Source organism: Pristiophorus japonicus, chromosome 15 (genome assembly GCF_044704955.1).
Source record: "Pristiophorus japonicus isolate sPriJap1 chromosome 15, sPriJap1.hap1, whole genome shotgun sequence".
Classification (NCBI taxonomy): domain Eukaryota; kingdom Metazoa; phylum Chordata; class Chondrichthyes; family Pristiophoridae; genus Pristiophorus; species Pristiophorus japonicus.
In genome coordinates, this window is record NC_091991.1 from 83,650,580 (window position 1) to 83,722,668 (window position 72,089).

The 72,089-nt window shown below is 45.8% G+C and overlaps 2 protein-coding genes across 3 annotated transcripts in view; both read right to left on the reverse strand.

The window, feature by feature from the left end:
* Window positions 1-11,941: 11,941 nt before the first annotated feature.
* Window positions 11,942-35,837, reverse strand: LOC139280882 (SIN3-HDAC complex-associated factor-like). The gene is made up of 6 exons (XM_070900667.1): window positions 35,727-35,837; window positions 24,899-25,058; window positions 24,683-24,782; window positions 20,616-20,742; window positions 14,765-14,915; window positions 11,942-12,727 (listed from the first exon to the last, which is right to left on the reverse strand). The coding sequence occupies exons 2-6, from the start codon at window positions 25,024-25,026 to the stop codon at window positions 12,565-12,567; spliced, it is 669 nt and encodes a 222-aa protein (XP_070756768.1). The 5' UTR covers window positions 25,027-25,058; window positions 35,727-35,837; the 3' UTR covers window positions 11,942-12,564.
* A 34,962-nt stretch (window positions 35,838-70,799) lies between these two features.
* The window catches only part of LOC139280883 (DENN domain-containing protein 5B), a 340,537-nt gene continuing 339,247 nt past the window's right edge, over window positions 70,800-72,089 (reverse strand). For both annotated transcript variants that reach the window (XM_070900669.1, XM_070900668.1), the window contains one exon: window positions 70,800-72,089. This exon is cut by the window's right edge and continues 3,372 nt beyond it. The gene's annotated coding sequence lies outside the window, so the exon portion shown is untranslated.

The window sequence follows — 72,089 nt, forward strand, 5'->3', positions numbered from 1 at the left end:
AACTGAGATGAGGAGAAATTTCTTCTCTCAGAGGGTTGTGGATCTGTGGAATTCACTGCCACAGAGCGCTGTGGAAGCTGGGACATTGAATAAATTTAAGACAGAAATAGACAGTTTCTTAAACGATAAGGGGATAAGGGGTTGTGGGAGCGAGCAGGGAGGTGGAGCTGAGTCCATGATCGGATCAGCCATGATCTAATTGAATGGCTCGAGGGGCCGTATGGCCTACTCCTGCTCCTATTTTTTATGTTCTTATAACATTGCCCGTCTTTGTTGCTGCCTCAGCCCATCTGCCATTGAAACCCTCATCCATACATTTGCCAACTCCAGACTCAACTACTCCAATGCTTTCCCAGCCAGTCTCCCATCTCTACCATATGTAACCTCCAGCTCATCCGAAATTCTGCTGCGCATATCCTATCCTGCACCAAGTTTCACTCACGCATGACCAGGGATGGAACTGACCCCCCGGAAGGGAGCGGGACACCCACGGAAAAGGGGGGCACCCGATATTGCAGTGATATGGAACCATTCATGGCCAGTCTGTCCCTGCCCATCACCTCTGTCTTTGCTGACCCACCCACATTGAATTCCAGTCCCCCAATGCCTCCAATTTAAAACTCTCATCCTTGAGTTTAAATCCCTTCATGGCCTTACCCCTTCCTATCTCTGCAACTTCCACCAGCCCTACAACCGATCCTGACCTCTCCGTTCCTCCTTCCCTTCACCCCACCATTGGCGACCATGCCTTCAGTTGTCTTGTGCACACACTAGAATTTCCTTCCGAGGTACCTCCACCCATTTCTCCGCCTTTGAGGCCCTCCTTAAAACCTGCATCTTTGACCAAATTTTTGGTCACTTCCTAATATTTCCTTTGGCTCGGCATCCATTTTTATGCCATTGTGAAGTGCTGTGGGATGTTTATTCTATATTCTAAGGCACCATCTGAATGCAAATTGTTATTCATGTCTTATAGTCATTTCTCTAATTGCCCAAGTAAAATAGCTGGCTTACTTCAAGCTATTTTACTGATTATTTTAAGGATCTTTCAAATGCATTGTGTTGCTTGCAGATTACAGCTTCATGTTGCATCAAAGTTCCCTCCCCAAGGTAGCAACAGTCTTTTTAAAAACATTGTGGTGGCTTGCAGTTAGGTTTTGCCAAGTGGATGCCGTTGGCATGGTGATAAGAGACTGTTTTAAGCCATTGCGAGTCATGTGTCTTATATCCTCTTCAGCAGAGTGGCAATGCAGTAGACAGCGTGTCATGATGATGATGGCATGATGTGTTGTAACGGATGTTGTTTTAACCACCTGCTATTGGAAATAGCACAGGTTGTTCCAAATATCACACACCTGCCAGAAAGTTGGATCATACAGGGCTGTTAGGCACATAACTGTTAAATGTACAGCTCATAGTGGCAGATGGTTGTTGGGGGTCCAATGGTGGTTGGGGGGTGGGCAGATGGTGGTTGGGGGTCCGATGGTGGTGGGGGGGGAGCAGATGGTGGTTGGGGGTCTGATGGTGGTTGGGGGGGGGCAGATGGTGGTTGGGGGGGGGGGCAGATGATGGTCGGAGGGTTCAATGGTGGTCGGGGGGGAGGGGCAGATAGTGGAAGCAGATGGTGGTCGTTGGTCCGATGGTGGTCAGGGATTGGGGGGAGAATATGGTGGTCGGGGTCCGATAGTGGTCGGTTGTTGGGGGGAGAATATGGTGGTCAGAGGGCTCCGATAGTGGTCGGTGGGGGGGGTGTGCAGATGGTGGGAGCAGATGGTGGTCGGGGGTACGATGTTGGTCAGGGGGTCCGATGTTGGTCAGGGGGTCCGATGTTGGTCAGGGGGTCTGATGGTGGTCGGGAGTTGGGGGGAGCAGATGGTAGCCGGGGGTCCAATGGTGGCCAGGGGTGCGATGTTGGTCAGGGGGTCCGATGGTGGTCAGGGGGAGTAGATGGTGGCCGGGGAGTTCAATGGTGGGGGGGGGGGGCGGAAGCAGACAGATCGGCGGGTGGGGGGCGGTTTACTGGGTAGCTTGTTGAGCCTGGTGGAAACACTCCTGTTCCTCCTGGCCTACAAGCAGCGCTGTAAAGGCACTTATCTCATGCATTCAGCCTTTCTCGCCTACTTTCCCCTGTCAGGTTTCCCGAGGCCTGGGAAATGAGTTAAAAATAGAATGACTGTTAAAATTAAGGCAGTCAGCATCATTATAACATTTAAATGACTATACCCGCTTCCTGTGAGTGGATTGGTCGCCCGTTCCACGTCCTGAAACCGTTAAAACAGGAATTGGGCAGATTTGAGGTGGGTTTGGTTCCTGTTTCAGATTTTTGCATTTTAACCTGTGACACAACCCCAATCAATTTGTTTTTGGGAGTTAAGATTCAGCCCACTATTACACGTATTTATTAATGGTGAGAAAAAAGTACAGTGCCAGAAGACTGGCAGATAGTTAACATTATACCTATATTTAAGAAGGGAGATAAAGCATCTTTAAGGAATTATAGACCAGTAAGCTTTACATTGGTGGTAGGAAAAATAATGGAATTCCTACTAAAGGAAAAAATAGAAAACCGTCTAGAAACCAAATAATGAAGTCAGCAGTTATTTCAAAGAGGAATGTCTTGCTTGACCAACCTCATTGAATTCTTTGAAGTGGTAACAGAGAGAGTAGACAAGGGTAATGCAATAGTTGTAATTTATCTAGATTTCCAAAAGGCCTTCAATAAGGTACCACATAATAGACTGATGAACAAGGTCAGAGAATGTGGAGTCAGGGGACAAGTAGCAGAATGGATAGTGAGCTGGCTTCAAGACAGAAAGCAGAGAGTAAGGATAAAGGGTAACTATTCACAGTGGCAGAAGGTGGGTAGTGGTGTTCCACAAGGATCAGTGCTGGGACCACTGTTGTTCACAATTTATCTTAACGATTTAGACTTTGGAATCAAAGACACAATTTCTAAATTTGCGGATGACACCAAATTTGGGAGGGCGACAGTCAATAATGAGGGGGACTGTAACAAATTGCAAGAAGACATTAATAAACTTGCAGAATGGGCATATAATTGGCAAATTAATTTCAACACAGTTAAGTGTGAGGTATTACATTTGGTAAGAAAAATAAGGAGGTCACATAAATAGGGTAGAAGAGCAAAGGTATCTCGGAGTACAAATACAAAGATCACTAGAAATAGCGACGTAGGTGAATAAGGCCATTAAAAAAAGCAAACCAAGAACCAGGGTTCATTTCTAGAGGGATAGAATTGAAAAGTAGAGATGTTAGGCTAAACTTGTGTCGAACCTTGGTACAATTCTGGTCGCCATATTATAAAAAGGATATAGAGGCATTGGAAAGGGTAAATAAAGATTTACAAGGGTGATACCAGAAATGTGAGGTTGTACCTATCAGGAAAGGATGAACAGGCCGGGGCTCTTTTCTCTTGAAAAGAGAAGGCTGAGGGGTGACCTAATAGAGGTCTTTAAAATTATTTTAAAATTCGATTGATTCCTGGGATGAGAGGGTTGTCTCATGAGGAGACTGGGTCTATACTCTAGTTTAGAAGAATGAGAAGTGATTTCAGTGAAACATTTAAGGTTCTGAGGAGTATGGACAGGATAGAAGCTGATAGATTGTTTCCCCTGGCTGAGGAGTCTAGAACTAGGGGCACAGTCTCAGGATAAAGGGCCAGCCATTTAGGACTGAGATGAGGAGGAATTTCTTCACTCGGAGGGTTACTCCTTTGCAATTCTCTGCCCCAAAGGGCTGCGGATGCTGAAGCGTTGAGTATATTCAAGGCTGAGATCGATTGATTTTTGGACTCCAGGGGAATCAAGGGATATGGGGATTGGGCAGGAAAGTGGAGTTGAGGTCGATGATCAGCCATGATCTTATTGAATGGCGGAGCAGGCTCGGGGACTGTATAGCCTACTCCTGCTCCTAATTCTTATGTTCTTATAAAAGGTTTTGATAGATTAGACTCAAGAGGCTTACCGGGCCAGGAGTGAGGCGGGCAACATTGGGGGTTGGTTCCAACCCCACTCCTGTCTCCATGCCGGCTTCCACCACAACTTGCACGTGATTGGGCTTGCTAAGCCCGCCCAGCAAGGTTCCTGGCCAATTAAAAAGAAGCGGGTCTGATGATGTAATTTGATGACAATTCATCAGCCAGTTTTCTTAAAGGGACCATAGCCAACTTTATTTTGACAGTTGTGCTGTCAGTGTTCTACAGCATCGAGTTGCTGCAAACATTGACAAACACTGCGCAGAGGTGCACGGCTGCACTCAGGCTCTCCCATCACTCCCTCCATATGCTTATAGAGGGATACACAGCACGCACGGAGGTTCTCTTCCCTTCCAATGGGCGGAAGAAAGCTCCCCAGGAGACCATCGCAGCCTGGTTGCACATTGCACAGGAGGGCACAAGCAGGGATGTCGAGGAGCTGCCTGCAGTGGCGCAAATCTTTCAATGATCTCAGTAGATCACGAAACGTTACTGCAAAGCCACACTCAACCTCATCCTGCTATGCCACGAATCACACCCCCATCACTCTGCCTTCCCTACCCTACTCCTGCACATCCTCACTCACACCAACTTACCTTGAACCTCCATCCATCCCTCTCTCTCTATCTACATTATCACATCCCCATCTCACTAGCCACCCCTCACACTCATCCTTGTCCAATCGTACCAACTAACAACACACAAGGGTAGGCACTTGGGTGTTTTATGTAATGTTTATGTAAAGTTTCTGCTAATGTGTTGTCAAACATTGAAATCTTTATTTGCACACTTTGCCTTCTTGGACAGATTTGGCCCTTTGGAAGTGGCTTAGTGAGTTGTAATGAATGGTGAGACATAAGGGTACTCCCCACAATGGTGATGAGTCTGAAAGAAATGGCTTGGGCATTGCAGGGATGCTTTATGGAGCTGGTGTGAGGTGGTGCCAACCTGGCAGCCAGAGTGTGCAGCGTCAAGTGAAGTAAATGTGGCCATGGTGAGGCCATCCCAGGCAGCAATGTGCTCAGGTGCTGATGCTGTGTCCTGTGCAGCATCAGTTTATTGCGGAGAAAGTTGGTGCTGTTGTTGGTGTGCCTGGTAATGTTGGTGTTGGGGCTGATTGTGGTGGGATTCTGAGCACCAAGGTGAGATTTTTTCAAGGGTACTGTGCTGATGGAATAGATGGCAGATCTGTCAACGGCGAGAGAGGTTGTTCTAAGGAAGTGACAGTGAATAGAGAGTTTAGTCCAAACACTTCCAAATTGCATAAAGCTCAAATGTGTTCCAAATCCTGAAGGTTCCAGTTTCTAACATTGGAAAGTGAACAGCTGTGAAATGGTAGCTTTTATACCAGTTTTGCAGCTGTCACCTTTTCAGATGGATGGAGAATAATTGAAAACCCGACCTACTTGCCTGTCGTGATCCCCGAGCGCCTGGTGAAAAAGCTGGAAAAATGGTAAGTAGATGGTAAAATGCTATTTAAATACCTTTTACCTAACTCTTAACTATTTCAATTGGCTCACCTGCCGTTTAATATCAGCTCGGTAAAGTGCAGGCAGATAGAAACATAGAAAATAGGTGCAGGAGTAGGCCATTCGGCCCTTCTAGCCTGCACCGCCATTCAATGAGTTCATGGCTGAACATGCAACTTCAGTATCCCATTCCTGCTTTCTCACCATACCCCTTGATTCCCCTAGTAGTAAGGACTTCATCTAACTTCTTTTTGAATATATTCAGTGAACTGGCCTCAACAACTTTCTGTGGTAGAGAATTCCACAGGTTCACCACTCTCTGGGTGAAGAAATTCCTCCTCATCTCGGTCCTAAATGGCTTACCCCTTATCCTTAGACTGTGTCCCCTGGTTCTGGACTTCCCCAACATTGGGAACATTCTTCCTGCATCTAACCTGTCGAAACCCATCAGAATTTTAAACGTTTCTATGAGGTCCCCTCTCATTCTTCTGAACTCCAGTGAATACAAGCCCAGTTGATCCAGTCTTTCTTGATAGGTCAGTCCCGCCATCCCGGGAATCAGTCTGGTGAACCTTCGCTGCACTCCCTCAATAGCAAGAATGTCCTTCCTCAGGTTAGGAGACCAAAACTGTACACAATACTCCAGGTGTGGCCTCACCAAGGCCCTGTACAACTGTAGCAACACCTCCCTGCCCCTGTACTCAAATCCCCTCGCTATGAAGGCCAACATGCCATTTGCTTTCTTAACCGCCTGCTGTACCTGCATGCCAACCTTCAATGACTGATGTACCATGACACCCAGGTCTCTTTGCACCTCCCCTTTTCCTAATCTGTCACTATTCAGATAATAGTCTGTTTCTCTGTTTTTACCACCAAAGTGGATAACCTCACATTTATCCACATTATACTTCATCTGCCATGCATTTGCCCACTCACCAAACCTATCCAAGTCACTCTGTAGCCTCATAGCATCCTCCTCGCAGCTCACACTGCCACCCAACTTAGTGTCATCCGCAAATTTGGAGATACTACATTTAATCCCCTCGTCTAAATCATTAATGTACAGTGTAAACAGCTGGGGCCCCAGCACAGAACCTTGTGGTACCCCACTAGTCACTGCCTGCCATTCTGAAAAGTCCCCATTTACTCCTAGTCTTTGCTTCCTGTCTGACAACCAGTTCTCAATCCATGTCAGCACACTACCCCCAATCCCATGTGCTTTAACTTTGCACATTAATCTCTTGTGTGGGACCTTGTCGAAAGCCTTCTGAAAGTCCAAATATACCACATCAACTGGTTCTCCCTTGTCCACTCTTCTGGAAACATCCGGCACTTGGGAAACTGACGCGGAGGCGGGTTCACAGTGGGATCCCGACCCGGTCAATCTTTTACATTTTGACAGCGGAACCGCCACTGAGCCTTCCCTCCAAGCGCCGAAACAAATCCCGGCCAGAGAATGTTTCCACTTGTGGGTAAGACCAAAACTAGAGGTCATCAATATAAGACAGTCACCAAGAAATCAAATAGGGAATTCCAAAGAAACTTCTTTACCCAGAGAATGGTGAGAATGTGGATCTCGCTACACACAGGGAGTAGTTGAGGCGAATGGTATAGATGCATTCAAGGGGAGGCTAAATATATGAAGAACAGAATAGAGGATTATGCTGATAGAGTTAGATGAGCAAAGGTGGCAGGAGGCTCGAGTGGAGCATAAACGCCAGCATGGCCTGTTTCTGTGCTATATATTCCATGTTATTCTATGACATCCTGAGGTCATGAAAGGTGTTATATTAATTCAAGTCTTTCTTTGTGTCCAACCTTGCATTTATTTAGCAATCACTGGCGTTAAATTGCAGACTATTATTTGAATCGTGCAAATCTGGTATGTGCATCCACATGTTTTTCTACGTGACCCAAAGTATTTATTTTTTCATTTTAGATACCAACAGTTCTGTGGCATTGTTCATTGTTAAGTAAAATAGCATTTCTGCTTCACAAGGATGGGAGTGCTATACCATGGAATGCACAAAGTATTATTCTGCTGCTAAGGTGTCCCATAAAGTCTAATTGTTGTTAAATAAACAGAGTCTGAGGCCAATTAGAGTTTAATTGCTGTTTGGCGAGGGGACTGTGCAGATTGGAAAATGCCGCAAGTTTACTGTTCTGGATCGGGAACGTGCTGCACTAATTGACTATATTTCTGTTTAAAAACAAAGTGTGACATATGACGTATGACATCTGGAGTATTGTGTCTGGATTGTGAGGGACCAAACACATGCTAGAAGCAAAACTTACTCTTGGCGAATCAGAGAGCACGCTGGGCAACGGCTGTGAATCCGGCAGGGGCTGCGCTTCGGTGAAAAATTCAGGTTAAAGTTTCCAAACTCTAAACGTTCTACTTTTAAATTGGTACATTTTTAGCATTTGTCAGTCGCGGTACTGATTTGATAGGTTTTTTTCCCACATTCGAGTCCAGGTGTGGTCAGCCTGCATTGGTAGGGTTCCTATACATGGCGTCAAAATTCTGCACTGCATCTCAGACCACTCCAGGGCTGACTGCAGCAGATCCAACTCCCTCCCCTCCACCCCCTCCCCCGCCCACCATTCAATAAGATCATGGCTGATCTTCTACCTCAACTCCACTTTCCTGCACTGTCCCCAAATCTCTGGGTTCCCTTAATATTCAAAAATCTATCGATCTCTGTCTTGAATATAGAGAATTCCAAAGATTCACAACCCTCGGGAGTGAAGAAATTCCTCCTCATCTCAATCCTAAATGACCGACCCCTTATCCTGAGACTGTGACCCCTGGCTCTAGACTCCACAGCCAGAGGAAACATCCTCCTTGCATCTACTCTTTCAAGCCCTGTAAGAATTTTGTATGTTTCAATGAGATCACCCTTCATTCTTCTAAACTCTAGAGAATATAGGCCTAGTCTAGTCAATCTCTTCTCATAGGACAATCCCCCCTTCCCAAGAATCAGTCTGGTGAACCTTTGTTGCACTCCTTCAATGGCAAGTATATCCTTCCTTAGGTAAGGAGACCAAAACTGTACACAATATTCCAGTTGCGGTCTCACCATGGCCCTATATAATTGCTGTAAGACATCTTTACTCATACTCAAATCCTCTTGTAATAAAGGCCAACATACCATTTGCTTTCTTAATGGCTTGCTGTACCTGCATGTTAACTTTCAGTGATTCGTGTACAAGGACACCCAGGTCCCTCTGGACACCAACATTTCCCAATCTCTCGCTATTTAAAAAATACTGTTTTTCTGTTTTTCCTACCAACATGGGTAATTTCACATTTCTCCACATTATATTCCATTGCCATGTTGTTGCCCACTCACTTAGCCTGTCTATGTCCCCTTGAAGTCTCTTTGCATCCTCCTCACTACTTACATTCCCAGCTAGCTTTGTATCATAAGCAAATTTGGATATACAGGTTGGACCCGCCTTATCCGGGACTCCCTTATCCAGCACCACCCCATATCTGGCATGATTCTGGCGGCCGGGGGCGCATGCGCAGAACGCAGCCGACCTCCACCCCGACTTTGGGGCCCGCCGACACCCGCTGGGGACGGACAGACACTCGGCCCGCCGACATTTCCTTCGCGGCCCGCCAAGGGCATGCTGACATTTTGGGCCTGTCCCGGGCGCCAACCTCCTCTCATCCGGCAAAATCCCGTATTCGGCACAGGCCAGGTCCCAAGGGTGCAGTATAAGGGAGGTTTCAACCTGTATTACATTTGGTCCCCTCATCGTTGATATTGATTGTGAATAGCTGGGGGCCAAGCACTGATCCTTGCGGTACCCCACTAGTTAAGTCTGCCATCCCGAGAAAAACCCGTTTATTCCTACTGTCTGTTTTCTCTCCGTTAACCAATCCTCAAACCATGCTAGTATATTATCCCCAACACCATGAGCCCTGTGCTGTACTGCAGGAAAATGCGACAGCCAATTGGTGCACAGCAAGGCCCGACGGACAGCAGTGAGAAAAATGACCAGATCATGTGTTTTAGTGATGTTGGTTGAGAGATCAATTTTGGCTAGGACAATAGGGAGAACACCCCTGCTCTTCCTTGAATAGGATCTTTTAAAACCACCCGAGGGGGCAGACAGGGGCTCGGTTTAACGTCTCATTCGAAAGAAGGCACCTCTGACAGTGCACCACTCCCTCAGTAGTGCACTGGGAGTGTCAGCCTAGATTTTGCACTTAAGTCTCTGGAGTGGGGCTTAAACCTTCTGACACAGAGGTGAGTTTGCTAGCCAGGGCTTGCCTTAGAGATTGGCTGCAGGTCATGTTGTACCAGCTGACCTATCCGGTACCACTGCAAGATAAACCACAAAGATAGGACCTTCTTTATAAAGCAGTCTACTTTATTTCAAGACTAATAAAAAATTCTGAGTAGAAGAATATCAACAGTATAAAAAAAGTACAAAACTGGCTCCATAGATCTCTAATACATTACAAAGTGCATCACTAAAATACATCCTGCTGCACTAAACTAGGTCATGGAGGGAAAGGAGACAGTGGCGGTCTTTGTGGCAGAGAAAAAAATAAATAAATAATAAATAGAGTGACAGGGGAGTTAAGCGCAGGCGCAAAGCCCAGAGAGTGAATTTGAACCCAGACCTCAAGCTCACATTCAACCAAAAATCTGCACTACCAGGGGTTGTTCATGCAGTGAAGCGATTGGCGCAATTTCATGTGCCCTTTCCCCAACACGCTTAATAGACGCGCGCGCACACACAAACCGTACGGACCAACAAATAAAAATAATAACCCCACAGCAAACATTTTGTGATGATGAACGGCCGCGAGCATGCTCAGTAGGTAGCGTGGAAACAGGAAGTAAACACCCAGAAGCTCATGCCCCTCCCTCAAATCTGAGAATGGCACAATTTGGGCGACAGAAGCTAAATTCTGGCAACATCGGGCTCCCTGAAACCTGGCCATTGTGCGGTTAACGCTCGTCACCTTGGCAACTGCTAATAAAACACTATCTCAGCCCAGGAGGTGGTCATTTTGGTGATGGCTCCTCATTGGGGCTATGTTACTCTATAATTGCATTCCTTTGCATTGTTATAGAATCATACGGCACAGAAGATGGCAATTAGGCCCAGTGTGCCAGCTCTCTTGGAGCAACAGTCTAATTAGTCCCACTCCCCTGCTTTAATTTTCACTCAGTGTGAGGTCTTTGCAAGAGTGAGCCCCTCATCAGCACTGGGCTGTTTCTAAAAGTCAGCTTTGCTTTCCTTGTAGTTGCACACGTTTGCTGCATTAAATAGAATCAAGCCGGTTCAGCTACACAGCACCGGGTTCCCAGTCAGAATGCTGTTCTCGGAGAAATCCCAAGTCTGATCATCGTCTGGGCGTCTGCAGCAGGCCTCAGTGCCACTGGGCTGTGGTGGCCCGGGGGGAACGAATGGGGTGAATTTCACGCAGGGGATTCTATGGTTTGTCTCCCATAGCTTCTGTGGCTCCTCTGCCAAAGCTACCCGTGGTAACTGACCCTTGCACTCCCCCAAAACCAGCCAGGGTTACGACTTCCGATTGGACAGAGAGGATCAGCCCGACAGTCAAAAAACAGCCCTCCGGCACTCATCGCCTGGGCCTCACGCACGAGGAACAACCACGCGGTTGATGAGCTGGTATCAATGGCACTGTGCCTTCAGTAGGAGGCAATATGGCAGTATGGGGGGGGCGGCGGGGAAGGGGAGAGGTGTTTTAACTTTTGTTGGATAAGTCAAAATGATAGCAAATCCAGTGACCAAACACAGCAAACTTCGCAAAACAGCTGCCTTTACAGCAAAGTGATAGATTCAAAATGGTGGCTTTGACGGCAGCCGATTTTGTATGTTTGTGAGCTGACTCAGCACAAGAGACACGATCAGCAAATCCCATTTACTGAAATGGAGCCAAGTAACAAGACCTGCTTTAGTAATGGTCGGGTTATACCGAGGGGAGTCCTGAGCATGTTATCCCCGCCTCCCGTCCAGATTGTGGTGACGGTGAAAATATCTCAATGACACAACACTGCAATGAGCACCAAACAACAAGGGAGCCTTTCCTTTGTGGCTGACAGGCCGATTCTAAATGGGGAAGCGGGGGAGGTGATTCCCCATTATGTGCAAAAACTGCGTCTTTTTTTCCCATCCCCTTTGCTACATTCGGTTACTTTAGAAAGTGCCAGACCAGGTTTTTGTAAAGCCGTTGTTTTCCTGCGCTCCGATTTTCTCAGCTCCCGTCCCGACGGCAGGGTTCAACAGACCCCACCCTCCTCCCTCCCCGCAACACGGCATTAATTTCCACAACCTCGCATACAAGCCTTGGACAAGATATTGTACTGTGGGGGGCAGCACAACCCCCAATCCAGTCCTCCCCCCCCCCCCCCACTCCCTCCCAACGTTTGCACTTTCCAGTGGGATAGTGATCATAAGCAGGAGATCATGGCTGATCTTTACCCCCCCCCACCCCGACTTCACTTCCTAACCTATAGCAGAAATGGAGGGCAATCTAACACCCGTACTGGTACCTTGACCCACAGCGGCCATTCAGCAGGAGCAGGGGATCAAAACTTGGGTCCTTCCTGGTCCATGTAGCTCAACTACTCACTGGGCAAAACTCACTGAGGCAGAACACAAAGGGGCAGCCAAGCCAGCTCACAGACAGTTAACACAACCAATGCTTTCTAAACACACGATGGGAGCTAGTCATATTTTATATTACAATGCTCACTCACATTCCCAATTTCACTCACTCTGCATGAAAGAAAAATCCATCGATAACTGAATGAAATAAACCCTAAATAAAAGCACTTTACAGGCGCGCTCCGCTCCACTTAATACGCGTGCAGCTCCGTGAAATTTTACAACATTTACAGTTTTCTTTTACACGTCAAATCAACTGACCCCCAGGAAAATTAGGAGAATCGTCAAGTCTTTTTGGCAGGTCAGTTCAGTCGCAAAGCAATCACAATTTGCCTTTTTGGGGCAGTTTTCCATTCAGTTCATCCTTTTGACAACACATTCTTTTCAGTGTAGTTTGCCCCATTCAGTCTCTCTCTCTACCCCACTCTGTTTGAATGAGCCAGTTCACCATTCGTCATCTTTCGCCGCGGAGGGGGACTGAACCACCTGTTGCTCTGGAGGCTCCACCACTCTCTTCTTATTAGCACAGCAGGGCTTGAAGAGATGCGGGTCAATTAGCACCTCTCCAAACCGACCCTTGTAGATGATTCCACAGCATACTTTTTGCCTGTAGAATAATAAGGGGAAATGGTTAATACAGCCAGCAAAAAGCCTGCCCCACACACTCATGCCTGGAATATCAGGATTACACACTTCCTACCCTCCCCCACGCACACACATGTAATCTCCTGAGAAAAAAACCAATAAAGGGGGGGGGGGGGAATTCTTCTGGAAAATAATTAACACAGTACTATGTTCCAAGGTGCTTCACAGGTACGTGGTCAGACAAAAAAATTGATACGAGACCAAAGAAGGATATTAGGACCTGTGACCAAAAGCTTGTTCAATGAGCTAGGCTTTAAGGAGCATCTTAAAGGAGGAGAGGTGGAGAGGTTTAGAGAGGGAATTTCAGAGCTTTAGGGCCTGGGCAGGGCTGCCAATAGTGAGGCGAAGATAGCGGGGGTGCACAAGAGGCCAGGATTGGAGGGAGCGTAGAGTTCCCAGAGGGTTGCAGGGCTGGAGGAGGTTTCAGAGATAGGGCGGGGGGAGGCCCATGAACACGGGGATAAGAATTTTAAATTCGAGGCGTTGGTGGACCAGGAGCCAATGTAGGTCAGTGAGCACAGGGGCGATGGGTGTACGGGATGGGTGCGAGTTAGGACACGGGCAGCCGAGTTTTGGATGAGCTCAAGTTTATGGAGGGTGGAAGATGGGAGGCCGGCAAGGAGAGCATTGGAGTAGTTGAGTCTGGAATTTAGAAAATCATGGATGAGGGTATCAGCAGAAGATGGATTGAGGCAAGGGCGGAGACGGGCAAAGCTACAGATGTTGAAGTAGGAGGTGATGGAGAAGTACAGGATCAGAAGCTCCGCTCAGTGATAAATAGGATGTCAAGGTTGCGAGCAGTCTGTCTCAGCCCGAGACAGTGGGGAGGGGGATGGAATCGGTTTCTAGGGAATGGAGTTTGTGGCAGGTACCATAGACAATAGGTTCAGTCTTCCCAATACTTAATTGGTGGAAATGTTGGCTCACCCAGGACTGCAGTGCTTCAAGAAAGAAGCCCCATCAACAGCTTCTCAAGGGCAACTAGGGATGGGCAATAAATGTCAGCGTTGTCAGCAGTGCCCATAATCCCAAGAATTAATTTACAAAAAAGGTGTGACTGCTTCCAACTAAGCCACACCGACACACCTTGGTAAAGTTGTGTAGTTGGGTTCTGGATTCAAAGCTTTGGTCAAATACCATGCTTCTTGCAATATCTTATTAGCACCAATCTTAAATCATAGGAAGTTTGGAGTTTCTTAAACAAATAAGGGTGCTATTAATACTTAACATATTTATTCACAAACACAAAGCCAGCTTTGAATTTTCAAAGATTCTGCTGCAGTTCCAAAGTAATCAGCTGTGGCTCAGTGGGTGGCACTCTTGCCTCTGATGTCAGAAGGTCGTGGGTTCAAGTCCCCCTCCAGAGGCTTGAGCACATAATCTAGGCTGAGGGAGTGCTGCATTGTTGGAGGTGCTAGCTTTCAGATGAGATGTTAAATTGAGGCCCCGTCTGCCCTCTCAGGTGGACATAAAAGGTCCCACGGCAATATTTTGAAGAGGAGCAGGGACGTTCTCCACAGTGTCCTGGCCAATATATATCCCTCAACCAACATCACTAAAAAACAGATTATTGGTCATTATCACATTGCCATGATAACACAACTTACAAGATGTTCCAAAGCGCTTTTCAGCCAATGAAGTGCTTAATGAAGCGTGGTCACTATTGTAATGTGAGAAAAGCGACAGGCAAGTAACGCACAGCAAGCTCCCACAAACAGCAATGTGATAACGACTAGGTAATCTGTTTTAGGTGTTGACTGGGGGATAAATGTTGGCCAGGACACCGGGTAGAACCACCCTGCTTTTCTTCAAAATAAGTGCCGAGGGATCTTTTATGTCCACCTGAGAGGGCAGACGGACTCTCGGTTCAACATCCATTTCAGAAAGCTTCCATTTCCGGCTCTAAACACAGCGTGTTCAATACAATTCCAACTGGCTGTGCGAGATAAGGTACGGATGGGAGCAGTGTAGAAAATGGACAGTAACGTTCTTGCTGTACCTTTTCCAGTATGTGAGGTCTAAGAAGGAGAAGACAGGCACCCTGTTGGATCCGGATGCCATCTCTGCATCGGATCCCTCATCTGAGTGGTTACTGTAGCAGGGGGACTGTGCGGGAGACATGCTGGAGGTGGTACTGTGCGCGTCAGAGTCTGCAGTCAAGCAAGAAAATCATTACAATTAGTAAATCGACAGTAGCTAAAATAGTGAGCATATTATAACGCTACAAATGCACCAAACACCAATCTGCTCCATTTACTTAAATGTATAAACTTGTAGATACATAGGGCCCAAGTTTCCACACGCGCCTAGAACGGCGCAGTCCCAACCTGGACGCCCGTTTTTCGCGCCACAAAGTGCGCCTAAAAAAATCCTCGGTATTCTCCACCTACTTGCAGGTCCTCTGGCTCTCGGCGCAGCCAGCACGAGCTGTGGGGGGGCGGAGCCAGGTCCCTGCGCTGAAAACAGTGCCGGGACCTCTGCACATGTGCGCTACAGTGGGCACGCAAGTGCAGTAGCTCCAGGCGCCGAACTGTGTGGGAGGGGCCCGAAGCACGCATCCCCTAGCCCTGGCTGAATGGCCTCACTGGGGCTGCGTGAATAAGGCTCCTCCCACGGCCAGCTCCTGCTCCCCCCCCCCGACCAGACCCGACACTCGCTCCTCGCTCCCTGCCCCCCCCCTGCCTCCGGACCAGACCCGACACCCGCTCCCCCCCCCGCCTCCGGACCAGACCCGACACCCGCCCCCCCCCCCCGCCTCCGGACCAGACCCGACACCCGCTCCCCCCCCCGGACCAGACCCGACACCCGCGCCCCCCCCCCCCCCCCCGCCGACTGACCCGCGCTCCTGTTCCCGCTCCCCGCCCCCCCGACTGGACCCGACCCGACCTGCGCTCCTGTTCCCGCTCCCCGCACCCCCGACTGGACCTAACTCGACCCGCGCTTCCACCCCCCGACCCGACCCCCCCCCCACTGGACCCGACCCGCGCTCCCCCCCCCACACTGCTGGACCCGACCCGACTCCCGCTCCCAGACTGGATCCGACTTGACCTCCCCCCCTCCCCATCTCACGCTCTCTCCCTCCCTCCCTCCCCCCCCCCCTCTCTCTCTCTCCCCTCCCCTCTCTCTCCCCTCCCCTCTCTCTCCCTCCCCTCTCTCTCTCCCCCCCCCGCTCTCTCTCCCCCCCCCGCTCTCTCTCTCTTCCCCCCCTCTCTCTCTCTCTTCCCCCCCCTCTCTCTCTCTCTTCCCCCCCCTCTCTCTCTCTCTCCCCCCCCCCTCTCTCTCTCTTCCCCCCCTCTCTCTCTCTCTTCCCCCCCCTCTCTCTCTCTCTTCCCCCCCCTCTCTCTCTCCCCCCCTCTCTCTCTCTCCCCCCCCCCCTCTCTCCCCCCCCTCTCTCTCTCTCTCTCTTCCCCCCCCTCTCTCTCTCTCTCTCTTCCCCCCCCTCTCTCTCTCTCTCTCCCCCCCCGCTCTCTCTCTCTTCCCCCCCTCTCTCTCTCTCTCTTCCCCCCCCTCTCTCTCTCTCTTCCCCCCCCTCTCTCTCTCTCTCTCTTCCCCCCCCCCCCTCTCTCTCTCTCTCTCTTCCCACCCCCCTCTCTCTCTCTCTCTCTCTCTCTTCCCACCCCCCTCTCTCTCTCTCTTCCCACCCCCCTCTCTCTCTCTTCCCACCCCCCTCTCTCCCCCCGACCCGAACCAACCCAACCCAACGCCACCTACCTGTAAATCTGGTGCTGGGGACGGGCCCTGCCCGAAGTCTCGGGCCGGCCCGTTCAGCCTTCGGTCCCGAAAGGCCTGCCTGAAGCACTTTCACACAGGTAGGAAGATGGTTTATTTAATCTTTTCTTTGCTTATAAATGTTTATTCAGGTTGGATTTATTTGTATAATATTTGTATAATTATAAATAAGGATGTATTGTAGAATTTAATGACTTCCCCCTCCCCCCCACCTCGTTCTGGACGCCTAATTTGTAACCTGCGCTGATTTTTTAATGTGTAGAACAGGTTTTTTCAGTTCTACAAAAATCTTCACTTGCTCCATTCTACTTTAGTTTGGAGTACATTTTCACTGTGGAAACTTTCAAATCAGGCGTCAGTGGCTGGACATGCCCCCTTTTGAAGAAAAAATTCTGTTCCAAAGTAGAACTGTTCTACCTGACTAGAACTGCAGAAAAAAAAATGTGGAGAATTGCGATTTCTAAGATAGTCCGTTCTCCACCAGTTGCTCCTAAAAATCAGGCGCAAATCATGTGGAAACTTGGGCCCATAGGAACACGTGTAGGCCATTCAGCCCCTTAAGCCTGTTCCGTTCGGCCATTTAGTTAGAACAGGGCTGGTGCATTTAAACTCCATTTAGCACCTTGGTTCTATAACCCTTAATACCCTTCCCTAACAAAAATCTACCAGTGGCCAAATCTTCTTCCATTTCCACACCCCGCCCCGCCCTCACCTCCTCCCTGTTTACTTTCATCTAACCTCCCCTCTCCCTCAATTCTTCTGTTTAATGTACAAGAAGCTTTCTTTCAAGAATGCAGTTATTGCGACAGACTGTACGGTGACTGAGTATTCGCCAAGGCCTAGATATCTTTCAGAACGCTCGGGGTTCTAGGCTGTTTTGACTGCGCTGTTCTTATTTAGTGTGCTGATACATGATAGGAAAAATTGTTTCATAGAATCATACAGCACAGGAGCCCATTCCAGATCATAACTTGCTGCGTAAGGAAAATTCTCCTCATCTCCCCCGATTCTTTGCCAATGACCTTAAATGTGTCTCCTCTGGTTACCAACTTTCCCACTAGTAAAAACAATTTCTCCCTTTTTACTCTATCAAAACCCGTCATAATTTTAAACTTCTTTATTAAATCTGCCCTTAATCTTCTCTGCTCTAAGGAGAACAATCCAAGCTTCTCAAGACTCTCCACTTAACTGAAGTCCCTCATCCCTGGTACCATTCTAGTAAATCTCCTCTGCACCCTCTCACAGGCCTTGACATCCGTCCTAAAGTCTGGTGTCCAGAATTGGACACAATTCCCAGCTGAGACCTAAGCACAGATTTATAAAGGTTTAGCATGACTTCCTTACTTTTGTACTCCATGCCTCTATTTATAAAGCCAAGATTTTCCACAGATTTTTGAAACCAGCTTTTCTGATACTCCTAACCAACAGACCTGTGCCCATCAGTGCTTCACTCACATCAGTGAAAACTGGACTGCAGACACGCCACAACTTTGGAACGACAGAATCTATGACTGGGCCACTGGGTGTTTTCACAGTACAAGTGGACACAGTACAAATTGAGCCGATGTTTTATTTCTAAATTGGCTGAGGTTTGGTCATTCAACTTGTAATTAGATTTGAAACTGATAACAACCTGAAAGGAAATTTCCTTCGAAGTTCACAGCTTGTGCTGTTGACAGTCACATTTATTGCCCATCCAAAGTTGCCCTGAGAAGGTGGGTTACATAAGAACATAAGAAATAGGAGCAGGAGTAGGCCATACGGCCCCTCGAGCCTGCTCTGCCACTTAAAACGATCATGGCTGATCCGATCATGGACTCAGCTCCACTTCCCTGCCCGCTCCCATAATCTCTTATTGGTTAAGAAACTGTCTATCTCTGTCTTAAATTTATTCAATGTCCCAGCTTACACAGCTATCTGAGGCAGCGAATTTCACAGATTTACAACCCTCAGAGAAGAAATTTCTCCTCATCTTAGTTTTAAATGGGCGGCCCCTTATTCTAAGATTATGTCCTCTAGTTCTAGTCTCCCCTATCAGTGGAAACATCCTCTCTGCATCCACCTTGTCAAGCCCCCTCATAATCTTATACGTTTCGATAAGATCACTTCTCATTCTTCTGAACTCCAATGAGTAGAGGCCCAATCTACTCAACCTCTCCTCATAAGTCAATGCCCTCATCTCCGGAATCAACTGTCTCCAAAGCAAGTATATCCTTTCGCAAATATGGAAACCAAAACTGTACAGTATTCTAGCTGTGGCCTCATCAATACCCTGTATACCTGTAGCAAGACTTCCCTGCTTTCTACTCCATCCCCTTTGCAATAAAGGCCAAGATTCGATTGGCCTTCCTGATCACTTGCTGTACCTGCATACTAATCTTTTGTGTTTCATGCACAAGTACCCCCAGGTCCCGCTGTGCTGCAGCACTTTGCAATTTTTCTCCATTTAAATAATAACTTACTCCTCGATTTTTTTCTGCCAAAGAGCATAACCTCACACTTTCCAACATTATACTCCATCTGCCAAATTTTTGCCCACTCACCAAGCCTGTCTATGTCCTTATTCAGGTTTTTTATGTCCTCCTCACACATTGATTTTCCTCCCATCTTTGTATCGTCAGCAAACTTGGCTACGTTACACTCAGTCCCTTCTTCCAAGTCGATAATATAGATTGTAAATAGTTGCGGTCCCAGCACTGGTCCCTGCGGCACCCCACTAGTTACTGATTGCCAACCAGAGAATGAACCATTTATCCCGGCTTTCTGTTTACTGTTAGTTAGCCAATCCTCTATCCATGCTAATATATGACCCCCAACCCCGTTTGACTCTTTCCTTTTAAGCACTGTAGCTCTTGTGGTGATGGCGCCCAGGAGAGGCGAGGGCGCAGGGGCAGCACGGGCCAGCCCACATTGCGATATGTGTGCGTGATAGGTCCGTGCAGCAGAGCTGGTCTCCAGTCGTCTTGGTTAATCCTTGTCACTGGACCATGACCTCGCTCTGTTAAGCCCGTGTGGTAGCTGGTGTGCAACAGCCACTCCACGTTAAAAAAATCCACGCACAGGCATCTTCCACCCTTCAACCTGTAGTTCAGGACCTGGAATATTAGGTCCTTCATTGAAACACCTGTGAACTCATCTCTTTTTGGCGTGGAAACAAGTCATCCTCGCTACAAGGGACCGCCTATGATGATGATGATAATGACTGAGCGACAGATCAGGATGGTGTGTGACTTGGAGGGGGACGGTGTTCCCACAACATTGCTATTGTTGCCCTTCTTGGTGATAAAGGTTCCAGAGGTGGGAGATGCTGTTGACGCAAGGTTGGTGAGATGCTGCAGTGCATCGTCTGTACAGCAGCTACAATGCATCGGTGCTGGATATGGAGTCCAGTGGCAAGGCCCCATGTCAAGTTGGCTGCTCTGTCTTGGAGGGTGTTGAATTTCTTGAGTGCATCATGCAGGCAACTGGTGAAATTCCATCGCACACCTGACGAGCCTTGTAGATGCTGGGGAGGTTTTGAGGGGGCAGGACGAGAACCATTTGTCGCTGAGCACCCAGCCTGTTCTTGTAGTCACGGTGTTGATACGGCTCGTCTAGGTCAGGTTCTGGCCAATAGTGACCCCTCACCCACCCCCCCCCTCCACCCCGGGGTTATCGATGGTGGGGGGTGGGGCGTGGGGCTTGGTAATGGTGCTGATGAAGGTCAGGGGGAGGTGGTTAGGCCTCTTCTCCTTGGAGATGATCATTACCTGGCATTTATGTGCCATGAATGGTAGTTGCCAATCCTCAGCTTAAGTCTGGATGGTATCCAGGTCCCAGAGTTGTGAATGAAGACTGCAAAATCATCAGTCAACTGCCCACTCCTGACTTTATGATGATGGGGAAAGCCACTGATGAAGCAACTGAAGATGGTTGGGCCAAGGACATGGCCCAAGGAACACCAGCAGTCGATGTCCTGGGCCCGAGATCATTTTCATCAGACGGAGGCAAGTGAAGGTATTGAATTATTTGCAGATATTTCAGCACATTGTGTACCACTGTCTGAAAACTGCATTTTCAGTAGGAGAAGGTCATCGAGCGAGCTGGAGAATGAAACAATATTGCAACACGCAGATACTTACTCTGACGTTTGAGCTCTTTCTGGATTTTGCTGATCTGACTGGCTTTTATTCTGCTCCCAGTGAGAGATTTTGCCTTTTTGGGCTTCAATGCTGTCTTCAAGCTTGGTCCTGCTCGAACGTCAACCACCTGCAAGACACAATAGGTCCACACAACGAGTTACTGCTGCCCGTGTCGCCGAGACCTCTACCCCAGCCAGCGCTGCGAAACCCGTTAAACTGACAGGAGGACAAACTGGTCGTTGTGTCTTTGCACTCTTCCCCTGGAGAGAATAGGATGAAGTAGTAGAAGGATTCACAAACTGATTAATAATCTGACAGGGTGGCATTGTTCTTCTTTCCGTATCTTCACACTCATCCCGTGAAAATTCCTGGTGGAAATGTTGAACATACATTTTAAAATTTTATTCACGGCCTATTCTTAATTCAACGCGGTGCATTTCAAATGATCTGCCAATTCAATATTTTTAAGCACTAAATCCCCACTGTATTATTATTTACGCTGCTCGAATCAGATTGCATTTTTCTTTAGCGCAAGGAATTACATTATATTATCAGTAGACTGGGGGAGAAAATCAGTCGTGCCTCAGTTTGGGGCGGTGTCCCGGGCAGAGTGGTACATTTTGCGCCGGCAAATGGTTTGCGTCTGCTGTCACAAAATTCATCAGCTGGGCCCGAAGTTTGGAGCGGGACGCGAAGGGAGGCGTTGCACAACTCTTTTAGGGCACTAAGCTGGTTGAGCAAGGGAAAATCCCGAGCTAAACAGCCAGCCTTGGAGCGCCCTAACATAGGCCTGGGGGACCTGAAAAAACCCACCAAAAACATTCCTGATACATAGCTCACGCCACCACACCATAAATCGCAAAAAACACATTTTTTTTGGACAATCACACTTGCCGGAGGTCGATATTATTTACCTCATTGTGGCCGCTGCAGCTTCGAATGCTAGCTTTCACAGGTGAAAAGGAGGTGGGGTAGCATTGTTGGTTAAAGAGGAGATTAATGCAATAGTTAGGAAAGACATTAGCTTGGATGATGTGGAATCTATATGGGTAGAGCTGCAGAACACCAAAGGGCAAAAAACGTTAGTAGGAGTTGTGTACAGACCTCCAAACAGTAATAGGGATGTTGGGGAGGGCATCAAACAGGAAATTAGGGGTGCATGCAATAAAGGTGTAGCAATTATAATGGGTGACTTTAATATGCACATAGATTGGGCTAGCCAAAATGGAAGCAATACGGTGGAGGAGGATTTCCTGGAGTGCATAAGGGATGGTTTTCTAGACCAATATGTTGAGGAACCAACTAGGGGGGAGGCCATCTTAGACTGGGTGTTGTGTAATGAGAGAGGATTAATTAGCAATCTCATTGTGCGAGGCCCCTTGGGGAAGAGTGACCATAATATGGTGGAATTCTGCATTAGGATGGAGAATGAAACAGTAAATTCAGAGACCATGGTCCAGAACTTAAAGAAGGGTAACTTTGAAGGTATGAGGCGTGAATTGGCTAGGATAGATTGGCGAATGATACTTAGGGGGTTGACTGTGGATGGGCAATGGCAGACATTTAGAGACCGCATGGATGAATTACAACAATTGTACATTCCTGTCTGGCGTAAAAATAAAAAAGGGAAGGTGGCTCAACCGTGGCTATCTAGGGAAATCAGGGATAGTATTAAAGCCAAGGAAGTGGCATACAAATTGGCCAGAAATAGCAGCGAACCTGGGGACTGGGAGAAATTTAGAACTCAGCAGAGGAGGACAAAGGGTTTGATTAGGGCAGGGAAAATGGAGTACGAGAAGAAGCTTGCAGGGAACATTAAGGCGGATTGCAAAAGTTTCTATAGGTATGTAAAGAGAAAAAGGTTAGTAAAGACAAACGTAGGTCCCCTGCAGTCAGAATCAGGGAAGTCATAACGGGGAACAAAGAAATGGCAGACCAACTGAACAAGTACTTTGGTTCGGTATTCACTAAGGAGGATACAAACAACCTTCCGGATATAAAAGGGGTCAGAGGGTCTAGTAAGGAGGGGGAACTGAGGGAAATCTTTATTAGTCGGGAAATTGTGTTGGGGAAATTGATGGGATTGAAGGCCGATAAATCCCCAGGGCCTGATGGACTGCATCCCAGAGTACTTAAGGAGGTGGCCTTGGAAATAGCGGATGCATTGACAGTCATTTTCCAACATTCCATTGACTCTGGATCAGTTCCTATGGAGTGGAGGGTAGCCAATGTAACCCCACTTTTTAAAAGAGGGAGAGAGAAAACAGGGAATTATAGACCGGTCAGTCTGACCTCAGTAGTGGGTAAAATGATGGAATCAATTATTAAGGATGTCATAGCAGTGCATCTGGAAAATGGTGACATGATAGGTCCAAGTCAGCATGGATTTGTGAAAGGGAAATCATGCTTGACAAATCTTCTGGAATTTTTTGAGGATGTTTCCAGTAAAGTGGACAAAGGAGAACCAGTTGATGTGGTATATTTGGACTTTCAGAAGGCTTTCGACAAGGTCCCACACAAGAGATTAATGTGCAAAGTTAAAGCACATGGGATTGGGGGTAGTGTGCTGACGTGGATTGAGAACTGGTTGTCAGTCAGGAAGCAAAGAGTAGGAGTAAACGGGTACTTTTCAGAATGGCAGGCAGTGACTAGTGGGGTGCCGCAAGGTTCTGTGCTGGGGCCCCAGCTGTTTACATTGTACATTAATGATTTAGACGAGGGGATTAAATGCAGTATCTCCAAATTTGCGGATGACACTAAGTTGGGTGGCAGTGTGAGCTGCGAGGAGGATGCTATTAGGCTGCAGAGTGACTTGGATAGGTTAGGTGAGTGGGCAAATGCATGGCAGATGAAGTATAATGTGGATAAATGTGAGGTTATCCACTTTGGTGGTAAAAACAGAGAGACAGACTATTATCTGAATGGTGCCAGATTAGGAAAAGGGAAGGTGCAACGAGACCTGGGTGTCATGGTACATCAGTCATTGAAGGTTAGCATGCAGGTACAGCAGGCGGTTAAGAAAGCAAATGGCATGTTGGCCTTCATAGTGAGGGGATTTGAATACAGGGGCAGGGAGGTGTTGCTACAGTTGTACAGGGCCTTGGTGAGGCCACACCTGGAGTATTGTGTACAGTTTTGGTCTCCTAACTTGAGGAAGGACATTCTTGCTATTGAGGGAGTGCAGCGAAGATTCACCAGACTGATTCCCGGGATGGCGGGACTGACCTATCAAGAAAGACTGGATCAACTGGGCTTGTATTCACTGGAGTTCAGAAGAATGAGAGGGGACCTCATAGAAACGTTTAAAATTCTGACGGGTTTAGACAGGTTAGATGCAGGAAGAATGTTCCCAATGTTGGGGAAGTCCAGAACCAGGGGTCACAGTCTGAGGATAAGGGGTAAGCCATTTAGGACCGAGATGAGGAGAAACTTCTTCACCCAGAGAGTGGTGAACCTGTGGAATTCTCTACCACAGAAAGTAGTTGAGGCCAATTCACTAAATATATTCAAAAGGGAGTTAGATGAAGTCCTTACTACTCGGGGGATCAAGGGTTATGGCGAGAAAGCAGGAAGGGGGTACTGAAGTTGCATGTTCAGCCATGAACTCATTGAATGGCGGTGCAGGCTAGAAGGGCTGAATGGCCTGCTCCTGCACCTATTTTCTATGTTTCTATGTTTCCCACCAGGGGGTGCTACGGGTCGGGCGGGAACCAAAAATCGAGCCTGTGTCGCAACCAGGGATATTGCACACCGGCTTGCCACTTCCGGACGGTAATGCTCGATACCAGCACCGAATGTCCCGGCAGGGCGCTGGAAACATGCCACCCAGGCGCAAGTGCTTTCCATCACCATTCCAGGGTGGCAAAAGACCAATAATCCAGCCCCATAGATGTGTGTGTGTGTACTCACAGACATCCGATTGCACACACAGACACATAATGTGCACGCCCACTTTATACAGTTCTAATCTCTTCAGCTGCCATTGGGACAGTGTGAAAATTAAGATGGCAGTACGTCTGTTATGCGACAGTACTAAGTCCCCCACTCGGCCCGCTCACTGTACTTACATGATTCCAGTTCTTTTTGGAACCCACAGGGAGTTTCTTCCACCGTTTCACCAGCAACACACAGGCGTTGCAGATCTCTCCCGAACGGGCTTCGTTCAACCTTCGAGAGACAAAAACACCACGAGAGAATAATGAGCCATCAATCTGACCTGACCAGAGCGTGTCCGCAAAAAGATTACGATTTTTTTTGAGGGGGGGTGGTTCCCCCCTCCTTACCCAAAGCAGCTCTGAAAGTCTTTCTCGTAGCGCTTGCTGTCAGTGAATCGTGAACTCGATGATTTGGCCCTGCAGATACAGCAGCCATCCAAACTGCGGTACATCTTAGGCTTGTGGAAGCCGAACATCTTCTGGCCAACTCAAAACCAAAACACACCACCTGCAAACGGAAAGGTTTAGCCATTTACACTCGAAACATACAAACTGGCCGATGCCAGGAAAAGTGACTTCCGATTAAACCATCACCAGCCTGGATGAGCACTCGTGTCTCATGTAAATTCGGACATCTTCACAGAGCTAAACTGCAGCATGACAGACCCGCAGAACTACTTCACAGGCTGCGTATGTTAGTAAGGGAGAAACTGGGCTTTCGTGTTATTATGATGTGACTAAGACCCAAAGCGAGTCATTGGACAGTTAACTGCCTGCCCCTGGCTCACCATAAAGGCTTGCATTTTTAAAGCGCCTTTCACGACTTCAGTACGTTATCTCATTGTTGTATGTAGGAGCTTGCTGTGTGCAAATTGGCTCCCGCGTGTTACAACCACGTTTCCTACATTACAACAGTGACTACTCTCCAATAGTAATTAAATTGGCTGAAAAGTGCTTTGGGACGTTCTGAGGTTGTGAAAATTCAACTTTCAATGTAAAAGCTTCAAAATAGGTGGCACTAGGAAGCAAGGTTTAAATAGCCCCCTCCCTACTGAGGTTCCTGCTTATTGCTGGGATGACACACCAGACCAGACCAGCAAGGTCATGGGAGTACCATCAGTTCCTACATAACACAATACCTTGATATGGGCACTGTTTCTTAGTCATCGCTGGCCACTTATTGCCCATCCTTAGTTGCCCTGAGAAGGTAGTGATAGGCCTTCTCCTTGTATGTTGTGTGGCTTGCTAGGCCACTTCATTTAAGAGTCAAGCACGCTGGTGTGGAACGGGAGGCACATGTAAGTCAGACAGGGTAAGGGCAGTGTAATGTATGCACCTGTGAGGATGCTCACAGGTTGTTGAGTTGGGAGTGGCTTAGCCAGTCACGTGATGTTCAACAAGACTTAATAAAACCCCAGCCAGTTGGGTTCAGGGGATCCACGATGAGGCAGGTAGTTGTGAGCGTGGTGGATGAACTAGTAATGTGAGTGTGATTGTTAAACCTTTGCTAATAAACCAACTGGTTCTTAATAGCAATGCGTTGCTATGAATCTTTAAGCAAAGAACCCATGAAGCAAATACATTACAGGTGGAAGGTTTCCTTTTTTAAAAAAAAACGAATCCGTCAGTTCCGTGGTCACTTTACTGATACCTTTTTAATTCTCCACCGAACAGCACTGTGGGACCACCTTCACCACACGGACTGCAGCAATTCAAGAATAAGGCCCATCACTGCCTTCTCAGAGCAACTAACGATGGGCAATAAATAGCGACCTGGCCAACAATGGCCACATCCATTTATACAAAACCCTGGTCAGACCACACCTGAGCACTGTGAGCCGTTCTGGGCACTACACCTTCAGAGGGATATATTGGCCTTGGAGGGAATGCAGCGTAGGTTTACTAGAATGATACCTGGACTCCAAGAGTTAAATTACGAGGAGAGATTACACAAATTAGGGTTGTATTCCCTGGAATTTAGAAGGTTAAAGGGTGATTTGATCAAAGTTTTCAGGATACTAAGGGGAACAGATAGGGTAGATAGAGAGAAACTATTTCTGCTGGTTGGGTATTCGAGGACTAGGGAGCATAGTCTAAAAATTAGAGCCAGACCTTTCAGGAATGAAATTAGGAAACACTTCGACACACAAAGGGTGGTAGAAGTTTGGAATTCTCTTCCGCAAATGGCAACTGATGCTAGATCAATTGATCATTTTAAATCGGAGCTTCATAGCTTTCTGTTAACCAAAGGTATTAAGGGATATAGGCCAAAGGTGGGTCTATGGAGTTAGGTCGCAGATCAGCAATGATCTCACTGAATGGCAGAACAGGCTGGAGGGGCTGAATGATTTGCTCCTATTCCTGTGTTCCTAACAGTGAAACAGGTCACTATAATATTCAGTTAACCATCCTAGGGCTGTACAGTTCAAAGTGCTATGTCCTAACACAACAAGGAAGGGCAGAGTCTATAATCGTACTCTTCACCATTCAAGTGACTATATTATGGTACAATACTGAAATCTCACTGTACAGAAATGGGTTTAATTCATGTCATCACATTTTGCCAAAATCTTATTGGCGACAGTCTGTGAATGATGCGCAATGGGCCATTTAAAAAAAAACTTTCGTTCATTTCAATCAATTTGAGGACAGCTGACACCAGAATCTGAGCCAAATTACCCTGGAACTACATAATGTGTTTGAACAGTGTACTGCAGGCACTGACACCAAAACAGTAACTCGAATACTACCTCAAAACACACACACACACACACAAAATCGTGTGCACATGCACACATACAGGTGCACAGACACACACACACACACACAGCTTTAAAGCCAATGAAATACTTTTGAAGTGTAGTAACTGTTGTAATGCAGAAAACACAGTAGCCAATTTGCGCACAGCAAGCTTCCACAAAAATAAATGAAATAAATGGGCAGATAATCTGTTTCAGTGGTGTTGATTGTGGGATAAATGTTGGCCAGACACTAGGGAGAACTCCCCTGCTCTTCTGTGAAATAGTGCCATAGGATCTCGGGAATGGTAGCATAGCGGATATGTTACTGGGCTAGTAATCCAGAGGCCTGGACTCATAATCCAATGTGGTTAATTCAATAAATTTGGAATTAAAAAGCTAGTGGTGACCATGAAACTACCAGATTGTCAGAAAAACCCAACTGACTCATTAATTTCCTTAAGGGAAGGAAATCTGCTGTCTTTACCCGGTCTGGCCTATATGTGACTCCAGACTCACAGCAATGTGGTTGACTCTTAACTGCCCTCTGAAATGGCCTAGCAAGCCACTCAGTCGTACCAAACCACTACGACCAAGTCACTGTGGGAGTAACATCACCACACGGACTGCAGCGGTTCAAGAAGGCGGCTCACCACCACCTTCTCAAGGGCGATTAGGGATGGACAATAAATGCCGGCCTTGCCAGCAAAGCCCACATCCCAAGAACGAATACATTTTAATCTTAATGGGAGATTTAATCACTTTCCTTCGCTGTACATGTTGGAATCTGAAACCTGCAAAGGCCAAACATTTTGTGAACATGGGTGATTAAGTGTTACTTGACTGCTGTCTACCGCAGTGGCCAGAGCAGCAGTGCCTCCTCATAGGGTAATATGTGTTTTCCCTGCTCCAATATGCAAGCAGGAGGCTGGGAAAGTGGTTTCAAAACGCACTATATATTCCGAAGAATCGCCTGATGTGAAAATGTTCCAGTTTCCAAACATTTGCCCGATTTCTGCACTTTGCATTATTTAACCTTGCCATCTGTTGCAAGTCGTGGTTCAGTGGTAACACTCTCCTCTGAGTCAGAAGGTTATGGGTTCAAGCCTAACTCCAGAGACTTGGACACAAAATCGAGACTCCCTCAACACAGCGCAGTACTGAGGGAGTGCTGCACTGTCGAAGGTGCCGTCTTTCGGATGAGACGTCCCACAGTGTCTGCTCTCTTAGGTGTGTGTAAAAGACTTCATGGAACTACTTCCAAGAAGAACAGGGGAGTTCTCCTCGGTATCCTGGCCGATATCTAGCTGAATGAAAATCACTATAAATCAGATCATCTGGTCATTACATAGAATCTACTGCATAGAAACAAGCCATCCAGCCCAACCCAACATTTAGGCTCAACTCGAGCCTCCTCCCATCCTTCCTCATCTAACTCTATCGGCATAACCCTCTATTCCCTTCTCCCACATATACTTGTCTAGCCTCCCTTTATACGCATCTATACTATTTGCTTCAACTACTTCCTGTGGTAGTGAGTTCCACATTCTCAACACTCTCTGGGTAAACAATTTTCTTCTGAATTCCCTATTTGATTTCTTGGTGACTGTCTTATATTGATGGCCTCCAATTTTGCTCTGCCTCATTCTCTGGGTAAAATTGATCTTTTCTCCACCGATGTTAAGCTGACTGGTCTATAGTTCCCTGGATATGTTATATCTTCCTTTGCAAATATAAATATAATGTTAGCTATATGCCAGTCCTCTGGTACTATACCTTGTTCTAACGAATTATTAAATGTGTGCAATGATGCCTCTGCTATCTCTTCCCTAGATTCTTTTAAAATGCGCGGATGCAATCCGCCCGGACCAAGGGTTTTATTCTCTTTGAATTTCATTAGTTTACTTAATATTTCTCCTCTTTTTATTTTAAATGCGGTTTTATCATTTTTAATATCATCTTCCGATGTCATGTCGACCTGATCGATCTCGCTAGTAAATACTAAAGCAAAATAATTATTTGTAATATTTCTGCCGTCTCTCTATCGCTGCCTGTGATTTGATCCTGTCCATCCCGGCCCTATTTCCATCCCGACTTTCCTTTTTTATTTATGTGCCTGAGGAATACTGTACTATTTTCATTTTTATGTTCCTTGATAATGTAATGTCATAGTTCCTCTTTGCCTTCCTAATTGTTTTCATGATTTCTCTCCTAATCTCTTCGTATTCTCACTTGTCATGGCTGCCACATTCCCTACATTACAACAGTGATTACACTTCAAAAGCACCATTCGCTGTAAAGCAAGTTGGGACATCCTGAGGTCGTGAAAGGCACTTTCTTCCATAATCTAACTCTTGCTTTCTGGTTCTGTCCTTATGTCCTGATGGTGCTGACTGTCTTAATCTCCAAAATATGACCTACAGGCCACACACGGCCCTGAGCTCAAGTTACCGTTATATACTTATTTCCAGGTTTGCCCTGTTTGAATTTGCTAGTCCTAAAGATTTATTAAGAGCTGGTTTTAGCACCGTTAACTTAATTGTTGATACATCTTAAATCTATTAGTGTCAGCCACCCGAGATAGAGGAAAGTTAATCAGAATATGTATTTAAACTTTACATGTTCTTTCCCTGCTGTCCGTGTACTTAATGTATACCTCTTTCCTTACCCTCAATTGTTCCCTTATTAGTGTTTAGCTTGTTCTTGCTTTTTAGCGTAATATATTTTTCTGGATTCTGTTGAACACCGTTTTAAATGTTTGCCGTTGCTGTTCTACATAATTGTTTGTCAATATTGTTGTCCATTTTAATGTTCTCAAGTTCTAGTCTCAGCCCCTCAAAATCATCTTTTCTCCAATCTATTACTCTGATTTTTGTCATACTTATGTCCTTCTCAATTGTTACTTTAAACCGTATGTATTATGGACACTATTGCCTCGATGTTCTCCTACTTTTACTTCTCTTATCTGCTCTGGTTCATTCCCCATTACTAGATCCAATAGCGAATCCTCCCTTGTTGGACGTCTTACACACTGGGTTAGAAAGGAGTCCTGTACACATTGTAGGAACTCCATCCCCTTTACTAACTGCTTCTGGCCAATTAATTTCAGGGTGGTTGAAATTCCCCCATGATTATTATTTTTACTTATTTCCCTAATTTGGTCAAATATTTCTTCCTCCACTTCCCTTCCACTATTAGGTGGTCTGTAAACTCTTAATGGAATTGATCCTTTATTATCTTTTTATCTCCATCCACATGGATTCTATTTCTGTTTTACTGATTGCTACGTCTCTTTTTGCTACAGCGGTTATCTCTAATAAGCACAGCTACTCCGCCTCCCCTTTATGTCCTGTAATGTTTAATTCCTAGTCCTGATTTTTCTGTAGTGACTATCTCATTGCTGTCAATGGGAGCTTGCTGTGCGCAACTGTCTGTCGCATTCCCTACATTACAACAGTGATTACACTTCAAAAGCACTGCATTCGCTGTAAAGCACTTTGGGACGTCCTGAGGTCATGAAAGGCACTTTCTTCCATAATCTAACTCTTGCTTTCAGGTTCTGTCCTTATGTCCTGATGGTGCTGACTGCCTTAAAGTCTCCAAAATATGACCCACAGGCCCCGAATCTCAGTTATTGTTATATACTTATTTCCAGGTTTGGCCTGTTTGAATTTGCTGGTTCTGAAGGTTTATTAAGAGCTGGTTTTAGTGCTGTTACTTCACTGGTTGATATACCTTAAATCTATTAGTGTCAGCCAGCTGAGATAGAGGAAAGTTAATCAGAATATGTATTTAAACTTTACATGTTCTTTCTTTATCTATCCCAAAGATCTGGTGTCAGAGAATGCGGCCTGGGGGAGGATTTGATTGCAACAGGAGTTCCTACAAATTCTTGAATATCAATCTTCACTCCAACAGCTTCAAAACAGAAGACACTGAGGAGAAGGTGGTCAAGTGTCTCCGCTCCTATTGCTCTGAAGGTAGGCTCTTGCTGGGGTATGGATCTGCATGTAAGCAGTTCTGGTCTCCATGCTAATAAAAAGGATATGGAAGCACTGAAGAAAGTGCAGGAGGATTGAGCAGGTTGGAAGAGAGAAGACTCCAGAGCAGACCTGTTAAAGGTCTTTAAAATTCCGAAGGGGTTTGATATGGGGGCGTGGAGAAATTGGTTCCACTTGTCGAAGGGTCCAGAACAAGGAGGCGTAAATATAAGATAGTTGCTAACAGATCAAATAAAGAATTTAGGAGGAATTTCTTTACAGAGAGTTGCAAGAATATGGAACTCACTGCCATGTGGAGTGGTTGAAACAGAAAATATTTAAACAGAGGCTTGGTGCATGCATGGCTGATACTAATAGATTTAAGATATATCAACCAGTGAGGCAACAGAAGGGAACAGTGCAATAAGGGGGCAGGGTGGGGAGAGGTTTGTGTGGAGTATAAATACCGGCATAGACCAGTTGAGCCAAATGGCCTGTTTCTGTGCTGCAGATTCTATGCAATTCCATGTGCTGATAGCCTCACTCAAAAAGCCCCTCTTCATCAGTGAACCTGGACATTAAGTGCTTTTAGGCCAATGTTATCGCTAGGCTTAGCATTGATAGCAACATAGGAATTGCCAGACGACGAAAGACCAAGGTCCATCTAGTTCGCCTTTTACCATTCTGATAGTCCCATGATGCCATGAGAATGGAGTTGTTGATGATTCATTGTAATCAATCTCTATCAATTAGTGTACAACTGACCAGACATGAGACAAGAGAAACCACTAGTAGTGGAGAGCTTTGGGAACCAAAGTCACCTGATACCAATGCAGCACAGAGAACAGTAATCAGAATCAATACACTTCAGTGCTTTGTGTAATCTCAATTATCCCTAATGCTACCTGCGCCCCAGGCATTATGATCTCTCCAGACACAACACTTTTGGGGGAGACAAAATAAACATTAAATCAAGTGCCCCCTAATCTGGGGAACACTCCAGCCACTTTTCAACTGTCCTTTTTTTTGTGTTTTTTTTAAATTACTTTTTTTGTGATTTTTTTTGGGGCAATAAAATCATAACGTTTACAAGTGCCCCCTATAAAAGGGGAGGGGGACACTAAAAATCCGGCAATTAAACAAATTATACTTAAAAAAAAATCTAATTCAAATTTGGTTGCCGGGGGTGATAATGCACTCCAGTCCCTCCGGCGCCCACCTCTTGCGGAAGGCCGCGAGCGTACCGGTGGACACCGCGTGCTCCATCTATAGGGACACCCTGGCCCGGATGTAAGCACAGAAGAGAGGCAGGCAGGCAGTCAGGCTGAACGACCCCCTCGACCACCCGCTGCCTGGACCGGCTGATGGCCCCCTTGGCCATGCCCAGGAGCAGCCCTACGAGGAGGCCCTCGGACCTACCCGCTCCCCTCCGCAGAGGGTGCCCAAAGATCAGGACTCTCCAGACACAAGCCAGCTTTGGACTTGCACTGCTGAATGTGTTTTGCAGTTTGAGTGGACATAGTATGGAAATTTTAAATGCCCATATCATGACACTTTACTGAAGTCCGCATCATAACATGCAAGTCAACAACATGCATTTTCATCGTACCTTTAACATAGTAAAATGCCCCAAGGCGCTTCACAGGAGCATAATCAGAAAGAAAATCGATACCGACCCAAACAAGGAGAGTTTAGGACAGGTGACCCGCAGCTTTGTCTAACCTTGCCACTGGACCAAGACCTAGCTCTGTCAAGCCCGTGTGGTGGCTCGTGTGCAACGGCCACCCCACATTAAAAAAATGCACCCACAGGCATCTTCCACCCTTTAGGATGTAGTTCGGGTCTGTCATTGAAACACCTGTGAACTCGTCCTTTATTTGGCGTGGAAGCAAGTCACCCTCGCTTCGAGAGACCGTCTATGATGAAGATGGTGAAAGGAGAGAGGCAGACAGGCTTGGGATGGGAATTTCAGAGTCCAGGGTCTAGGTGGCTGAAGGCACGGCCGCCAACGAAGGGGCGAAAGATGTGGGAGATGCACAAGGAGCCAGAGTTCTCGAGAGGGTTGGAGGAGGTTACCGAAACCATGAGGGAATTGAACACGAGGATGAGAACTTTAAAATCGAGGCATTGGTAGACTGCGAGCCAATGTAGGTCAGCAATCATACAGCACAGGAGGCCATTCGGGCCATGGCAGCTCTTTGAATGAGCTATCCCATCAGACCCACTCTTTCCCCACAGCCATGCAAAATTGTCCTTTTCAAGTATCTATCCAATTCTCTTCTAAAAGTTACCAATGAATCTGTTTCCACCCCCCTTTCAGGCAGTGCGTTCCAGATCACAACAACTCGCTGTGCAAAACAATTTCTCCTCGTCTCCTCTCTGGTTCTTTTGCCAATTACCTTAAATCCCTACCCTGTGGTTACTGACACACCCACCAGTGGAAACTGTTTCTTATTTACTCTTTCAAAATCTTTTGATTTTTAATTTTGAACAGTCCCCAGTCTTTTGGGCTATTCTTAAAACATTTTGAAGGATGCGCTCGGGTGTCAGACACTCAGCTGCCAAAACAAAATGGGTTGCTTAAAAAAAACCTCCACAGAAAATGAAGGAAGCATTCTGCAGGTCTGGAGGGGCAGGGTTAATGTTTCAGGTCGATGGCCTTTCGCCTATTTATCGAGGACGAAAATACTAACGTTGTCGAATCATTTAACACCCACAAATACTGAACTCAAACTCGACTCCTACGTTTTACAAAAACAGGAGAAGCCTTTCATTTAAACGCAACCTGCATGACAAATACTCCCCATGCTTCCCTGAGGATCCTGTCCATTTCAGTTGCGTATTTCAGGAGCTGAAAGGAAATGGACTTTCCCTGGCTGAAACTGGCCAGATTTCGGTGCAGCCTCCTCAGCGATACAACACACGCTACATAGTATCGTCCCTCGCTCCCGAAATATGTGCGTGTAGGCTTCTTTTAAAAGACACGCCAGAATCCTCTATTAAACCATGTCCTGCTCCGTGCAATATTGCAATCGGTGCCTCAGACGTGTCTGGGAGGTGGGTCGAGTTGACTCGCACGCTGGTTGTTGGCTGTTTGGTGTGTTGTGCTGTGCTTTTTGTCTTTAATTGCACAAACAAGCCTTTTCTTCTGATCCTCTACTGTACACGCTGCGACCCCTAAAACATGGCCCACCCGAAACCCAACACTTTATTGTTTTAATTTTAAAAAAGGACATTTATCAACAATTCCCGGCAGTAGCACCGTTTCACCGGAAATCACAAAACACAAACAGCGGATCAACAAAATGAAAAGTAAATCGCCTCTACTCCACTTCCTAACACGGAAAATATATCTATATATTGTTTTTTATTTTGAAAGAATTAGCAATGACAATGCAGGGACGATTTAACACAGCAAACAATGTCACCTGTAACTAAAACGCGTTGCTATAAGGCTAAATATTTCCTAATTGATTGCATTAGAAGAAAAAAAATCTCAACGCACGAGTCGACGCGAAAATAAATGGAAAGCGGGGAATCTCTGGGTGGGTAGACGTAGCGAGCCGCTCCATGTGTGATGGGCTGGCTGGGAGAGCATCCACACGCTGCTCTTTGTTTTCAGTGTCGGCGTGCTCGCTGTCTACGTGCAACATCACCTCCCCACACTGGGAGACATCTCCCCAACAAAAACAGCAGACAGCATCGAGCAGCTTTCCTCCTGGCCCATTCTCCCACCTCTGCACTTCAATCTCACACCGCCACTGCACCTTCTCCATCTCTCCCCCCCCCAAAAAAAAAATTAAGTCTAGGAATAAAATAAAACGGCCTGTGGAGTTGCTTGGATGAAGTTCGTATGACGCCATCATCTCACAAAAAAATATGAATCGAGGACTTCCCAAAGGGGAAGGGCAGGAGGGAGTGAGGTTTTAAAAAAAAGCCTTGAAAGTTCTTAAAATTGCAACAAGCAACAAACAAAAAAAATTCTTGACCCCCATGAGCATGATTTAATGAAGCCAGGAAGCAGAGACTGGTGTCGCAGAGACGGATCACCCAGCAGTGGTGTGTGGATGTGTGCACGCTGCACAGACTGCAGCAGGGGAGGTTGCAAAGAAATGGGGGAAAATCCTTTTGCAAGTTAGCAGCTAAGTTGTAAATGGACAAACTTTTCCTCTCTTTGTGTGGAGGGGGGAGCGGCGGAGCGATGGAACGTGGTGTCAGATCGGACGCGTGTGACAACCGGGAAAATCCGGGAAAGGTTCGATATTCGAACGCGGTGCGCGCCCACGTTCCAATCTCGGCTCATTGTTGCAAGCAACAAGATCAGAAAAAGTTTACAGCATAATGTGCAAATATATATATATGTACACACGCACGTTGCCAGCCGAATATAAGCAGATTGGACACAGATTGTTCATCATACGATCGTGCAAATATGTTACAAGAAGAAAATGCACTCACCAGCCTCAGCGTCAACTTCACTTTCTTTTTACAACCTCGTTGTTGATGTAGGTAACGCCGCTGCTTTGCTTTTTTTTGGGTAAGGGGGAGGCGGGCTGGTGTGAGTTACGTTCCGCGCAGGCGTCTTTGCACGTCTTTGAAATCTCTTGAATCAAACTCATTTGCATCAGGACGATGATGTCAGTTTCAAGGCCAAATAAGGGAAGAGAGGAACGCGGGAAATGCGACCACCCCCACCACCAGCATCACGTCACAGGATGTTTGGACTGTACATGGAAAGAGGAAGGAGTGACTGTGGGCTTACAACTCGGCTTCAGTCGCAGTTCGTGTACGGAACTTGCAGAATTCCAGCAAACAGATGCTAAACTGGGAGCTGCTTGTCTGAAAAAAAAAGTGTGCACAGCTCACCATCAGAGTCTATATGCGTCAGTGTGGGGAGTACAATACAGTAGAGGAATCCCCACTCACATCCACAACAACAAATGCATTGGGCAGGGGTAAAAGAAGGAAGGGGGTCAACATAATGTGTAATCCACAGCACATAATTGTGAATTCTCTGCCCCAGAGGGCTGTGGATGCTGAGTCTCTGAATATATTCAAGGCTGAGATAGATTTTTGCACTCTCGGGGAATCCAGGGATACGGAGATCGGACGGTGAATTGGAGTTGAGGTTGATGATCAGCCGTGATCTTATTGAATGGTGGAGCAGGCTCAAGGGGCCGTAGGGCCTACTCCTGCTCCTATTTGTTATGTTCTTATAAAGCCAGGAAATTGTGGGTGCAATGGGTTGTCAGCTGATCCAGCCACTCAGGCATTTGATGAATTTGAGTTACAATGTTTTATTTCCCTTGGTAGCCGGAATCTTCCTTCAGACAATGGGAGGGGAAGTTTGACAATTTGAAAATTCATTGTGTCTTTTTGGGGACTGGGGAGAAACTTCAAAGATTTTTCCCCCTCGAGGTGTACAATTTTTTTTAAAAGCTAACATAAAAGGGATGAAGGAAGTGCTGAAGGAAAGAATTGCATTTATATTTAAATACCTCAGGGCGTCCCAAAGCTCTGTACAGCCAATAATGCACATTTGGAGTGTAGTCACTGTTGTAGGAAACGCGGCAGCCAATTTGTGCACAGCAAGCTCCCACAAACGGCAATGTGATTACCAGATAATCTGTTTTAGTAATGTTGGTTGAGGGATAAATATTGACCAGGACACCGGAGATAACTCCCCTGCTCTTCTTTGAAATAGTGCCACGGGATCGTTTATGTCCACCCGAGATGGTGCTTGGTCAATTTAACATCTTGAAAGATAGCACCTCTGGCAGTGCAGCACTCCCTCAGTATGGCACAGGTATCGGTCTTGATTATGTGCTCAAGTCTCAAGGTTGGAACTTGAACCCAGACGTGAGAGGGCCACCACAGTGCTATGGCTGAACGGGGAGTGATGAGGATAAATGGAATAGCTTAAAAAACCTGTCGCAAGATTTTAAAACTGTTTGCTTCCACCTCTGCAACATTGCCTGCCCCTCCCTAATCAGACGCTCCCCATCACTGAAACCTTCGTTGACTCTTTTGTGAGCTCCAGTATTGACTCCGTTGTTGCCCTCCTAAGCTGCAGCTTACAGAAAGCCCAACATGTCCTAAACTGATGATACTTGTGCTCTGTCCCACACCAAGCCCCATTGACCCATTGCCCATGTCCTTGTCGCTTCAATGCCAACACATCACATTCATCATCATAATCCTTGTTAACAAACTCCTCCATGGCCTCATCCCTCCCTACCTCTGCAACCTCTTTCAGCCCATCCCGGCTTATGTCCTTTAGTCCTCTGACTCTGGACTCCTGTGTATCCTTCCAACATGGGTGGCATCTGCACAGATGAACTAGAATGAATCAAATAACCTTCCTTTGCCGTATCTACCTTGTGTTGAGATAAAGTTGGTCTTCTAACCCAGAAGATTGTGGATTCATGTTTGATAAAAGATGTTAATGACAATTTTATACCATGATACCTTCAGATTTGACAATTCCATGCTCTCCTATTAACCTTCCATCCTCCACCCTCTATAAACTCCAACTAGTCCAAACACTGGCATTCATATCCGGTCCTGCACCATGTCCCACTTAGCCAGCACCCCCTCCTTGCTGATCTACACTGAGTTCCCGTCCTCCAGTGCAGTAAATTAAAAATCTTTGCCCTTGACTATAAATCCTTCCAAGACCTTGCCCAACCCTATTTCTGCAATTTCCTCTGGCCCTATATCCAGCCCCCCACCCATCCCCCCACTCTAAATCTATATAGCGTGTCAGCTGTTGCTCAGTGGGTAATACCCTTGCCTCTGAGTCAGAAGGTTCTGGCTTCCAAGTCCCATTCCAGCGACTTGAGTGCAAAAATCTAGGTTGACACTCCAGTGCAGCACTGAGGGAATGCTGCACTGTCAAAGGTGACATCTTTCAGATGAGACATTAATCTGAGGCCCCGTCTGTCCTCTCAGATGGATGTAAAAGACCCTGTGCCACTATTTCAAAGACGAGCTGGGGAGTTTGTCCCAGTGTCCTCGCCAATAATGATCCCTTAACCAACATGACAAAAACAGATTATCTGGTCATTTTATCACATTGCTGTTTGTGGGATTTTGCTGTGTGAAAATTGGCCGTCATGTTTCCTATAATCGTGACTCTACTTCAAAAGTACTTCATTGGCACAAAAGTGCTTTAGGAATTTCTCAAAGCTGCTATATAAAAGCAAGTTTTTCTTTATGAGTGGCAGTCCATGAGCAGAAAAGATTGCCCCATCTGCCCTCTCGGGTAGATGTAAAAGATCCCAAGGCACTATTTCGAAGAAGAGCAGGGGAGTTATCCCCAGTGTCTTGCCCAATATTTATCCCTCAGTCAACATCACCAGATCGCTATGTACATTAAATTGCATAGGATTACATAGGATATACGGCATGGAAACAGGACTTTCAGCCCAACCAGTTCATGCCGGTGTTTATGCTCCACTCGAGTCTCCTCCTGTCTTTCCTCATCTAACTCTATCCACATAACCCTCTATTCCCTTCTCCTTCATTGCTTGTCCAGCCTCCCCTTAAATGCATCGACACTATTTGCTTCCACTACTCCCTGTAGCAGCGAGTTCCACATTCTCACCACTCTATGCGTAAAGAAGTTTCTTCTGAATTCCCTATTGGATTTATTGTGACTATCTTATATTGATGGCCTCTAGTTATGCTCTTCCCCACAAGTGGAAACATTCTCTCTGTATCCACTCTATCAAAATCTTTCATAATTTTAAAGATTTCGATTAGGTGACCCTTCAGCCTTCTCTTGAAAAGAGACCCACCCTGTTCATTCTTTCCTGATATGTATGCCCTCACATTTCTGGTATCATCCTTGTAAATCTTCCCTTCCCTCTCTCCAGTGCCTCTATATCCTTTTCTATATCCTTTTTATAATATGGCAACCGGAACTGTACGCTGTGGTCTTAAGCGTGGTCTAACCACGGTTCGATACAGGTTTCGCATAGCTTCCCTACGTTTCAATTCTATACCTCTAGAAATAAACCCTAGTGCTTGGTTTGCTTTTTCTATGGCCTCGCTAACCTGTGTCGCAACTTTTAGTGATTTGTGTATTTGTGCTCCGAGATCCCTTTGTTCCTCTACCCCACCCAGACTCTCACCCTCCAAGTAATAAGTGACCTCCATATTCTTCCTACCAAAATGTAATACCTCACATTTAGCTGTGTTGAACTTCATTTGCCAATTAAATGCCCATTCTGCAAGTTTATTAATGTCCTACTGTAATTTGTCACAGTCCTCCTCAGTATTGACTATCCCCCCAATTTGGTGTCATCCGCAAATTTAGAAATTATGTTTTTGATTCCAAAGTCTAAATAATTAATTTAAATTGTGAACAACAGTGGTCCCAGCACTGATCTTGTGGAACACCACTACCCACCTTCTGCCACTGTGAATAGCTACCTTTTACTCCTACTCTCTGCTTTCTGTATTGAAACCAGCTAGCGATCCATTCTGCTGCTTGTTCCCTGACTCCGCATTCTCTGATCTTACCATTGTCTACTTTCTCTGTGACCTCTTCAAAAAATTCTATGAGGTTGGTCAAGCAAGACTTTCCCTTTTGAAATTATTGCTGATTAGTCATTACTATATTTTTGGTTTCTATATGTTCTTCTATTTTCTCCGTTAGTAGGGATTCCATTATTTTTCCTACCACCGATGTTAAGCTGACTGGTCTATAATTCCCATGACATGTTCTATCCCCCTTCTTAAATATAGGTACCCTGTATTACATTAGCTATCTGCCAGTCCTCTGGCACTACACTCTTTTCTAACAAATTATTAAATAAGTGTAGTAATGCCTCTGCTATCTCTTCCCTAGGTTCTTTTAAAATGCGTGGATGCAATCCATCCTGACCAGGGGCTAGATTTTCCACTTTTGTGCATACCGTCCAAAAATGGGCGATATTTCCGGCGTGGGCGCTAAAAATGGGTTTTCAGATCGCCGGCTTCTCGCCCATTCTCAAAACACCTAGTCTCCATTTTTGAAATTACCACGAGCAATATGAAATGGGCGGTAGCGTTAAGTCTCTCTGACTTTCTGCCGTAAAGTGTCGCTGTCCTTAGTAACGGCATGGCGACGCTCGATTCCTGCGATTCAGGAGGTCAAGGGTCATCATGACATGCGCAGAAGAGGAGACAGAGAGAGAGGGAGCTGAGAGGGACTGAAAGCGTGTATGGGTGTGGTGTGTGCTTGTTTGGCTGTTGTGGGAGGCACGAGGGAGATTCACCAACAGCAAAAAGGCTACTAAGCACCAAGAACATAGTTAGCAGTGCGTTTTTGTCAAACAAATAAGATATAACATGGAAGGGATGGAGGAGGCCCTGGAGCTGATAGCCAGGAACACTGGTGGCAGAGGGCTCCCAGTGGTCCCGGAGCGCAACACTGCACCCCAAGATGCCGCACATCCATTGCCAACCACACGACAGCCAGCAGCAACATCTTGCTTCTAGCTCGGAGCACGTTCCCACCTCAGGACCGTCCTCTCCTGTATCCGTCCAAGCAGCGGTTCGGCCACCATTCTCCCCCGCGCCCCCCCCCCCCCAATGAAGCATCGCCTGAGGAACTCCTCGGCCAGTTGGCTTGGAGTCAGGAGGAGTAGGGGAAGGGGTAGAGGTGGGGAGGAGAAGCGGGGGGGGGGAGAGGGGGGGAAGGGTTGGCTTTTACAGAAATACTAATGATTTCAGACAACTGTTCGGTTTAAATGTTATTTATTTAACAAAACCTTCTTGCGCATTGGCTCAGATAGCTGCACCGTTACACGCTGGTGATTCCTTAACATCAAGGGTATAATTACACTTAACTTCAATCAACTTAAACTTTTTAACTGTCACCGAGGTGATGCCCACCATTGATGTATGACCTGCACACCCAGTAGTGTGTCAGCCTTATAAATAACACCAATGTTCTTTCAGGTAAACCACTCATTGATGAGCTCCTGACATAAGGCTCTTTGCACCTATAATGCCACCACGGGCCCTTTCATGCAGTCTGCAGGGGGGCGGGGGCATGGCTTCGGCGTCAGCCTGATTGTGTGGGCCGATGTCAGAGTCTGCCTCCTCATCCTCCTCTTCCTCTCTCTGGTGAGGTGGACTGTCAGACTCATCAGGCAATTCTTGCCCCCTCCTGATAGCCAAGTTTTGCATCATGGAGCACACCACCACAAATTGAGCTACCTGCTCAGGGTGGTATTGGAGGGTGCCTCCTGAGTGGTCCAGGCATCTAAAGCGCTGCTTAAGCACTCCAATGGTTTTCTCCATGATATTGCGAGTGGCTCTGTGGCTCTCGTTGTATCGCCTCTCGGCTTCGGTGTGGGTGTCACGCAGGGGGCTCATCAGCCAGGTGGCGAGGCCATATTCTTTGTCACCAAGCATCCAGCATTGACCTTGTGGCTGATTGTTAAACAAGTCACATACAGTGCTCTCACGCAGGATGTGAGCATCATGGATGCTGCCCGGAAATTTAGCATTCACTGCCATAATAATTTGCTGGTTGTCAACAACCAGTTGGACATTCAGGGAATGGAATCCCCTGCGGTTCCTGAAAACCTCAGCAGTTAGATGCAGGAAGAATGTTCCCAATGTTGGGGAAGTCCAGAACCAGGGGACACAGTCTAAGGATAAGGGGGAAGCCATTTAGGACCGAGATGAGGAGGAATTTCTTCACCCAGAGAGTGGTGAACCTGTGGAATTCTCTACCACAGAAAGTTGTTGAGGCCAATTCACTAAATATATTCAAAAAGGAGTTAGATGAAGTCCTTACTACTAGGGGAATCAAGGGGTATGGTGAGAAAGCAGGAATGGGGTACTGAAGTTGCATGTTCAGCCATGAACTCATTGAATGGCGGTGCAGGCTAGAAGGGCTGAATGGCCTACTCCTGCACCTATTTTCTATGTTTCTATGTTTCTATGTTTCTATCCTGAAAAGGTGCCCGCATCACGATGTGCGTACAGTCTATTGCTCCCTGCACCTTGGGGAAGTTTGTAATTCTGGAGAATCCTAGAGCCCCCTCACTCTGTGCCTCCCTGGTCATAGGGAAGCTGATCAAGTCCCTCCTCCATGCATACGGGGCTTTAGTGACCTGTCTAATGCAGCAATGTGTGGCATGATGAGACAGTCCGCAAATGTCGCCAGCTGTGGCCTGAAAAGAACCCAAGGTGTAGAACAACAGTGCCGTGGTGACTTTGACCTCGACGGACTGTGCAGTACTGATGGTGTTGGCAGGCTGCAGATATCCCCTTTTGAGCTGGCATACCTCAATGATAACCTCTTTGTGGAATCGCAGTCTCCGAAGGCAGGTGGTGTTGGGCAAGTCGAGGTAAGAATGCTTCTCCCTGTATTTGTGGGGGGTGTAACATCTAGTCCTCCTCATCAGTCTGGCACATCTTACATTGGGCACATAATGCTGTGGAGCGTACCTTCGGCGATCTCGTGTCTGCTGCATGTAATTGGTCATCAAGAGAGGGTGAGAAAGGACAGGCCTCATTGCAATAGCTCTCTGTTTTCCACCGATTGGTCACAAACAATGAATGTCCTGACAAAGACACCTATTTAATTCCAATTGGTCACAGTGTGGTCAAGATGTTTTTAGAGATGTTCACATCATCTCCAATGACCTCCAGAGTACATCCGAACTCCCCCGAGGTTGAAGCACAGCAGCCTTTGAAAGGATGCGTCGGAATGTAGAACATGGTGTCCATAATGCTGTGATTAGTTCCAGTTAGTTCCACTTTTTCTGGGTGGTTTTTTGGGCGAGCGATATTGTGGGCAATATGTGTGCGAGGTGGTGAAAGTGACGCTGAGCGATCTCATGGCTGCTAGTTTCAGTAAATATGCTCTTTATGACAAAAAAAAGTGGGCGGGCGGTATTATTGAATCTTGGCGTTAAATCAGTGCGGAAATTAACACTGGGCGATATTATTGGCGTTGATTTCGCCCATTCTTATGATTCTGTCGAAAAAAAGTGGGCGGGCAGTATTATTTGTTCCCGGCGTTAAGCACATGGGGAAAGTAACGCTCGGTGATAATTTTCCGAAAAATGCCCGTCAGTTTCCATTTTGTGGCTAAATGGGCGCTATATGGGCATTATATATCATTTCAGCGGTAAAATGGGCGGTAAGTGGATGCTAAGCATGCAAAAAAAGTGGAAAATCTAGCCCCAGGGGTTTTATTCTCTTTGAGTTTGATTTGTTTATTTAATATATCCCCTCTTTTAATTTTAAATGCAATTATCTCATTACTTATCTCATCATCCAATGTCACGTCCACCTGTTCTCATCATCATAGGCGGTCTTTCGAACGAGGATGACTTGCTTCCACATGAGTTCACAGATGTTTCAATGAAGGAGCCGATGTTCCAGTCATGAACTCCAATTGAAGGGGTGGAAGATGCCTGTGCGTGGATTTTTTTAACGTGTGGTGACCGTTGCACATCAGCCACCACACGGGCTTGACAGAGCTAGGCCTTTATCCAGTGACAAGGGTTAACCTGCTCTGCTGCACGGACCTAGTGCGCATACATATTGCAGTGTGGGCTGGCCCGTGCTGCCCCTGGGCCCTTGGCTCTTCTGGGCCCCACACCCTCATTTGCCGCATCTCCGCCATAATCTCTCACCGTTCCTCCGCCACAATCTCTCGCCGATCCTCCGCCACAAAAACATTCGCCGGACCTCTGCCACGATCTCCCGCCGCACCTCCGCATCAAACATTCACTGAACCTCCACCACGATCACTCGCCGAATCTCAGCCACAATCTCTCATCGCTCCTCTGCCTCAATCACTTGCCGCACCTTCGCCACAATCTTACGCCGCTCTATCTCCTGTTCTATCTCCCTGATAAATACTGAAGCATAATTATTTTATATTTCTGCCATCTTTCTATCGTTAGCTGTGGTATTATTCTGTCTATCCCTTTATGGCCCTATTCCCATCCCAACCTTTTTTATTGATGTGTCTGTAAAATATTTTACTATTTTGTTTTATGTTCCTTGATAAATTCATTTCATAGCGCTAGAAATTCCCCAGCCTGTCGTTATTTGATAAGTAATGTCATTTTAGTGAATGAGAATACAAATTTCGCCATTTTTTAAGGCGTTGCACAACGATTTTCGTTAAAAACCGTGATTCCGCCAACATTCGCCCAAGGTCTATCAACGGCAAAAATACAAGCCCTGGGAGGGGAGAAAACACAAAAAAATAGCAAAAAACAAAAAATCAAAAATCACAAAACATTTACAAGACCCTTAACTAAATAATTGCTGCAAAAGAATTAAAAATTAAAAACTTTAACTTACCTTTTTTGCAAGTCTTCCTACTTACCGACATTTCTTAGGCTGCAACACCTGCTTCTCTCGTGCGTTTTTTTTTCATCCGAGAACGGGTTCATCGAATGGCCAAACTTAGGCGGTACTTTTTTTTTCGCATTGCACATTGGCAATCCGCTTTTCGGCACTATTTTGAAAACGCCATTCTTAAAGTTTGGGGAATTTTATGCATTTCATTTTAAGAACAAAAAAGCACTTCAACATGAAAAAATCACGTTAAAATGTGCGTTAGGCTGGGGAAATTCTAGTCCATAGTTCCTCTTTGCCTTCCTAATTTTTTTTTCCTTCTCTCCTAATCTCTTCATATTCTCCCTTATCGTGTACGCCCCTGCTGCCTATGTATTTAATGTATGCCTCTTTCCTTACCCTCAATTGTTCCCGAATGGCTTTTTTCATCAATGGAGTCTCATTAGTGTTTAGTTTGTTCTTTCCTTTTAGCGGAATATATTGTACCTGTACTCTGTTGAACACTGTTTTAAATATTTCCCATTGCTGTTCTACATCGTTGATTGCCAATATTGTTGCCCATTTTAATTTCCCAAGTTCTATTCTCAGCCTCTCAAAATCAGCTTTTCTCCAATCTATTACCCTGGTCCTACTCAATTATCATCTTAAAGCATGTTATATTATGACCACTATTGCCGAGATGTTCCCCTACTTTTAATTCTCTTATCTGCTCTGGTTATTTGTAAAAATAAAAGGGGGAAGGTGGCTCAACCGTGGCTAACAAGGGAAATTAAGTTAAAACCAAGGAAGAGGTATATAAATTGGCTAGAAAAGGCAACAAACCTGAGGACTGGGAGAAATTTAGAATTCAACAGAGGAGGACTAAGGGTTTAATTAAGAGAGGGAAAATAGAGTATGAGAGGAAGCTTGCAGGGAACATAAAAACTGACTGCAAAAGCTTCTATAAATATGTGAAGACAAACGTAGGTCCCGTGCAGTCAGATTCAGGTGAATTTATAATGGGGAACAAAGAAATGGCAGACCAATTGAACAAATATTTCGGTTCTGTCTTCACGAAGAAAGACATAAATAACCTTCAGAATGTACTAGGGGACAGTGGGTCTAGTGAGAAGGAGGAACTGAAGGATATCCTTATTAAGCGGGAAATTGTGTTAGGGAAATTGATGGGATTGAAGGCCGATAAATCACCGGGGCCTGATAGTCTGCATCCCAGAGTACTTAAGGAAGTGGCCTTAGAAATAGTGGATGCATTGGTGATCATTTTCCAACAGTCTATCGTCTCTGGATCAGTTCCTATGGACTGGAGGGTAGCTAATGTAACATCACTTTTTAAAAAAGGAGAGAGAGAGAAAATGGGGAATTATAGACCAGTTAGCTTGACATCAGTAGTGGGGAAAATGTTGGAATCAATCATTAAGGATGAAATAGCAGCGCATTTGGAAAGCAGTGACAGGATTGGACCAAGTCAGCATGGATTTATGAAAGGGAAATCATGCTTGACGAATCTTCTGGAATTTTTTGAGGATGTAACTAGCAGAGTGGACAAGGAAGAACCAGTGGATGTGGTGTATTTGGACTTTCAAAAGGCTTTTTACAAGGTCCCGCACAAGAGATTCGTGTGCAAAATTAAAACACATGGTATTGGGGGTAATGTACTGACGTGGATAGAGAAATGGTTAGCAGACAGGAAGCAGAGAGTTGGGATAAACGGGTCCTTTTCAGAATGGCAGGCAGTGACTAGTGGAGTGCCGCAGGACTCAGTGCTGGGACCCCAGCTCTTTACAATATACATTAACGATTTAGATAAAGGAATTGAGTGTAATATCTCCAAGTTTGCAGATGACACTAAACTGGGTGACGGTTTGAACTGTGAGGAGGACGCTGAGAGGCTGCAAGGTGACTTGGACAGATTAGGTGAGTGGGCAAATGCATGGCAGATGCAGTATAATGTGGATAAATGGGGTTATCCATTTTGGGGGCAAAAACACGAAGGCAGAATATTATCTGAATGGCGGCAGATTAGGAAAAGGGGAGGTGCAACGAAATTTGGGTGTCGTGGTACATCAGTCATTGAAAGTTGGCATACAGATACAGCAGGCGGTGAAGAAGGCAAATGGTATGTTGGCCTTCATAGCTTGGGGATTTGAGTATAGGAGCAGGGAGGTCTTCCTGCAGTTGTACAGGGCCTTGGTGAGGCCTCACCTGGAATATTGTGTTCAGTTTTGGTCTAATCTGAGGAAGGACGTTCTTGCTATTGAGGGAGTGCAGCGAAGGTTCACCAGACTGATTCCAGGGATGGCTGGACTAACATATGAGAAGAGACTGGATCAACTGGGCCTTTATTCACTGGAGTTTAGAAGGATGAGAGGGGATCTCATAGAAACGTATTAGATTCTGACGGGACTGGACAGGTTAGACGCAGGAAGAATGTTCCCGATGTTGGGGAAGTCCAGAACCAGGGGACATAGTCTTAGGATAAGGGGTAGGCCATTTAGGACTGAGATGAGGAGAAACTTCTTCACTCAGAGAGTTGTTAACCTGTGGAATTCCCTGCTGCAGAGAGTTGTTGATGCCAGTTCATTGAATATTTTCAAGAGGGAGTTGGATATGGCCCTTACGGCTAAAGAGATCAAGGGGTATGGAGAGAAAGCAGGAAAGGGATACTGAGGGAATGATCAGCCATGATCTTATTGATCTTCGAGCGTTGCAGGCTCGAAGGGCCGAATCGCCTACTCCTGCACCTATTTTCTATGTTTCTATGTTTCAATCCCCATTATTAGATCCAATATTGAATCCTCCCTTGTTGGGCTTTTTACATATTAGGTTAGAGAAGAGTCCTGTACACATTGTAGGAACTCCATTCCCTTATCCCCTTTAGCTACCTCTTCTCTCCAATTAATATCGGGATAGTGGGAATTCCCCATGATTATTATTCTATGTTTTTTACTCATTTCCTTAATTTGTCTGCATATTTCTTTCTCCACCTTCCTTCTACAATTACGTGGTCTGTAGACTACCCCTATTAGTGTGATTGATCCTTTATTATTTTTTATCTCAATCCATATGGATTCTATTTTTGTCTTGCTAATAGCTGTGTCACTTTTTTCTACTGCCACTATGTTATCCCTAATAAGTATAACTACTACACCTCCCCTTTTCCCTCTCTTATCTTTTCTAAATATGTTAAACCTTGCAATGTTTAATTCCCAGTCCTGAATTTTCTGTAGCTATATTTCAGTAATTCCTACTGTTATATATGTAAACCTGCATATGTCTTGTTTAACCACCAGAGGGGTCATCCCCTGTAGTCCCAAGGGATTCCATAATCCCTTGGGAGCACAGGTACTTAATGAGGCCTCACAGGCTGGAGACGCACTCTGGAGACCTGCAATAAAAGACTAAAGTCACACTTTACTTTGAGCTCACAGAATCCAGTCAGACTCTCTATTCATACATAACAACTAGCGACGAGATACAAATGATGAACCCAACGATGCAGAGAACAGTGGCATCCTGGAGAAATTCTCGGAGGGAGATGATTGGGAAATGATCATGGAGCGACTCGACCAATACTTCGTGGCCAACGAGCTGGAAGGCGAAGCGAATGCTGCCAAACAATGAGCGATCCTCCTCACCGTCTGCAGGGCACCAACTTATGGCCTCATGAAAAATCGGCTTGCTGCAGCGAAACCCACAGAGAAATCATACGATGATTTGTGCCCACTGGCCCGGGAGCATCTGAACCCAAAGGAAAGCGTTCTGATGGTGAGGTACCGGTTCTACACCGACAAAAGGTCTGAAGGCCAGGAAGTGGCGAGTTATGTCGCCGAGCTAAGACGCCTTGCAGGACATTGCGAATTTGAAGGACATTTGGAGCACATGCTTAGAGACTTTTTCGTACTTGGCATTGGCCATGAAGTGATACTTCGCAAACTTTTGACTGTAGAGACCCCAACCTTGAGTAAGGCCATAGCGATAGCCCAGGCGTTCATTGCCACCAGTGACAATACTAAGCAAATCTCTCAGCACACGAGTACTGCTACAATACTGTGAACAAAGTGATGGTGTTTTCAAATCGCAACGTACAGGGCAGGCCCCACATGCCTGCAGCTGCACGTCCGCAGATGTCTCAGAGTCCACCATCAAGGGTGATGAATGCAAGGTCATTAACACCTTGTTGGCGCTGCGGGGGTGATCATCGTTTCCATTCATGTCGCTTCAAAGGATACACTTGCAAGTGCTGTGGAACAATGGGACACCTCCAACGTATGTGCAGGCGAGCTGCTAATCCTGTTAATCCTGCAAACCACCATGTTGCAGAGGAGGACAGATCCACGGCGGATGACAATGAACCAGAGCCTCAGACCGAGGAGGCAGAGGTATATGGGGTGCACACATTCACCACAAAGTGTCCCCCGATAATGCTGAAGGTTGAACTAAATGGACTCCCAGTGTCAACGGGCGCAAGCCAGTCCATTATGAGCAAAAAGACTTTCGAAAAATTGTGGTGCAGCAAGGCCTCAAGGCCAGTCTTGACTCCAATTCGCACAAAACTGAGAACTTACACAAAGGAACTGATTCCCGTAATCGGCAGTGCTACTGTAAAAGTCTCCTACGATGGAGTTTTGCACAAGCTACCACTCTGGGTGGTACCGGGCAATGGTCCCACGTTGCTCGGCAGGAACTGGCTGGGAAAGATACGCTAGAACTGGGACGACGTCCGAGCGCTCTTGTCCGCTGAGGACACTTCGTGTGCCCAGGTCTTAAACAAGTTCCCTTTGCTGTTCGAACCAGGTATCAGGAAGTTCCAAGGAGCAAAAGTGCAGATCCACCTAATTCCGGGGGTGCGACCCATCCATCACAAGGCGAAAGCAGTACTGTACATGATGAGAGAAAGGGTAGAGATCGAGCTAGACCGGCTGCTCTGAGAGGGCATCATTTCACCGATCGAATTGAATGACTGGGCCAGTCCAATTGTTCCAGTCCTCAAGGGAGATGGCACCGTCAGAATCTGTGGTGATTACAAAGTAACTATCAATCGTTTCTCACTGCAGGATCAATACCCACTACCAAAGGCTGATGACCTTTTTGCTACGCTGGCGGGAGAAAAGACGTTCACAAAGCTGGACTTGACCTCGGCCTACATGATGCAGGAGCTGGAGGAATCATCGAAGGACCTCCCCTCCATCAACACGCACTAAGGTTTCTTCATTTACAACAGATGCCCGTTGGTATCCGATCAGCCGTGGCGATATTCCAGAGAAACATGGAAAGCTTACTGAAGTCGGTCCCGCGCACGGTGTCTTCCAAGATGACATCTTGGTTACAGGTTGAGATACAGTCGAGCATCTGCAGAACCTGGAGGAGGTTCTTAGTCGACTCAACGCGTGGGGCTCAGGTTAAAAGGCTCGAAGTGAATTTTCCTGGCGCCTGAAGTGGAGTTCCTGGGGAGAAGAATCATGGCAGACGGCATCAGGCCCACTGATTTGAAGACGGAGGCAATCGAGAACGTATCGAGGCTACAGAACGTGACGGAGCTGCGGTTGTTTCTAGGACTCCTGAACTACTTTGGTAACTTCTTACCGGGTCTCAGCACACTGTTAGATCCACTGCACGCCTTACTGCATAAAGGAGATGAATGGGTATGGGGCAAAAGCCAAGATAATGCCTTTGTAAAAGCTAGAAAATTGTTATGCTCAAACAAATTGCTTGTGTTGTATGATCCATGTAAGCGTTTGGTACTCGCATGTGATGCGTCGTCGTACAGCGTCGGGGGTGTATTGCAACAAGCTAATGAATCTGGGAAATTGCAACCGGTTTTTTATGCATCCAGAAGTCTGCTTAAGGCTGAGAGAGCCTACAGCATGATTGAAAAAGAAGCGTTAGCGTGTGTTTATGGGGTAAAGAAAATGCATCAATATCTGTTTGGGCTCAAATTTGAATTGGAAACTGACCATAAGCCACTAATATCCCTGTTTTCTGAAAGTAAGGGGATAAATATGAATGCATCGGCCCACATCCGGAGATGGGCGCTCACGTTGTCCGCATACAACTACGCCATCCACCACAGACCAGGCACAAAAAATTGTGCCGATGCTCTCAGTAGGCTGCCATTGCCCACCAAGGGGTGGAAATGGCACAGCCCGCAGATTTAGTCATGGTAATGGAAGCATTCAAGAGTGAGCAATCACCTGTCACAGCCCGACACGTTAGAACCTGGATGAGCTAGGACCCCTTACTGTCCCTAGTAAAAAATTGTGTGCTTCACGGGAGCTGGTCCAGTGTTCCAGTGGAAATGCAGGACGAGATAAAGCCGTACCAGCGGCGCAAAGATGAAATATCTATACAGGCAGACTGCCTTCTGTGGGATAATCAGGTATTAGCCCACAAGAAGGGCAGGGACACTTTCATCAGTGACCTCCACAGTACTCACCCGGGCATCATAATGATGAAAGCGATAGCCAGATCCCACGTGTGGTGGCCCGGTATCGATGCGGACTTAGAGTCCTGAGTGCACAAATGTAACACATGCTCGCAGTTAAGCAATGCACCCAGGGAGGTGCTACTAAGTTTATGGTCTTGGCCCTCCAAACCCTGGACCCAGGTTCCAGGGTCCATGTCGACTATACAGTCCCGTTTTTGGGTAAAATGATGCTTGTGGTTGTAGATGCGTACTCCAAATGGATTGAATGAGAGATAATGTCGGCAAGCACGTCCGCTGCCACCACTGAAAGCCTGCGGGCCATGTTTGCCACGCACGGACTGCCTGATGTCCTTGTGAGCAACAACGGGCCATGTTTCACCAGTGACAAGTTCAAAGAGTTCATGACTTGTAACGGGATCAAACATGTTACATCTGCCCCGTTCAAACCAGCATCCAATGGTCAGGCAGAGAGAGCAGTGCAAACTATCAAGCAGGGCTTGAAGAGGGTAACTGAAGGCTCACTGCAGACTCGCCTATCCCGAGTCCTGCTTAGTTACCGCATGAGACCCCATTTGCTCACTGGGATTCCACCCGCTGAATTGCTCATGAAAAGGGCACTTAAGACAAGGCTCTCGTTAGTTCACCCTGATCTACATGAACAGGTAAAGAGCAGGCGGCTTCAACAAAGTACATATCATGATAGCGCAAATGTGTCACGCGAAATTGAAATCAATGATCCCAAGTGGCTTCCCGGCACTATTGTGGCCAAAGAGGGGAACAGGGTGTTTAGGGTCAAACTTTCAAATGGACTCATTCACCGGAAACACTTGGACCTACTCAAACTCAGATTCACGGACTATCCAGAGCAACCCACTTTGGATCCTACCTTCTTTGACCATCCAACATACACACCAGTGGCAACCGACACCGCGGTTGGCCACGAAGCAGAACCCATCACCCGCAGCAGCCCAGCAGGACTCACCACACCAGGCAGCCCAGCAAGGCCAGCTGCACAGCAGCGCAGCGAGCGCCCAACAGACGATTCATCAAAACCAGCATTCGCACCGAGACGATCAACCAGGGAAAGAAAGGCCCCAGATCGACTCACCTTGTAAATAGTTACGCTGTCAACTTTGGCGGGGGGGAGTGTGTTATATATGTAAACCTGTATATGCCTTGTATAGCCACCAGAGGGCTCATCCCCTGGAGTCCCAAGGGATTCCACAATCCCTTGGGAACACAGGTACTTAAGAAGGCCTCACAGGCTGGAGTGGCACTCTGGAGACCTGCAATAAAGGACTAAGGTCGCACTCTACTTTGAGCTCACAGCATCCAGTCAGACTCTCTATTCATACATAACACCTACTATGTCTGGTTCCTCGCAACGCATGATTGTCTCCAACTCCCCTGTTTTATTACAGACTGTTTAATTCATTTTTAATAGGATTTCCTCTCAATTTATGTTTAATCATCTTTTTAGACTCCTGTTCTATAACTCTATTTATTGCCTTGCTATCAATGTTCTCCCTTACTTTATTCTTTCCTCTGCTCTCTTTTCCTGTTTTATTGATATTTAGGCTGGTTACATTTCTTGAAGATCCCTCCCCATCTTACTCATTTAAATTAAAGCCTTTGCCACCTCCCTATTTACCTTCCGCTAGGACACAAGTCCCATCCCAGTTAAAGTGGAGCCCATCCCATCGGTACAGCTCCTTCCTGTCCTAGAACTTGTGCCAGATTAAAAGAAGGCTTTTTGGTCGATTACACATTCAGAACACTAACTCCGCAATGCAAAATTAGTTCGGATGAAAACGTTTTCAAATGACAACAGATCGATTCTTCAAATTGTATCTGATCTCTCAAAACACAGTATCATAGAATCGTACAACATAGAAGGAGGCCATTCAGTCTATCATGTCTGTGCTGGCTCCTTGAAAGAACTACACAATTAGTCCCTCTGCCCTGCTCTTTCCCCAAAGCCCAGCAAATGATTCCTTTTGAAGTATTTATCCAATTCCTTTTGGTAAGTTATTATTGGATCAGTTTCCAACACCCTTTCTGGCAGATCTTAACCATTGGCTGCGTTTAAAAAAATTCTAATTTCCCGCCCCTCTGCGATCGGGTACCGTAGTGTGTTAAATACACTGTCCTTTCCCCCTCAGGGACCGGGTATCTCCACCATTTATGTGGCTGGTCCAGTTGAGTTTCTGGTCAATGGTGACCCCCAGGATGTTGATGGTGGGGGATTTGATGATTGTAATACCATTGAATGTCAAGGGGAGGTGCTTAACCTTTCTCTTGTTGGAGATGGTCATTGCCTGGCACTTGGGGTATGGTAGCATAGTGATTATGTTACTGGGTTAGTAATCCAGAAGACTGGATTGATAATCTAGGGACATCAGTTCAAATCCCACCACGGCAGCTGAGGAATTTAAATTCAGCTAATTAAATATGTTTGGAATTAAAAGTAATGGTAACCGTGATTCTCAGAAAAACCCAACTGGTTAACATCCTGTCGAGAAGGAAACCTGCCATCCTTATCCAGTCTGGCTTATATGTGACTCCAGACCCACAGCAATGTAGTTGACTCTTAACAGCCCTCTAAAATGGCTAGCAAGCCACTCAGTTGTACCAAACTGCTACAATAAAGTCAGCACTGTGGGAGTATCTTCACCATGGAATGGGGTACTGAAGTTGCATGATCAGCCACGATCATATTGAATGGTGGTGCAGGCTCGAAGGGCCGAATGGCCTACTTCTGCACCTACTTTCTATGTTTCACATAAGATCATGGCTGATCATTCACCTCAGTACCCCTTTCCTGATTTCTCTCCATACCCCTTGATCCCATTAGCCGTAAGGGCCATATCCAAATCCCTCTTGAATATATCTAACGAACTGGCATCAACAACTCTCTGCGGAAGAAGATTCCACAGGTTAACAACTCTCTGAGTGAAGAAGTTTCTCGTCATCTCGATCCTAAATGGCTTCCCTCTTATCCTTAGACTGTGACCCCTGGTTCTGGACTTCCCCAACATCGGGAACATTCTTCCTGCATCTAACCTGTCCAGTCCCATCAGAATTTGATATGTTTCTATGAGATCCCATCTCATTCTTCTAAACTCCAGCGAATACAGGCCCAGTCAATCCAGTCTTTCCTCATATGTCAGTCCTGCCATCCCGGGCATCAGTCTGGTGAACCTTCGCTGCACTCACTCAATAGCAAGAACATCCTTCCTCATATTTGGAGACCAAAACTGAACACAATATTCCAGGTGAGGCCTCATCAAGGCCCTGTACAGCTGCAGAAAGACCTCACTGCTCCTATACTCAAATCCCCTAGCTATGAAGGCCAACATGCCATTTTCCTTCTTCACCACCTGCTGCACCTGCATGCCAACTTTCAATGACTGATGTACCATGACAACCAGGTCTCGTTGCACCTCCCCTTTTCCTAATCTGCCACCATTCAGATAATATCCTGCCTTCATGTTTTTGCCATCAAAGTGGATAACCTCACATTTATCCACATTATACTGCATCTGCCATGCATTTGCCCACTCACTTAATCTGTCCAAGTCACCCTGCAGCCTTTTAGCATCCTCTTCACGGTCACACCACCACCCAGCTTACTGTCATCTGCAAACTTCGAGATATTACTCTCAATTCCTTCATCTAAATCATTGATGTATATTGTAAATAGCTGGGGTCCCAGCACTGAGCCCTGCGGCACCCCACTAGTCACTGCCTGTCATTCTGAAACGTACCCGTTCATCCCGACTCTCTGCTTCCTGTTTGCCAACCAGTTCTCTATCCACGTCAGTATATTACCCCCAATACCATGAGCTTTACTTTTGCACACCAATCTCTTTTGTGGGACCTTGTCAAAAGCCTCTTGAAAGTCCAAATACACCACATCCACTGGTTCTCCCTTGTCCACTCTACTAGTTACATCCTCAAAAAATACTAGAAGATTTGTCAAGCATGATTTACCTTTCATAAATCCATGCTGACTTGGACCGATCCTGTCACTGCTTTCCAAATGCGCTGCTATTTCATCTTTAATAATTGATTCCAACATTTTCCCCACTACTGATGTCAGGTTAACCAGTCCATAATTCCCCGTTTTCTCTCTCCCTCCTTTTTTTAAAAATGGTGTTACGTTAGCTACACTCCAGTCCATAGGAACTGATCCAGAGTCGATAGACTGTTGGAAAATGATTACCAATGCATCCACTATTTCTAGGGCTACTTCCTTAAGTACTCTGGGATGCAGACTATCAGGCCCTGGGCCTTCAATCCCATCAATTTCCCTCACACAATTTCCCGCCTAATAAGGATGTCCTTCAGTTCCTCCTTCTCACTAGACCCACTGTCCCCTAGTACATTCGGAAGGTTATTTGTGTCTTCCTTCGTGAAGACAGAACCGAAGTATTTGTTCAATTGGTCTGCCATTTTTTTGTTCCTCATTATAAATTCACCTGAATCTGTCTGCAAGGGACCTACGTTTGTCTTCACTAATCTTTTCCTCTTCACATATCTATAGAAGCTTTTGCAGTCAGTTTTTATGTTCCCTGCAAGCTTCCTCTCATATTCTATTTTCCCCCTCTTAACTAAACCCTTTGTCGTCCTCTGCTGAATTCTAAATTTCTCCCAGTCCTCAGGTTTGCTGCTTTTTCTGGCCAATTTATATGCCTCTTCCTTGGATTTAACACCATCCCTAATTTCCCTTGTTAGCCACGGTTGAGCCACCTTCCCCGTTTTATTTTTACTCCCGACAGGGATGTACAATTGTTGAAGTTCATCAATGTGATCTTTAAATGTTTGCCATTGCCTATCCACCGTCAACCCTTTAAGTATCATTCGCCAATCTATTCTAGCCAATTCATGTCTCATACCATCGAAGTTACCTTTCCTTAAGTTCAGGACTGTAGTCTCTGAATTAACTGTGTCACTCTCCATCTTACTAAAAAATTCTACCATATTATGGTCACTCTTCCCCAAGGGACCTCGCACAACAAGATTACTAATTAGTCTTTTCTCGTTACACATCAATCAGTCTAGGATGGCCAGCTCTCTAGTTGGTTCCTCAACATATTGATCCTGAAAACCATCCCTAATACACTCCAGGTAATCCTCCTCCACTGTACTGCTACCAGTTTGATTAGCCCAATCTATATGTCGATTAAAGTCGCCCATGATAACTGCTGTACCTATATTGCATGCATCCCTAATTTCTTGTTTGATGCAGTCCCCAACCTCACTACTACTGTTTGGTGGTCTGTACATAACTCCCACTAGCATTTTCTGCCCTTTGGTATTCCGCAGCTCTACCCATACAGATTCCACATCATCCAAGCTAATGTCCTTCCTTACTATTACGTTATTTTCTTCTCTAACTAGCAACGCTACCCCACCTCCTTTTCCTTTCTGTCTATCCTTCCTGAATGTTGAATACTCCTGGATGTTGAGTTCCCAGCCTTGGTCACCCTGGAGCCATGTCTCCGTAACCCCAATTATATCATATTTGTTAATAGCTGCAGCAGTTCAAGAAGGCATTTTACCATCACCTTCTCAAGAGCAATTAGGGATGGGCAATAAATGTTGACTTTGCTGAATTAATAACCTTGTAGTAAAGAGGCCTTTAGGGAAGAGTGACCATAATATGATAGAATTTTCTATTGCGTTTGAAAGTGAACTCGTTAAATCCGAAACTAGGGTCTTAATTCTAAACAAAACTTACGGGACGAGTTGGCTAAGGTAAATTGGGAAACTACATCAAAAGGTATGATGGTAGAAAAGCAATGGCGAGCATTTAAAGAATTAATACATCATTTATAACAAATATACATTCCTTTAAGGCACAAAAACCCCACAGGAAAAGTGGCTAACAAGAGAAGTTAAAGATAGTATCAGCTCAAATGAAGAGGCTTATAATGTTGCCAAAAACAGTAGTAAGCCTGAGGATTGAGAGGATTTTAGAATTCAGCAAAGGAGGACCAAGAAATTTATAAAGAAAGGGAAAATAGAATGAGAGTAAACTAGCGAGAGACATAAAAACAGACTGTAAAACTTCCTATAGGTATGTAAAAAGGAAAAGATTAGCAAAAGTAAATGTGGGTCCCTTACAGATTAAGACAGGAGAAATTATAACGGGGAATAAGGAAATGGCAGAGAAATTAAACAAATACTTTGTGTCTGTCTTCATGGAAGAAGACTAAAAAAAAACTCCTGGAAATAGTGGAGAACCAAGGTACTCGCGAGAATGAGGAACTGAAAAAAATTAGTATCAGTAAAAAAAATGGTACTGGAGAAATTAATGGGACTGAAAGCCGATAAATCCCCTGGACCCGATGGCCTACATCCTAGGGTTTTGAACGAGGTGGCTGTAGAGATAGTGGATGCATTGGTTGCCATCTTCCAAAATTCCATAGATTTTAGAATGGTTCCCATGAATTGGACTGTAGCAAATGTAATCCCACCATTTAAGAAAGGAGGGAGAGAGAAAATGGGGATCTACAGACCAGTTAGCCTGACATCAGTAGTAAGGAAAATGCTAGAATCTATTATTAAGGATGTGGTAACAGGGCACTTAGAAAATAATAATAGGATTGGGCAGAGTCAACACGGATTTATGAAAGGGAAATCATGTTTGACAAATCTGTTTGAATCTTTTGAAGTTGCAACTGGCAGAATAGATAAGGGGGGACCAGTGGTGGGGTGTATTTAGATTTTCAGAAGGCTTTCGATAAGGTGCCACACAAGAGGGTATTAAACAAAATTAGGGCTCATGGGATTGGGGGTAATATACTGCATGGATTGAGGATTGGTTAACGGACAGAAAACAGACAGTAGGACTAAACGGGTCATTTTTGGGTTGGCAGGCTGTAACTAGTGGGGTATCGCAAGGATCAGTTCTTGTGCCTCAGCTATTCACAATCTATATCAATGATTTGGATGAGGGGATCAAATGTAATATATCCAAGTTTGCTGATGATCCAAAGCTAGATGGGAATATAAGTTGTGAGGAGGATGCAAAGAGGCTTCAAGGGGATATAGACAGGCTAAATGAGTGAGCAAGAACATGGCAAATGGAACAAGATGTGGAGAAATGTGAATTTATCCACTTTGGTAAGAAAAATAGAAAAGCAGAGTATTTTTTAAATGGTGATAGATTGGGAAATGTTGGCGTTCAGAGGGACCTGGGTGTCCTTGTACACGAATCATTGAAAGTTAACATGCAGGTACAGCAAACAATTAAGAAAGCAAATGTATGTTGGCCTTTATTACAAGAGGATTTGAGTACAAGAGGGCTGAAATTGCTTCTCTCGATAAGGTCGCTGGCTGCCGAAAAGGTGTGGCTATGGGGCGGCATGGAATGGGCGGCGACACTCCATGAAGGAGCTGCCATTTTAGAAATTGCCCTTCCTCAGGAGCGGAGCGGTGTCCGGGACCACTCCGCCCGCTTTCCTGCAACGGTGTGCACGTGCTGACCCCTTATGGTTCGCTGGGATCTCCTTGCGAAATTGCCCCTTATCCGAAATTGCCTCGTGGGGGAGGCCCTGTCGCTGGTCGGTGACCCTGACAGCTTTTGCTGTCGGTGCACTCTGTGTGAAATGGCAGCACGGCCGCCCTTAAAGGGGAGGGCACACTGCCGCTGCCGCCATGTTATTTTTTTTTGTCGGCCGAATGTCAGGTCGGCCCAACAATTATGCCTGCGGGTTCAACCAGGCCGCCAACAGGCAGCCTGGCACTCCCTCTTGGGTGCCAGGCTGCTGACCCGGCCGAAACCCTCCCTGGTGGACCAAACTGAACTTGTTGCAGAGTTTGCAGCGGCTCTCCCCTTTTAACTGAAGGGGAGAGACGGTGTGATGCGCCAGCGCGGTGACATCATCGTCATGACTGACAGCCTCGGATACTCCGCCCCGCCCCCACTGCGCTGTGCTCCCACTTCCGCCCCCTTTATGATCCACTTCCGCTCCGCTGGAAAAAACCCCGAGGAGCTGAATTTCACTGGATAGGCCACCGCATCCATTGCAGCGGCCAGAACCCTTCAAAAATGGTAGGTGCGCCCCGTTTCCGGCGGAGCGCAATTTCTATAATTTCCATAGAAGAAGTGCAACAAAGGTTCACCAAATTCCTGGGATGGGGTGATTGTCCAATGAGGAGAAGTAATTGAGCAGACTAGGCCTATATTCTCTCGAGTTTAGAAGAATGAGAGGTGATCTCATTGAAAAATACCAAATTCTTACAGGGCTTGACAGGGTAGATGCAGGGAGGATGTTTCCCCTGGCTGGGGAGTCCAGAACCAGGGATCACAGTCCAAGAATAAGGGGTCGGCCATTTAGGGCTGAGATGAGGAGAAATTTCTTCACTCAGAAGGTTGTGAATCTTTGGATTTCTCTAACCCAAAGGGCTGTGGAGGCTCAGTCATTGAGTATATTCAAGACAAAGATAGATAGATATTTGCATATTAAGGGGATGAAGGGATATGGGGATAGTGCAGGAAAGTGGAATTGAGTTAGAAGATCAGCCATGATCTTATTGAATGGCGGAGCAGACTCGAGGGGCCGAATGGCCTACGCCTGCTCCTATTTCTTATGTTCTTAAGTTCTTGCCAGTGACGCCCACATCCCGTGAACGAATAAAAAAAAAAGCTTGTATGGCGTGATTGTTACTTGCCATTTATCAGCCCAAATCTGAATGTTGTCCAGGTCTTGCTGCATGCGGGCATGGATTGCTTCATTATCTGAGGAGATGCGAATAGAACTTCATGAACACTGTGCAATCATCAGCGAACATCCCCACTTCTGGTCTTTATGATGGAGGGAAGGTCATTGGCGAAGAGGCTGAAGAGGGTTGGGCCACGGACACTGCTCTAAGAACTCTTGCAGCGATGTCCTGGGGCTGTGATGATTGGCCTCCAACAACCGCAACCATCTTCCTTTGTGCTCGATATGACTCCAGCCAATGGAGTTCTTTTGTCCATGTTTGGACCAAGGCTGGCGGAACTCAAACTGAGCATCGGTGAGCAGGTTATTAGTGAGTAAGTGCCGTTTGATAGCACTGTCGAGGACACCTTCCATCACTTTGCTGGTGATTGGGAGTGGACTGAAGAGGTGGTAATTGGCTGGTTTGGATTTGTCCTGCTTTTTGTGGATAAGACTTACCTAGGCAGGTGAACATCAACTCCACAATGCAAAATTCGTTCCGATGAAAATGGTTTTAAAAGACGATATATCGCTTCTTCCAATTGTATCTGGTCTTCCAATTTATCAGAGCTCAAGGGCATCTGCGGAAACACGGTATCCACAAAGGGATCTCGGAGTACAAATACACAAATCACTAAAAGTTGCGACACAGGTTAGTAAGGCCATAAAAAAAAACAAGCAGTAGGGTTTATTTCTAGAGGGATAGAACTGAAAAGTAGGGAAGTTATGCTAAACCTGTATCGAACCTTGGTTAGACCACACTTAGAGGACTGCGTACAGTTCTGGTCGCCATATTATAAAAAGGGTATAGAGTCACTGGAGAGGGTGAAGAGAAGATTTACAAGGATGATACCAGAAATGCAAGGGCATACATATCAGGAAAGAGAATATTGCATTGGTGGACAAGGCCACTGAGGGGAGATTTTTTATAGCTAAATTGAATTGAATTGTGATCTCTTTAATATCTCTGCGGTGAATGACCATTGTAAGCGGCGTGAGTTTTTTCGGTGGTTATTCACAGAAGTGCCAGAGGCAGAAAACCCTTGTATCGTGGGGAATTTTAATGTATTTTTTATCTCGGATGAACATTTCAGCCCAGATGACCTTTAAGGATGATAAGGATTGTAAAAATGGTGACAAATTTAAATTTGAGAGACTTATGGAGGAATCGGAACTCAATACTCAGGAAATTCTCCAGAAGAGGTTGTGTGAGTGATGTTTTAAAACAGAGCCGAATAGATTTTGTATTAATGCGGGAAAGGTTAAGTTCTGAGGTGATGGAGATTTATTATAAAAAGTATTTTTTAGTGACCACTCGGCTTTGGTTCTTAAAATTAGGAACAGCAGAGTTAAGATCAGTCCAAGGGTGTGGATTTTAAATAATCAGTACCTGAAAGAAATTGCTTTTAAAGAAGGGATTTTAAATATAATAAAGAATGCTCAGAAGGAACCTTTATTCTTGAAAGAAAAAAAGAGGTTGGTGGGACAATTTCAAATATGAGGTAAAAGTTTTTCCAGTGCGTTATGGGAAAGAAAGAGCAACAGCTAACCAGCGTCAAGAAGAGAATATAAACAGAAGGTTTACAGATATCTGTAAAGTAGTTGACGGAGGGGATAAGGGAGCAGAGACTAAATGGAAAGTTTTAAAGGAAGAGTGGGAATTATTGCAAGCTGAAAAATGCAAGGGGGCCATTCTCCGTGCAAAGGCTAAAGATGCATTGGAGGGAGAAAGATGCACTAGATATTTTCTAGAGCAAGAGAAGTTGCGATAAAGGTTATCATTAATTGTAGTTGAAGGTTGGGGAAAAGAAAGTGCAGAGATTATGGAGGCGGCTAGTAGCTTTTATCAAGAGTTATATACAAAAGAAAACATTTCCAATTTAGCGATGGAGAAGGTTAGTGCTTTTATTGAAGAGGTTTTAAAGGAGGATGAGAGATGTGTGACAAAGAAAGAGGATTAGCAGAAATAAACGTAGCAATAAGTGGAATGAAAGGGGGGGGGGGGGTGGCGGAAGCCAGGGTCTGATGGACTAAGTGCAGAATTTTATAAAGAATGTTTAGAGATTTTAAGTCCATTGGTCTTAGAGGTTTTTAAGGAGATTAAAACTGAGGGAAGCCTGGCCCCATCTACGAGGAGAGGTATCATAAGCTTAGCTTATAAAAATAAATGGGATGGAAGGGATCTGAAGAATTGGAGGCTCATCATATTATTAACTGTGGATTATAAGATCTTGGCGAGGGTTATGGCAAATCATATGAAGCAGATAGTTTCGTCCTCTCAGGCCTATGGAGTTGGAGGCCGGGACATCGCTGACTCTGTGGTCTCAATCCGAGATGCGATAGAACTCATGGAAGAGAGTAGAAGGGAAGCTTATGTGCTAAAGATAGATCAAGAGAAAGCCTTTGATAGAGTCTCTCATGAGTTTTTATTGATGGTTTTGGAAGCATTTGGTTTTGGGGAAAATGTCATTGAGTGGATAAGGATTTTTTATTCAAACACATTTAGCTGTGTTAAATGTAATGATTTTTTATACAGGTATTTTCCAATACAGAGATCAGTGAGACTGGATTGTCCCCTGTCCCCATTGTTGTATACATTGGCAGCAGAATCATTAGGTTACATGATGCAAAAGCAACAAGGTGTAGTCGGGATTGCGGTTCCCAGTTCCGGGCAGGTATCGGGTATACACTAATATGCAGATGACACGACCTTAACGCTGAGAGATGGGGAGTCAGTGAGGAAAGCTATGGGAGTAGTGGAGGAGTCTTGTAGAGCTTCAGGAGCCAGAGTGAATTACAGTAAGTCCCAATGCCTGGTTGTGGGAAGGAGTCGGGGGGAGTGGGGGGAGGAAAGCCCTTTGAAGGTGGTGGAGGTTTTAGAAATTCTGGGGTGCAAGAAGGATAGGGAATGAAGTGGATCGACTAAATTGGGAACCAAAGGTTATGAAAATTACAAAGATTTTGGGAAGATGGGAAAGAAGATGGTTGAAAGTGCAAGGAAGAGCGACAGTGGTGGCAGCTCTCCTGCTATCTAAACTATGGCACTTATTGACAGTGGAGGATATTCCTGAGTGGGCGGAAAAGTCTATCCGAGAGGTTGTGTAAAGTTTTTATGGGAAGGGAAACCAGCCTTGGTTGCTTACAATACCATCATTGGACAGCAAAATCAGGGAGGACTCAATTTCCCAGATATTGATTTGAAGAAAAAATCCTTTAGTATTAAATGGGTGAAGAGATTTCTTCAGAAGTCAAATACAAGTTTTTGGAAGAGTTGGTTCCAGCATTTTTTTAAATTAAGTGGGATAGGAGGACAGGGAATATTTTATATGGAATACAACAATATGTTTTTGAAATCGATTAAACCTCTCCCTGGGTTTTATAAGGGGTTGTAGACACTTGGGCCCAATTCTTAAAAAGTGTGCAGTTTATGCCCAAAGGTGCTGAGGAATTTTTAGAACAGCCCTTATTTTTGAACAGGTGGGTCAACATTGAAAGAGAGGTATTATTTAATCAAGCTTTTATAAAAGCCGGTATTATATATGTGAAAAATGTATTATATGAGGTAATTCCAGGTTGGCTGCCGGAAGCGGGAGTGAGGGACATGATTTGGGAGGAGGATCAGGGGGAAGAGGAAAAAGCAATTAGGATCATGTGTGAGAAGATTGTGAGGGCAATGCCACAGGATTGGATGGAAGAAATAAATACGCAAATCTCCAAAGGAGGTATAATGCGTCCCGCTTTTCCAAGCTTTCTGCTGGAGAAAGAGGAGGAGTTGGTCCAATTTGACAATTGTAATACTCGAGAATTCTATGGGGTATTTAAAGATTGGAGATTTAAGACACCTGCTGGTCAAAAGTTTTGGCAGAAGATATACCCGCAGCTGGACTTCAACAGAATTTGGAAAGGAGTGTCGACGAATATTAAATGTCCAGAGTGGATTGAACTGGATTTCAAATTGGCTCATAACTGGATTTTTACCATGATAGTCTTATGTAAGATTGGGCGAGTAGAGGTGGCAACTTGCCCAGTGTGTAGGACATGGGATGAGACTCTGTCCCATTTGCTGGTGTTATGTCCGCAGTTAGAGTATTTTAAGTACTGTGTTCGACAGGTGTATGAGGTTTTCTTGCTGGGTGGGGACTGAAGAGCAAGAATGGGAATCCCGTGGGACTCAATTTTGAGATGGGGATTGCAGGAGAGTCTGGCCGAGTCTAGCGGAGCGGCAATTAACTTAATGTTCAATTTGGCTAGATTTGTGATTGTGCAAAGAAGGAATGCTCTGTTTTTTAAGGGGAGGAGAATAAACCTAAAAGAGTATTTTAAATATAAACTAAAATATCATTATAAGGCTCTGTGGATATTTAATCAGAAAATAATTTAAAGATAGTATTTTATAATCAATTTGTAAAGTACAATAGATTATTATATGCTTCAGGAGACAAATTAAACTTCAGGTAATTATATGTGTTGGAGGAACGGCTGCGCAGAGGAGTGGAATGGATTTGTATAATACAATGGAATGATCACGATGTTGTAAATGTTCAATAAATATTAATTATTAAAAAAAAGTGGGTAGCACTATCACCTCTGAGTCAGAAAGTTGTGTGTTCAAGTCCCACTCCAGGGACTTGAGCACAAAAAAAATCTAGGCTGACACTCCAGTGCAGTGCTGAGGGAGTGTTGCACTGTTGGAGGAGCCGTTTTTTGGATGAGACGTTAAACCGAGGTCCCGTCTGCTCTCTGAGGTGGACGCAAAAGATCCCATGGCACTATTTCGAAAAGAGCAGGGGAGTTATCCCCGGTGTCCTGGCCAATATTTATCCCTCAATCAACATAACAAAAAAACACATTTTCTGGTCATTATTACATTGCTGTTTGTGGGAGCTTGCTGTGCGCATATGGCAGCCGCATTTCCCACATTACAACAGTACTACACTCCAAAAGAATGTCATTGACTGCAAAGCGCTTTGAGACGTCCGGTGGTCGTGAAAGGCGCTATATAAATCCAAGTCTTTCTTTTCTTTCTTATGTGGCTCGATGTCAAATTATGTCTGATACCGCTCCTGTGATGCGCCTTGAAACATTTTTATATGTTAAAGGCACCATATAAGTGCATGTTGTTGTTGCTTATTTTCTGTCCCTTCCATTTTCATTTCGACGCATTCTTTTTTTTTGCTTTCCAATTTTGTCACTTCCACTTGTGAAAGTATCAACTCCTTGCATTGGTTGTAATTTACCAAAATTCCCTGCATTCTGGGGAGGTCCCAGCAGATTGGAAAACTGCAAATGTAACGCCACTGTTTAAAAAAGGAGGCAGACAAAAAGCAGGAAACTATAGACCAATTAGCCTAACATCTGTGGTTGGGAAAATGTTGGAGTCCATTATTAAAGAAGCAGTAGCAGGACATTTGAAAAAGCAAAATTCGGTCAGGCAGAGTCAGCATGGATTTATGAAGGGGAAGTCATGTTTGACAAATTTGCTGGAGTTCTTTTAGGATGTAACGAACAGGGTGGATAAAGGGGAACCAGTGGATGTGGCATTTGACAAGGTGCCACATAAAAGGTTACTGCACAAGATAAAAGTTCACCGGGTTGGGGGTAATATATTAGCATGGATAGAAGATTGGCTAATTAACAGAGAACAGTGAGTCGGGATAAATGGTTCATTCTCTGGTTGGCAATCAGTAAGTAAGAGTGGGGTGTCGCAGGGATCAGTTCTGGGACCCCAACTATTTACAATCGATATTAATGACTTGGAAGAAGGGACTGAGTGTAATGTAGCCAAGTTTGCTGACGATACAAAGAGGAAAAGCAATGTGTGAGGAGGACACAAAAAATCTGCAAAAGGATATAGACAGGCTAAGTGAGTGGGCAACAATTTGGCAGATGGAGTATAATGTTGGAAAGTGTGAGGTCATGCACTTTGGCAGAAAAAAATCAAAGAGCAAGTTATTATTTAAATGGAGAAAGATTGCAAAGTGCCGCAGTACAGTGGGACCTGGGGGTACTTGTGCATGAAACACAAAAGGAAAGTATGCAGGTACAGCAAGTGATCAAGAAGGCCAATGTTATCTTGGCCTTTATTGCAAAAGGGATGCAGTATAAAAGCAGTACAGCTATACAAGGTATTGGTGAGGCCACACCTGGAATACTGCGTGTAGTTTTGGTTTCCATATTTACAAAAGGATATACTTGCTTTGGAGGCAGTTCAGACAAGGTTCACTAGGTTGATTCTGGGGATGAGGGGATTGACTTATGAGGAAAGGTTGAGTAGGTTGGGCCTCTGCTTATTGGAATTCAGAAGAATGAGAGGTGATCTTATCGAAACGTATAAGATTATGAGGGGGCTTGACAAGGTGGATGCAGAGAGGATGTTTCCACTGATGGGGGAAACTAGAACTAGAGGGCACGATCTTAGAACAAGGGGCCGCCCATTTAAAACAGAGATGAAGAGAAATTTCTTCTCTCAGAGGGTTATAAATCTGTGGAATTCACTGCCTCAGAGAGCTGTGGAAGCTGGGACATTGAATAAATTTGACAGAAATAGACAGTTTCTTAAACAATAAGGGGATAAGGGGTTATGGAGAGCGGGCAGGGAAGTGGAGCTGAGTCCATGATTGGATCAGCCATGATCTTATTGAATGGTGGAGCAGGCTCGAGGGGCCGTATGGCCTACTCCTGCTTCTATTTCTTATGTTCTTATGTTCCCTAGGGTATGATTCCATAGGCAGTGGTCACCTTGTGAAAGTAGCCATTATAGCAAGTGCCAGCGGATTATTTGACTACAGGGTGTGGGTTAGCTCTCCATCAAGCCCAATCCCACCCTCACCCAATGCATACATCCGCCCACCGCCAGCAGGGGTCATCAGACGCCCATCAGTCGCAATCTTGTCTCACCCAGGAGCGCTACAGTCAGGTGCAGCACTTCTGACAGCGGCCCTGGCTAAACTCAACTAATACAGCACTGATCAAGCGATCAAATCTGGGACCTTCCTCATCTGAATGACTCAGGCTGAGACTTAAACCTCTGAGGGACTGAGATTGAGGGACCCGAAATTCAGCACCACTGGAAAGCTGCTGCTCCCCCCACCTTTTTGTGGCCATTAGCTCTGAAAATTTTTTCGTGGCTGGGCCACCCCCCCCCCCATATTCAGCTCCAAAAGTCAACAAATAGGTTCCACCGCTAATGAACCCTTCCAAAGTGGATTTTTCAGCGGTGTGGCTGTCTTAATTTGAGCGTTATCACCGCTGAGAAATTCAGCATGCAGGTAAGGGTTTTTAATGAGCCAGCTGCTCCCTGGTCTATTTAAAGGGCAGGGTTTGCAGCAAGGCCCTGAGGGGGGAAGGAGGTTGGAAGGAGACTGGTGTAAGAGGTGCAAGGAGAGCCAACAGGTTCACTGATATGGAGCTGGAGACACGGATGGACGGTGTGGAGGACAGAAGAAGAATACTGTTTCCTGATGTGGGGAGACCTGGCAGACCACCAGTACATAATGAATGGAGGGAGATTGCAGGGGAGGTGTCGGGCACCTCCATATATGTGAGGACGCACCCTCCCAGGAGGGTGCTGGTCAGTCTGCACCTGGCCCTTCCAGAGTGGCGATGGGTCGACGCCTCCTAGCTCTGGGGTGACAGGGATCCTCCTCCTCCTGCACCACCTCCTCCTCCTGCACCACCTCCTCCTCCTCCTCAGGTAGTATTGCTAGCTCGACCTCCAGCGGTTGTCCCCTCATGATGGCCAGGTTGTGCAGCATGCAGCAGACCACGACGATTATGGAGACCCATTGAGGAGAGTACTGCAAGGTGCCACCAGAGTGGTCCAGGCACCGGAACCTCTGTTCAAGGATGTCTATGCACTGCTCGATGATGCATCTGGTGGCACAATGAGCGTCATTGTATGCATGCTCTGGCGCTGTCCTGGGGTTCCACAGAGGAGTGAGAAGCCAAGTGGACAGGGAATATCCCTTGTCCCCAAGCAGCCAACCGCAATCCTGATTCGGGCCGGTGAAGACGGCGGGCACTCTGGTCTGGCGCAGAATGAACGAATCATGGCTGCTGCCTCCCTTGCCCGCTGTCTGTCTGCACGGTGCTGACGGTGACATCTTCTCCTGCGTGCCGCCCTGCTTCTGACCAGGTGTACCAGGTGTCGCCCTCCCAACACTCCTCCCATCCTCAGGGTCAACTCTGCCAAGCAGGTCTCTGCAGCTCACAGGCCTCCACTAAAGAGTCAGACCTGAAAGTTGTACAAAAGTAAAGGGGTATGTGCAAACCTCTGAGCAGCACTCAGCAGGTTTAATGGAGCCAAAACAATTAATAAAACTATATCAAGAGATGAATACTGCAGACCATGGAAAATGAAATAAAAACACTAATAATTAATAAAACTATATCAGAAGATAAATACTGCAGATGCATGCTAAAAAATGAAATAAAAACAATAAATAAACTTTTTACCTACCAAAGGATCTCAGTGTTGCTTTCATGCACCGTATCAAAAAACTCACCAGGCACTGCCGGGGAAAGTCCTACCTTTTCCTCGATGAATTTTGCTGAGGTAGTCCCTTTCCAGCGGCTCACATGCTGCAGAGCTCACCGCTGGAAACCTTCCTTTACAGCAACTTTACCGCGCCATTTCCGGTGAAAGTGAAAACCGCTCAAATCCTCCCCAAGCTGAATATAGCTCGGGGAGGGGGGGAAAGTACCCGACTGTGGCGGACCATCGATTTGTTTTGGTCGACCGCCCAAACTTCGCGGTAGCTGTCCCTTTGGGGACGGTGAATTTTGGGCCCCTTGAAAGTCTTGCTATTACCATGTCCATCATTTCTTGGACAAGGTCAGTTATGGAGCCAGGAAATTATTTTTTTGTTGCTAATTCCAAATTAAATTAACTAGTGACCAAATTTGCCTGACAACCAACTTGGCCCAAAATAAACCAACTCCCAAAACCTATCTTCTTACCAAACCTCTCAAATCCCTCTATGTCCAATGGCACATCTAATTGTCCTTTAACCCCACTTATATTGGGCACTTTTAATATCGGAGCAAGAGTAGGCCTTTCATCTCCGTGACCCTGTTCCAACATTCTATTACATCATATCTCAACTCAGCTCACCTGCTTTTGATCCATATCAACAACAACTTGTATTTAAATCGCTTAATATCCTTACATAACCAAAACCTATTAATCTCAGTCTTGAAAATTTCCATTGTTGCAGCCTCCACAGCCTTTTGGGGGAGAGAGTTGCAGAATCCAACTACCCTTTTGCAAAAAATCGAGGTGCTCCCTAATTTCTCCTAAATGGCCGAGCTTTAATTTCAGATTGTGCTCCCTTGTTCTAGAATTGAGGAAATAGACTCTCTTCATCTACCCTGTAGAATCCCTTTTTCATTTGTAAAGACCTTGATCAGATCACTCCTCAATCTTCTAAACTCAACGGAGTGCAACCCAAGCCGATGTAGCGTGTCCTCGTAATTTAACCCTTTCAACCCTGGTGTTTTCTGGTAACTTCTTCTGCAACTCTATTACCTTTTGGGTGACAAATAGTTCTGCCCGGCTTTCTTCCTTACGTCTAAATTCCGAATCATTAATTGATGTCCCTGGTATTAGACTGATGAACAATGCTTACAGTCCCCCATCATAGTCTGGAAAACTTGATTACCTCAAAGTCTCCTTTCCTAAGCCCAATTTGAGTTTGGGATACCCAGAATTATAGAGTTCTCCCAGGTGCTTTACGGGAGAAAGCAACTCTGGAGCGGTAGTTCCAGATGCCGGAAGGCAGCAGGACAAGGGAACACAGGATCAGGATTATGAAGGGCAGCTTTACATAGGGTGAAGTAGGAGAAACAGGCCTGGACACAGTTATGAAACAGATGGAAGTAATGGGAAGATGGTAGGGTTGGAATTCTGGGAGGGCGAGATCAAATGGTCATCATCCCAATCTACCTTGTGACCTCAGTTGCTCACTTTCATGCCCGACACAAGAGGTTAGGTGCTGATTGATCATCAAAGGGGCACACGAGTTCAGTCTTGATCCACATTGCCTAAATTCTCGACTCTAAACCTAACTGTGCTATACCAGGCCTGCCAATGCTTAAAGTAGCAAAATAAGAAAGGAAAAATAGACAGGATATTAGACGGTGCTTCTTTCACCAGAGAGCAGGGAGCCTCGGGAATACATTTCCGGCTGGTGCGATGGGCGCTGACTCTCTGCATCGCCTTCAAGAGGGAGTTTGACCGGTCGCTAACTGGGGCAGAGGTCATGTCGTATCGAAGGCAAGTGATCTTACAGGTAACACTCGGTCCATGTGATCCCCGACACTGGATTTCATCACCTGAAGATTTTTTTCCCCTTATTGTAAGCTTGAGGTCATCCAAAACTCGGCAGCCCATGTCCTAACTCGCAACAAGTCCCACTCACCCATCACCCCTGTGCTCGCCGACCTTCATTGGCTCCCGGTTAACCAACGCCTCAATTTAAAAATTCTCGTCGTTGTTTACAGATCCCTCCATGGCTTCACCCCTCCCTATCTCTGTAATCTCCTCCAGCCCCACAACCCTCCCCTCCCCCACCTCCCGAGATATCTGCGCTCCTCTAATTTTTCCCTCTTGAGCATCCCTGATCATAACTGCTCAACCCTTGGCGGCTGTGCCTTCAGCTCTGGAACTCCCTCCCTAAACCTCTCCGCCTCTCTCTCCTCCTTTAAGAAGCTCCTTAAAACCTACCTCTTTGACCAAGTTGTAATTTCTTCTTATGTGGCTCTGTGTCAAATGTCTTATAACACTCCTGTGAAGCGCCTGGGGACGTTTCACTACGTTAAAGGCGCTATATAAATACACGTTGTTGTTGTTATTGGCTCAAGATTTTTCTGTTTTGGTTTGACCTCTCCGAGGAGATTGCATGGCTGCGATGGGATGGGGGGTGTGGGGCGAAGTGTCTGGTCACAACGGTCCAGTTATTGTGAGTGTAAGGGAGGCTTGATGGACCGACTGGTCTTTTCCTGCCGTCGTTTTTGTGCATTCGTATGTCAACCGACTGCGGGCACAAACTTACACCCCAGCTACGAACACACAACTTGTCAGCTTCCGTATCTTTTATTACCAATGCATCAGTTATAGGACACATGTACAAAGTCGGCAATTCACATTTTCCACTGATAACATTTATCAGATTCTTTAATAATAACGCATTATTTTACACAAATCCGGGTAGTGTGCGCGCGTCAGTCACAAGCTTCGGTAAGGATCAGGAAGAAGAGAGTCTTGTGCACAGTCAGTGTTAGTCTGCAGTACTGGCGTCTCATTGGGAAAGCAAGCCCATAACACAGGGGTGGGGGGGAAAGAGAACGGAAATATTGGAATTCCACACTGCCGACAAACAATACCAGAACTGAGAGGTTATAACAATCACAAAAGACTGAACAGGCTGGGGCTATTTTCTCTACAAAAGAGAAGGCTGAGGGGTGACGTGATAACACTTTGAAGGGGTTTGATAGTGTCGGCGCAGAGAAGAACTTTACCACTTGTGGGGGAATCCAAAACTAGGGGGCCATCAATATAAATATCACAAATAAATCCAATAAGGAATTCAGGAGAAACTTCTTTGCCCAGAGAGTGGTTAGAATGTGGAACTCTCTACCACAGAGAGTGGTTGAGGCGAATAGCAGAGATGCATTTAAGGGGAAGCTGGATAAACACATGAGGGAGGAAGGAATAGAAGGATATGCTGATAAGGTGAGATGAAGTAAGTTGGGAGGGAACGCGTGTGGAGCATAAACACCAGCATGAACCAGCTAGGCCGAATGGCCTGTTTCTGTGCTGTGTATTCTATTTAATTCTATGTAAAGTTAACATTCATTTTTATTTTAAAAAGAGTAACCTAAGGTCCAGCACTCAAAAAATAAACTATGATCACGTCTACCTACGATCACCGAGTACGCATTAATACCTGTTCAGCAGCCTACAGCAATCAGCTTGAGCAGAGACACAGAAGTGGGCCCCTGTTTGATCATGTCATGGCCAGCTGCCTTTGCTCATGTGCTTAAGGCCCCAATCACCCATCCACCCGCAGGTAGAATCATCGGCCAGCCGCCAGGTTTGTGTCGGAATCGTTCGCAGCAAGGTTTAAAACTATGGAGGATAAATTGCTGCACTCATGTGCAATGCAGGAAAAGCTGGTGCAACAGATTTCTCTTGCACTTTATAGGGTGCCCATGTTCACACACACACACAAACAAATTAGCCAGCTGTTTTTGCAATTAGGTAAGTTGCGCTGAAACGCATCATCACGTGATCTGCACATTGCTGTTTTGCAGCCAGATTTGGCCCTCCGCCCTATCCAGACGGGGGGCTCTTGCATAGTGCCC

Bases quoted from the DNA above. Each gene is read 5' to 3' on its own strand.
- LOC139280882 (XM_070900667.1), bottom strand. From the start codon at position 25,026: ATGTTCGGCTTCCACAAGCCTAAGATGTACCGCAGTTTGGATGGCTGC. The intron at 24,783-24,898 runs GTAAGGAGGGGG...TGTCTCTCGAAG, and splicing joins GACTTTCAGAGCTGCTTTGG to GTTGAACGAAGCCCGTTCGG. The intron at 12,728-14,764 runs GTACAGCAAGAA...ATTATTCTACAG, and splicing joins GACCTCACATACTGGAAAAG to GCAAAAAGTATGCTGTGGAA.